This window comes from Temnothorax americanus, unplaced genomic scaffold, assembly GCF_048541705.1.
Source record: "Temnothorax americanus isolate GAGA-0224 unplaced genomic scaffold, ASM4854170v1 Scaffold170, whole genome shotgun sequence".
Classification (NCBI taxonomy): Eukaryota; Metazoa; Arthropoda; class Insecta; order Hymenoptera; family Formicidae; genus Temnothorax; species Temnothorax americanus.
This window is the reverse complement of record NW_027509308.1, coordinates 32,554-99,190: the sequence shown is the minus strand read 5'-3', so window position 1 is coordinate 99,190 and position 66,637 is coordinate 32,554. Positions and strand designations below refer to the sequence as shown.

Here is a 66,637-nt window from a genome sequence, read left to right as displayed (position 1 = left end):
TGAAGTTTGATTTAATTTCAAAACTGTATAAATTTGCATAGCGGACAAACACATACATTCATTTATATAGAGATAGAGATAAAAATATGATTTTATTACACTTAAATGTATTTCTTGTGCTAATAATATAATAATTTTTAACAAGTATAATCGCTTATCCATTCTTATTAGTAAGCTCAATTTTTTTTAAATGTCTGGATGCAAATTTAGTAGCTTCGGTCACTGCTTTTTCTATATACGTCCCAAAATCTTGTGACGCATGTGTAGATTTCATACTGGCAATTAACATGAATTTGAATCCTTTAATAGGTCCTTGATTTGCATTAAATTGTAGAACGACATCCATCCAAATTTGTACATTGAATGCATTATAAACCATCTCCTATATAGTTCCTAATAATTTTTTTCGTTTTTTTTTGTTGCTTGCCTATTTATTTTCATACAAATAAAATGAATTATGTTTTACATCATTCATTTATATTACAAGAAAAAAAATTATTAGAAGTGCAAGAAATGCGCAGTAACTCTTTACATACATTATAATTAGTTATGCAGGAAATGAATGAAAACATAGATGAATTTTGTGTTTTGCTAATATATTTAGAAAATCCACAATAAACTTGAATGATTTATTATCAAAATGATTTTATATACCATTTTATATACAAGTATACATACAGTCGAAGTATAATTATAAATTTTCAACACCAAACTCTTTGGCATTATTATCAATGGTAAGATTAAAGTAAATAATGCTATAAATATATCTGTCATATTCTCTGTGATTAAAATATGATGTAACTTGAAAATAATATCTATTTTATATATTATAGGTAAATGAGTTATAAATAAAAAATCCCAAACTACAAAATTTAATAATAGAAAAACAGTAAACATCAATAAGATATTAAATAGTACCAATGAAGTCGGTATTATATTGGATAAGACTGTGTGCTCTATGCATTAGAAGGTGGCCAGAGAGGTGCAGTATCTCAACATACATGCAAGACATAAATGAAAACCTAGATGAATTTTGTGTTTTGCTGATGTATTTAGAAAATCCACAATAAACTAGAATGATTTATCAAAATGATTTTATATCAGCGGTGCACATGTACTTTTGTTGTTAAAATTTTGCAGCAAATATTGAGAGCCTGATGTATTTAAAAATTAGATGGATAATAAATGTTGATTAAACACTCCGTTTTTTGTTCATTTTTTTAACGTTATAAAACTTTATTTTAACATTATACGAAATTATTTCACAATAAGTCTTATTTCTGTAATATTATATGTAAGTTAATATCACATATATGTCATAATATATATATATATATATATATATATATATATATATATAATATATATACATACTTATATATATATATATATATTGCAAAGTGTTCTCGTAATAATATGTTTAATTCTCATTTATTTAACATTTCTGATATTGTCGTATTTGAGAAAGTGACTATAGAAACTAGCAAGTAAAAAAGTCGTTATTTTATTTTTCTTCTAATTTTTTTCAATACAGAACTGCTTAATTGCGTAGTTTTGTAATAAAATTATTTTAAAAATTATAACAAAAAATTGTCACATTACTAGCATGATTGCATCTGTTCCTGCAATCTATAACGAAATCAAGTTCTTTCTTATGCTTCTCTAATTTATTTTTTTATGACTCAATGTAATTTTCATTGAAATAAGTATGTAGTTTAAAATTTTGATCTTATACATTGGGTTGGCGTTCAGCCGATACTCCGCTAGCCTAGCAATCGTGAGCAGTCGCTCGTTTTCGCTCGTTTCCTCTCCTTTGACCCAATGGATTAAAAGGAGAGGAAACGAGCGACTGTTCACGATTGCTAGGCTAGCGGAGTATCGGTTGAACGCACCCATTGTCTAATATAGATTAGAGAAGCATAAGAAAGGACTTAATTTCATAAGGACATTGCAGGAACAGATTCAATCATGCAAGTATTTGCGACAATTTTTCGTCAAATAATTTTTAAAATAATTTTATTACAAAACTACGCAATTTTAGGCAGATCCAGATCTGTATTGGAAAAAATTAGAAGAAAAATAAAATAACGATTTTTTTACTTGCTATAAAGTTTCTATAGTCATTCTCTAAAATACGACAATATCAGAAATGTTAAATAAATGAGAATTATAAACATATTATTATGAGAACACTTTGCAATAAGTATGTATGTATATATATATATATATATATATATATATATAATTATGACATATGTGATATATATTATAACTTACATATAATATTACAGAAATAAGACTTATTGTGAAATAATTTCGTATAATGTTAAAATAAAGTTTTATAACATTAAAAAAAACGGAGTGTTTATCAACATTATTATCCATCTAATTTTTTAATACATCAGAATCTCAATATTTGCTGCAAAATTTTAACAACAAAAGTACGTGTGCCCCGCTGATATAAAATTATTTTGATAAATCATTCTAGTTTATTGTAAATTTTCTTAATACATCAGCAAAACAAAAAATTTATCTAAAGCGGGTGCTTGTTGGCCTTGGTACGATACTGTCTTCTGCTACGGACGGCCAGAAAGCATTTTTCACCCACAAGCTCCCAGCCAGCGACCTCTACAGTAATGAAACGATACATGAAAAAAATCTGCTTAATTTGCTCCTTCATAATATGCATGTTTCATAATTTGCTCCATTTTACTTTTTTTATAAATAAATGATAAAGTTAGTAACAATGTAAACGTTAATATAAGCGAAAATCATTAGAATTTGTAGATTCGCAAGGCACAAACAATTTGCTCCATTCTTGTTTCAATTTGCTCTACCTTTAAAAACTAATTATCTACAGTATTTATTAAGAAAAACGTAAATAATTGCTTTATGCAGTTTGGAGGTTATCAAGCAATTGTGCGCATGCGCAAAAGTATTTAGCGACTGCGCGACAGAAATCAAGAGCGCCATTTTTAAAATTGTCATTTTTCTTTAATTTGTTTTATGCATCTTGCGGGATATCAATCATTAGAATTTGTACATTCTCAGTGCACAGACAAATTGCTCCATTCTTGTTTCAATTTGCTCCACCTTTAAAAACTAATTATCTACAGTATTTATTAAGAAAAAAATAAAAATTATCGTTTTATGCATTTTGCGGGATATCAATCATTGGAATTTGTACATTCTCAAGGCACAGACAATTTGCTCCATTCTTGTTTCAATTTGCTCCACCTTTAAAAACTAATTATCTACAGTATTTATTAAGAAAAACGTAAATAATTGCTTTATGCAGTTTGGAGGTTATCAAGCAATTGTGCGCATGCGCAAAAGTATTTAACGACTGCGCGACAGAAATCGAGAGCGCCATTTTTTAAATTGTCATTTTTCTTTAATTTGCTTTATGCATTTTGCGGGATATCAATCATTGGAATTTGTACATTCTCAAGGCACAGACAATTTACTCCATTCTTGTTTCAATTTGCTCCACCTTTAAAAACTAATTATAAATAATAAATAAATAAATAATAAATAAATAATTTCTTTATGCAGTTTGGAGGTTATCAAGCAATTGTGCGCATGCGCAAAAGTATTTAGCGACTGCGCAACAGAAATCGAGAGCGCCATTTTTAAAATTGTCATTTTTCTTTAATTTGCTTTATGCATTTTGCGGGATATCAATCATTAGAATTTGTACATTTTCAGTGCACAGACGAATTGCTCTATTCTTGTTTCAATTTGCTCCACCTTTAAAAACTAATTATCTACAGTATTTATTTAAAAAAAATAAAAATTATCGTTTTATGCATTTTGCGGGATATCAATCATTGGAATTTGTACATTCTCAAGGCACAGACAATTTGCTCCATTCTTGTTTCAATTTGCTCCACCTTTAAAAACTAAATATCTACAGTATTTATTAAGAAAAAAATAAAAATTATTGTTTTATGCATTTTGCGGGATACCAATCATTAGAATTTGTACATTCTCAAGGCACAGACAAATTGCTCCGTTCTTGTTTCAATTTGCTCCACCTTTAAAAACTAATTATCTACAGTATTTATTAAGAAAAACGTAAATAATTGCTTTATGCAGTTTGGAGGTTATCGAGCAATTGTGCGCATGCGCAAAAGTATTTAGCGACTGCGCAACAAAAATCGAGAGCGCCATTTTTAAAATTGTCATTTTTCTTTAATTTGCTTTAAGCATTTTGCGGGATATTAATCATTAGAATTTGTACATTCTCAGTGCACAGACGAATTGCTCCATTTTTGTTTCAATTTGCTCCACCTTTAAAAACTAATTATCTACTAATTATCTTATTTATTAAGAAATAAATAAAAATTATTGCTTTATGTATTTTGCGGGATATCAAGAAATTGTGCCCATGCGCAAAAGTATTGGCTGCGTTCAGCAGAAGTCAGCGCTTTTAGTAAGCGCTTTGGGCTGATTGGATTAAATTTGTAGATCCAGATGAATAGTCCTATCTCAATTAGAGTCCCTTTATAAGAGTCTGGACAGACTTTGGGAGTGCAACAACATGGCGTGAATGTCACGTATATAGGGACTCTATTCTAGACGCCCTAGATATGGAAGAAAAACACTATGGCGTCGATGACTACACGTAATCGTTGTATTGTTGTGATATCGTGAGAGAATTCTACAGAGGCTGTGAGAAAGTGTGTTTGTCTATATTTTTATTTTGACTCGATAGAGATAAGATAACCAAAACTTTAAAATACCTGAAAAGAATATTTCAATAAAATAAATTATAATAGTATACAATTTATTGATAGAGAAAATTACGAGATGTATATATAGATAAATGTATGACATTGTCATTTTCATTTTTTATTAATTTTGTAATTCTTTATTTCAAATTCTAAGACACCTATTCTGTAAATGTTAACGACATCATTTCGTGCTTTGCGCAGGTATGTAACACTACAGTGCTACAGCAAAGCACGTAACAATATCGTTAATGTGTACTGGCACGTAATATGCACGTAACTTTGCGGAATGGATTCCTGTCGAAATTATACTGTTTTCCCTAAAAATACAATAGAAATGTAGGAAATAACAATTCCGATCGGAATCCATTTCAAAAAGTTCCATAATACGCACCTTGAGAAAGGCTCCTAAGGCTCGTTATTTTACCGCTCGTGATTGGTTCCGCCATAGTGTTGCACGTCCAATGAAAATAAGGACCAGTCTGTCCAGACTCTTATAAAGTGACTCTAATCTCAATTAAAATGTAAAGTCTAAAGGTGAGATTTCATGGGCAGTGAAATGCTGCAGCAGCGAGCCGCAGTTCTAAATTTCTTAGAAAATTCTTAGGAAATTACTATATTTCCCTAGAAATTTTTAAACTTCTCTAGAAATTACTTAGTAATTTTTAGGAAATTACTAAACTGCTGCTCGCTGCTGCAGCATTTCACTGCCCATGAAAACCCACCTAAGGGCCAAAGCATATATGACAGTCGTAGTCGTGGACGTAAGTAATGCTGTTGGTCGATTCATTTTGAGACGAGGTGAAAATTACAAAAGTGAAGAGATTTACTAGATTTCGACAAATGAAATTGTAGATTCTCTAGTGAATTTCCTCACTTTTGTAATTTTCACTTAGTCCCAAGATACAGAATCTACCCCCTGGGTCTACAATGCGAGTCGCAAAGTTGTGAGTCGCAAGAATTGACCAATCACAGTCCATTCGCCTAACGTGCACGGACCGGTTCGGACGTGTTTCGCGCGTAGTCACGGACGACGTTTTAACGTGTTCGGACGTGTTCCGCCCGAACGTAAAGATTTTTTTAAAGTATTGCGACTGATACTGTCTGCTTGCATTTGCCACTTAGACCTTGCTACTCAACAATTAGTAATCAACAAACAGTGGAAAATACTGGCCATATTGTCCTCGTGCTAGAGGCAAGAGCCATTAAACCCAAGAAGAAGAAGACCAATCACAGTCGAATTTGAGGAGAATAATCGACTGTGATTGGTCAATTCTTGCGACTCACGACTTTGCGACTCGCATTGTAGACCCAGCATTAAGGGTTGGCAGGAGTACATTTATTACTAGATCGTAAAATCCGTTTTACGGCCAAAATAATGAGAAAATCGCACTTTCATCATGATATTCGTAATCAGCAGCATCGCCTTCTAGCCGCTACAGAGCGATTTTTTGGACAAATAATCGAAATTTAAAATTTTGCGAGTTTTTGTATGGAATCTCAAAAATTTTATTTTGCATGAAAAGGCACCTTTACGGTTTAAAAAATGGTTCCTTTTCCGCGATGCCGATTGGTTCTCTCGCTGCGCTTACTTCGCGAAGATCGCGTATTTTGACAGCTATGTGTATCAAGGGGTTAGTAGTGTAATATTAATTACTTAATATAAATTTAATTTGTTTACTACGTTAGTTTTGTTCCTACGTTGATAAAAAATTCTCTTTTCCTCTTGGACGTCATCAAGATTATTGTTTCAGATAAGTTTTACAAAATGTTCTTATTATAACCTTTATTCTTCTTTATTCGTTATATTTTATTTTACAAACGATACTTTGTGTTATATTTTATTTTCAGTTGCGGTTTTCATGTTTTCTGTATATGGTTATATGTAATGCGAATCTTTAAATTGTGTTGGGAACATGCTCTTTTCGGAGATTATACATCTATTATGGATCTAACAATAAGATGTAACAAAATTAAGTCTGAGATGAAGAAATGGAGTTGATGGTTGAACTGAATTGAGTTACTTACGATGGTTTGTCATGTTTATTACTTCTATTCTATACGATATCTAAAATTGTTGTTATTTTATATCCTGATGCAAAAGAATGGAGCAATAATTGATTATTGTTGTTGAGTTGTATAGATAAGCCCATTAAAGTGAACTTCTTTCTGGATCAGAAAAAAGTTTTATTTTTGGTGGAAAAACCAGTGTAGAAATAAAGTGCGTTTGCATCATGCCAACGGATTACTTTCGCGTTGTGAATATGCAAGGAGTTGTATTTGATAGCACTTTTTGGAGGATTCCTGTGGATTGCGAAAGAGTAACTCGGTTTAAGATTATTGTTTCAGATAAGTTTTACAAAATGGTCTTATTATAATCTTTATTCTTTAGATCTTATTTTGCAAACAATACTTTGTGTTATATTTTATTTTCAGTTGCGGTTTTCATGTTTTTTGTACAAATGTTTTCTGTATATGGTTATATCTTATGCGAATCTTAAAATTGTGTTGGAAACATGCTCTTTTTGGAGATTATACATCTATTATGGATTTAAGATGTAACAAAATTTAAAGTTGTACAGTCTGAGATGAAGAAATGGAGCTAGTTTTTCTAAAAAAGAAGTTCAAACAATTAAAGTTCTCAATAAAACTGGAAGAAAGGAGTTAATGAATAAACATTTGGCTTGAGAACTAAAACTGAAGTGTGCTAAAAATGTAACGAAATCGACAAAAGTATGTAATTAACATTTTCATTCAACTTTAATATAGCATCCATTTCCTATTAAACTGATATTCATTAAAATATTCATTAAAATGTAATAACGTTGAAAGAACGATGTTTTTAGATTTTAAAGATCGACCTGTTTGGGAAAGATAAAAATCAAAACACAATTGATAGCTTGTTGATATGACTGATTAGTTATAATAATAATCCGTAAATAACAGTAGATTCCGTAAAAGTGGTGAATGTTACTTCCACAAAGGCGGTATTTAATTTGTCAGTAAATCTCTATAATTATCTCTTGCATGTTGACAAATTGATCACAGTCTGGGATACTTGATATTTTAAAAAACTAATTACTATAGTATCGCAAAGGCAAATTATACACACACATACATACACATTAATAACATTTATTGTGCTTCAGGGACAAGTATGGAAAGTATAAAATTTATAATTAATAATTAGTAAGATAATTAATATAATAAAATTCAATAAAATTCAATAAAATAAAATAACATTATTAATAAAAAATATATTTATAGCTTATTATGTAATAATAAATGTTATACTATAATATTATGAATAATATAAATATTTTTTTGTAATTCTCGTGAATTTTAATATTTTATGTATAGAATTAAGCTAATTTTTATATCTGGACACTTTTTATTGTATTTTTTTACCTTGGATTGAAGATTATTTCTTTTTTCCCACTCATTGTTTAGACGTCGACTATAAGCAACATAATGTCCAATTCCACCAATATCTAATGGTGGTATAAATTCCACAGTTCCGCACAATAAAAAATTCTGCTCTTTAATACACAGTTTGGTCGGTATGTCTCTTAAGTTAGTTTTAAAATTTTGAATATTATTCTCTTGAGCATAATTCGACTTTGCATATACATCATCTGTATCAATACACAAATACTGTCCTATTTTAAATTCCCTATTTGCTGTATTTTGATGGCATTCAGAACAATATACAACTTTATTGCTTATGTATTTAATTATTTCATTTTCCAGGTTTTTATAACCATTTTCCCAAATGAAATTCAGTGATGGCACAGGTATTACTGGTTTTTTAATCACCTTCTTGTCTGCACATTGACTGCAAGTAATAACTTCAGATGGACTTGGATAATGTTTCATTAAAGTAATAAATAATGTATTTACATTAGAGTTACAGTTAATAGTTGGTTGCGTGTGATCAAAAAGTCTATGTAGGATATACGCACGCCGTTTGTAGAATTTATCTTGCAATCCAGTATTAGCATAATCTACAACGATTTTTGCATAATTAAAATCAGTTGTTTCAAAATCATTCAAGAAATTTCCTGTAGATTCTTTTGAACAACTATTTAAAAAGTCTTTAAATTCTTGACTTATACCATAACCAGCTCTTAATAATTCTGTACAGCTATCAATTGCACAAGTATTGAGGAATTTAAATTTTCTTTTAAATACGATTCTTGGCCTTAATTTGTTTCCATTTTGTATGACTGTTTTATATGCTTGACCCGTTGGTTTTTGAAGCTGTAATTCAAATTCTGGATCTGCTGAGACAAATTTTCCTCGTTTATTTGTTTCTGCATTATCAACAATTTCTTGCACACTATCAATATTCCTTTTAAAATCATCAAAATCAACATTTTTGTTAGTTACTTTTGTTGAGTGCAATGGTATATTTTTAACAAAGGAAGAATAGTTCACTACATTACTTTCATTAATTTCTTTAAAGTTGCAGTTCTTGATAACTGAGTTACTATCTTCGGCATGGTTAATGTTTTCGTCGGAAATTTTGTTGGTGTAGTTGTGATCATGATTAATAGAAACATTAATTAAACTTTCAGAATCTCGTTTATTTAAAGGTGTATGTAGAATGTTTTCCTGAAGCTCCTCTTTTTTTAATAGATTTTTATATCCTTCTTTTTTGCTTTCCAAGTTATCTGTAAAAGTATCTGTTTTATCACATTTGATATAAACGTCATTGATTTTTCCGTCTTTAACAATTTTTTGTGTACCATTATCACATTCCAATTTAGTGTTATTATCTAAATTATTATTGTCTGAAAAATCATGTAAATTAATAACTGAAGCCGAGTGTGTGAAATTTTGAGGTAAATAATTATTATTTTTGTTTATACTTATATCATTAGAGTCTTTTTCTAGAGAAAAATGTACAGAAGTATCATTAAAATTTTCTGGAAAATTTATTTTAACGATGTCAGCCTTTCCTCTCCAGTTGTCTGTTGCCTCAATGTGTTCATTATTGTCTTTTCGTTTTAAGATTTTAGTTGAAGGAATTTTCCCAGAATCTTTTAATCGATGATAAGCTGCTATACCTAGTTTTATATCTGTGTCGATTTGTCTACAATGTTTAATTAATATTTTATCAACTCTTTGACGTCTTCTTTCTTCTAACAGTGAGCCTTTGACATCGGAAAAGTAAGCTTCTGACCTAGCTGATGTAGCTACATCATGAGGACTTTTAAAATGATCCTGCATCACGTTTGTCCATGCCGGGAATTCCATGCAAAGCCTAGACAAAGGATCTATAAAAGCTGGCAAGTAATAATCATTATTCTTTAAATCAAAGTCAGAATTATTAAACTGAGAAAAATCTAATAATGGTGTACATTTTAAATTTTCAATATAACAAAAAATGGGTCTTCTTTTAGCGTCATTATTCATATCTTCATTATCTTGTAAGAAATCCTTATTTGCTCTTTTTTTATTCAAATCACCTTTTTTTTCTGTTTCCTCTTTCCGACAATTATCTTCAAATTTGTAAGTTTTAATTTTTTGAATTAGATTCTTCTTCGCCTTTTGACACTCTTCAGTATCGATTTTATTACCGGCCACCATGAAAACTTCTTTTAATGTTATAGTGAATGCAGTCATAGTTTTTACATTACTTAAAAGCCCTACACATCTTCTGAAAAATTCCTTGACTCGAAAGTCACATCGTGTAAAGCAATCCCATTTTCTCACTGCATTAGTTAAATGAGCTATGTCAGTTCTTAATCAACATTTTAAGTTTTTTATTTCTTCAGTATCTTTTTGTAAAATCATAAAACAGTTGTCAATATAATCTTTAAATGTACTAATGTTAAATGCTAAACAAATTGCATTTTGTAAAGCTTTACTCATATCCGTTATTACTTCTTTTGGTGTGAGAGCCCCAGATTTTTTCCAATCATTCAGCCACCATGTAAGAAAATTGCTATCATTTTTTTCAGTCATTGTTTGAGTCACTGGTATAATAAGATGGTCAATATGTGTTACAAGTTCATGAAGAAATATTTCACTGCTTTCTCCATTGGGACGACTAATTGATGTAACCATGCTACCAGTTGAATCAATAGAAACTGGTGTTCCAAGGTATTTTTGGATGTCATTATATAAATTAGTTTGTTCTGGTGACCAGTACGTTATGTGAAACTTATCATACCCTATGTCTTTTATAAATTTATTAAACTCAACATTTTCTTTTATTAGCGACAAAGAATCCCATACTGAAATACCAGTTACGATTCCTAATTTTTTATCTTTGGCTTTTTGCCGAGCCTTAGACAGAGCAGATAATGTGTACACATGTGCAGGTTCTGGACAACCATGAACCATTTCTTTGGCTGCTATGTCACGTCTCACTTTTTTTGGTTTTTTTGTTTCCAAATCCTTCATAAATTTTTCCAATTCAATGCCAGCTAATCTTCTTTTTTTCGTGTGTGGGATTCCGTGAGAGTTTTTCGTTTTAACTTCAAAACGCACTTTTGTGTCACTAGGACCATTTTCAGATTCAGCTATTAATACAGCGCCGCACTCATTGCAGTATCCATTTATTGTTATCAATGGAAGACTATCTTTTCTAACAATCGCATGCTTGAAATTAAAACAACAAGGCAACTTCTGATACTTCCAAATAATTTTGCTTATAATGTATGTCCATCCAGGTTGAAGAACATAATTACCTTTTTGATGTTCTATGGGTTTAATGGAATCCCACTCCTCACCTTCTATCTCTATATCAAAAATTAATTGCTTTGATTTTTTGATATTTTTCTTTTCTGGAGATTTATCTATGCTTTCATCTTTTTCGAAAGTATTTGAGTGCACAGTCTGTATTTTTTGGATGTTATCTACCGCTAAACCATTGTTTTTCTGTACTTTAAGTAAACATCATGCCGATTTTGAAATATATAAAAGTATAAAGTCACTGGTTTCATGCGATTATCTAGGGCTTCAGATATTTTTTCCCAAATTTTGTCTTTCTTCCTTTTAATTTTGTCATTATTATCTAGAATATTAAAATCATTTTCAAGCAAAATTATTAAAATGTCCTCTAGTGACACTGCATATTTTCTGCCTCGTTTTGCCATAATCGAAACAATTTTTTTTATTGTCTTCCTATACAAATATACTTTAATATTCTATCTTTATCTTCTTTATTCTATCTTCTATCTTCCATCTTCCATCTTCTATCTTCTATCTTCTATCTTCCATCTTCTATCTTCCATCTTCTATCTTCTATCTTCTATCTTCCATATTTTATCTTCTATCTTCTATATATCTTCTATCTTCTATCATCTATCTTTTATCTTCTATCTTCTATCTTCTATATCTTCTATATCTTCTTTATAATTTAATATATATTAATTCGCTTTAATTATATCTTTATTTAATGTTTGATATTATCTAGACCGATGATTTTATACTTTATAAATAATATAAAACAATAATGATAGTAAACAATGCTATACTGCCATCTCGTGGTATAAATAGAAAGCAAAGGTATGTTTACAGGAGTATGGCCGATATTCACATCTGAATTCAACACAGGTTAAAGGGATTAGGTCCAATCCACAAGTCAATTATTAGATTGTGATTGGTCAATTCCCTGGCTACGGCTTGCGACACCTATTGTGGATTGGACCTAGTCGCTCAAACCACAGATTAATAGACAGATAGCCAAAGGCCACCTGGAAATAAGTTGGCGCTGGAAGTTCATATTTTTTAATGAACCATAGCTCAAACAATTGCTCCTTGATTGCTCCCTCAGAATCAACAATTGCTCCCCTTTTAAAATGATTATTTTTTAAGATATTAAAAAAAAAAACGAAAATTTTCTAATTTTCACTCAAAAACATATTTTTAATAACTCTATGCAATTAAAACCGGTATAGAACGATTGCTCCTTAATTGCTTCTTATTGCTTCATCATTATTTCAATGATTTATTGCATTTTTCATTGAAAAATTATCAAATTGATCATTTTACAAGTAACGCCACCGCCACTTATCGGCCGCCTATTGTAACTATGGCTCGGCAGCCATTGGCGGAAATATTCAAACGTAATATAACAGCTCTATTGTTTATAACTATATCTCAAAGAGTTTAGTCAATATTTCCTATTGATTTTTGCTAGAATAACTGATTCTCGCTTGCTCTATTGGGATATTCAATTGCTCCATTCGTATAATTAATTTTTAATGATATTTTAGCAAAAAACCACTTATTTCTTTGGAATAACATATTTCCTATAGTTCTCTGCAAGTATATCCAACATAAAACGATTGCTCTTTAATTGCTCCATCATTACTTTAATGATTTATTGCATTTTTATTAAAAACATAACAAACTGAATGCTGAAGCACAGACTTTTGCATAACGCATATAGGTATCAACCAATCATAATTCTATATTTTTATTCTGTTGTTAAGGCTATTGCACGTAACAAAGTTTTAGTCATAATCGTAAGGCTGCAAGCAAATAGACCAATCACAGTCGATTATTCTTCGAGCTGGAGGACACAAGGCGTTAGGGTGTCTCCCCATGCAGGACGGAATCTCGGAATCATTCTGATTGGTTAGTCTCATGAGGCTAACCAATCTGAATGATTCCGAGATTCCGTTTTCCGAAATTTCGTCCTGCATGGGGAGGCACCCTAAGGCCGGTCATTTATAGTCGGTTCTTATATTTAAGACCGTCTTAAGTACAATCTTAAGATGTCATTAACCAATCACAAAGCCGTATTAGCATCTTAAGACATTACTTAAGACGGTCTTAAAATAAGAACCGACTATGAATACCGGCCTAAAAGCCATTGCACGTAACAAAGTTTTAGTCATAATCGTAAGGTTATAAGAAAATAGACCAATCACAGTTGTTTATTCTCCTTGAGCTCGAAGAATAATCGAGTGTGATTGATCTATTTTCTTACGGCTTTACGATTATGACTAAAACTTTGTTACGTGCAATGGCTCTAAGTCCGTATCTACAATGGGTACAATGGGTGTAGTAAAACAAGGAGCACACACTTCTGCACAACGCATAATGCGTAAGCATAAGAAAATTGATTGGTTCATACAAATGTGTATAAGGAAATAGACCAATCAATTTTCTCATGCTTACGTATTATGCGTTATGCAAAAGTCTGTGTTCCCCGCTTAAGCCTCAAGCCGTAAGCAATTGACCAATTACAGGCGAATGTGAGAAGAATAATCGACTGTGATTGGTCAATTTCTTACATCTTGAGGCTTACTACAGCTATTAGTAGATACGGACTGTGGGTTTTCAGTAGTTTAGTAATTTCCTAAAAATTACTAAGTAATCTCTAGAAAAGTTTAATAATTTCTAGGGAAGTTTAGTAATTTCCTAGGAATTTTCTAAGAAATTACTAAACTGCTGCTCGCTGCTGCAGCATTTCACTGCCTATGAAATTTCACCTTTAGACTTTAGGTTTGTTCGCGTGGCATACTCCAATATACACCAGAGAGCACTTGGATCACGAGTAAAGGTTGCGATTGGAGCAGATGAGTTTTTGGAGTGCGTTGGAGTGAGTAGGAGCATGGTGGGGCATGCGACGCGAACAAACCTTTTTACATTTTAATTGAGATAAGACTATTCTTCTGGATCTACAAATTTAATCCAATCAGCCCAAAGCGCTTACTAAGCGCTGACTTCTGCTGAACGCAACCAATACCTTTGCGCATGCGCACAATTTCTTAATATCCCGCAATATGCATAATGGAATTATTTATGTTTTCCTTAATAAATACTGTAGATAATTAGTTTTTAAAGGTGGAGCAGATTGAAACAAGAATGGAGCAAATTGTTTGTGCCTTGAGAATGTACAAATTCCAATGAATGATATACCGCAAAATGCATAAAACGATAATTTATATTTTTTTCTTAATAAATACTGTAGATAATTAGTTTTTAAAGGTGGAGCATATTGAAACAAGAATGGAGCAATTTGTCTGTGCACTGAGAATGTACAAATTCTAATGATTGATATCCCGCAAAATGTATAAGACAAATTAAAGAAAAATGACAATTTTAAAAATGGCGCTTTCGATTTCTGTTGCGCAGTCGCTAAATACTTTTGCGCATGCGCACAATTGCTCAATAACCTCCAAACTGCATAAAGCAATTATTTACGTTTTTCTTAATAAATACTGTAGATAATTAGTTTTTAAAGGTGGAGCAAATTGAAACAAGAATGGAGCAAATTATCTGTGCCTTGAGAATGTACAAATTCCAATGATTGATACCCCGCAAAATGCATAAAACAATAATTTTTATTTTTTTCTTAATAAATACTGTAGATAATTAGTTTTTAAAGGTGGAGCAAATTGAAACAAGAATGGAGCAAATTGTCTGTGCCTTGAGAATGTACAAATTCCAATGATTGATATCCCGCAAAATGCATAAAACGATAATTTTTTTTTTTTTTTAATAAATACTGTAGATAATTAGTTTTTAAAGGTGGAGCAAATTGAAACAAGAATGGAGCAATTTATCTGTGCACTGAGAATGTACAAATTCTAATGATTGATATCCCGCAAAATGCATAAAACAAATTAAAGAAAAATGACAATTTAAAAAATGGCGCTCTCGATTTCTGTCGCGCAGTCGTTAAATACTTTTGCGCATGCGCACAATTGCTTGATAACCTCCAAACTGCATAAAGCAATTATTTACGTTTTTCTTAATAAATACTGTAGATAATTAGTTTTTAAAGGTGGAGCAAATTGAAACAAGAATGGAGCAAATTGTCTGTGCCTTGAGAATGTACAAATTCCAATGATTGATATCCCGCAAAATGCATAAAACGATAATTTTTATTTTTTTCTTAATAAATACTGTAGATAATTAGTTTTTAAAGGTGGAGCAAATTGAAACAAGAATGGAGCAATTTATCTGTGCACTGAGAATGTACAAATTCTAATGATTGATATCCCGCAAAATGCATAAAACAAATTAAAGAAAAATGACAATTTTAAAAATGGCGCTCTTGATTTCTGTCGCGCAGTCGCTAAATACTTTTGCGCATGCGCACAATTGCTTGATAACCTCCAAACTGCATAAAGCAATTATTTACGTTTTTCTTAATAAATACTGTAGATAATTAGTTTTTAAAGGTGGAGCAAATTGAAACAAGAATGGAGCAAATTGTTTGTGCCTTGAGAATGTACAAATTCTAATGATTGATATCCCGCAAAATGCATAAAACGATAATTTTTATTTTTTTCTTAATAAATACTGTAGATAATTAGTTTTTAAAGGTGGAGCAAATTGAAACAAGAATGGAGCAAATTGTCTGTGCCTTGAGAATGTACAAATTCCAATGATTGATACCCCGCAAAATGCATAAAACGATAATTTTTATTTTTTTCTTAATAAATACTGTAGATAATTAGTTTTTAAAGGTGGAGCAAATTGAAACAAGAATGGAGCAATTTGTCTGTGCCTTAAGAATGTACAAATTCTAATGATTGATATCTCGCAAACTGTATAAAAAGCAAATTAAAGAAAAATAAATAATTTAAAAAATGGCGCGCTCGATTTCTGTTGCGCAGGCGCTAAGTACTGCGCATGCGCACAATTTCTTGATAACCTCCGAACTGCATAAAGCAATTATTTACGTTTTTCTTAATAAATACTGTAGATAATTAGTTTGTAAAGGTGGAGCAAATTCAAACGAAAAGGGAGCAATTTTTCTGTACCTTGCGAATCTACAAATTCTAATGATTTTCGCTTATATTAACGTTTACATTGTTACTAACTTTATCATTTATTTATAAAAAAAGTAAAATGGAGCAAATTATGAAACATGCATATTATGAAGGAGCAAATTAAGCAGATTTTTTTCATGTATCGTAAGTTTCATTACTGTAGAGGTCGCTGGCTGGGAACTTGTGGGTATTTTTCAGGCCGTATTGCTAAAGCGGGGAGCACGCGGCAACGCCGCACAGACGCGGCAACGCCGCAGTCTTAGCATATGTCTTTCTACCGTGCGTCCGCGTGAGCAGTTCAATGGTGTGTGTGCGTAATTGCGTATTCACACATAAAACCAGAAGTTAGTTTCTCGACGTTGGCGACACTGAAACGAAGTTTCGTATTGTCACCGCGCGAGGTCTCCAACATCAATTCGGAGTTCGGCCGTGACTCCTGTCGACCCTTAAGGTTGATTTATAATAGCCGTAACCGTTGATTTAAGCTGTAATCTTTAAAAAATTGACTAATCACAGTCGAATGTGAGAAGAATAATCGACTGTGATTGGTCAATTTCTTAAAGATTACGGCTTAAATGAACGGTTACGGCTATTATAAACCAACCCTTAAAGCCATCGCACACAAATATAGCTTACTACTAGCATAAAGCGGGGAGTACACACTTCTGCATAACGCATAATGCGTAAGCATAAGAAATTTTTAATTGGTCTATTTTCTTATGCACATGTGTATGGACCAATCAATTTTTTTATGCTTACGCATTATGCGTTATGCAGAAGTGTGTGCTCCCCGTTTAAGCTAGCATAAGCATAAAGGTGCCATTACATGAAGCGCGGAAACGCGGAAACGCGGAAGCGCGGAACAGAATAGTAACTAGATTCCGCGTTTCCGCGAGTTGAGTCCCGCACGTTTGAACGGAAAAGCGGAATCCGCTATTATCGTGTATGTATGTATGTATGTACCCTGGCTTGCATAAGATACTTCATAATAACCATCAACATGTTTGGATCTATAATATTATACTGCCACTTTTATAAAATAATAAAGTAATCGAATTATGTAAAAGCTTTCTTTTTCAATGTGATTAGACAGCTCCGAAATTTGATGGAGTATACTGTATCCGCGTTGACAACGGATTTTGACGCGTTCGTTCCGCGAGTTTGTTTTTCTTTATATTACATGGAGCACAATTTGCGCGAAAAAACGGAACAGTATAGTGATAAATAGACATTTGTATTTATTTCTTAAAATTGTGTTCACTTAATTCATTGCAATTTTTATTAATATGCTTATCTTTTCAGCTTATCTATTAAATACAAGCATTTTAATCAATAAATATCGTTAAAAATTAATATTTTATAATTCTCCGTTCCGCTTTTCCACTCAAAATATGCTCCATGTAATATAAGGCATTCAAAACAGACGGAACGGATCGACGGAAATCTAGTAAATTTTGTCTTCCGCGCTTCCGCGCTCCATGTAGAGTGCGTTCCGTTTGGGCGCTCACGCGCTGTAAGCATCATTCTATCTTCGTTGCACATCGAATATCAAACGAAGATAGAGCGATGCTTACAGCGCGTGAGCGCCCAAACGGAACGCACTCGTAATGGCACCCTAATAGCTTAGCATAAGCATATAACATAAAATCGCTAACGACTAAACCAATGAGCATCCAGCATAAAATCGCCATATTGATTTACATAAGATGTTCATTGGTCCAGCGGTCTTAGGGCTATCACACACAAAATTGCATAGGCTGCATAAGAATAGCAAAAGATCGCTGGACCAATGAACTATGTAAATCGATATGGCGATTTTATGCTGGATGCTCATTGGTTTAGCGGTCTTATGCTACGCTTATGTAAAAGCTATGCATTTTAAGCTATATCCACACAAACTTGCATAAGCCCATAAACATAAAGCATAAGAGAATTGATTGGTCCATATGCATGTGCATAAAGAAATACACCAATCCATTTCTTTATGCATATGGTTATGCACCTATGCAAGTTTGTCTGGATAGACCTTTATGCTAGGGGTACAATGGGAGTCGCAAAGTCGTGAGTCGCAAGAATTGACCAATCACAGTCGATTATTCTCCTCAAATTTGATTGTGATTGGTCAATTCTTGCGACTCACGACTTTACAACTCGCATTGTAGACCTAGCATTAGAGTTTTCAAAGCCTGTTGCAGCCATAGATCGCATTCCAAGCGAAGTCCAAACCGTCGAATTTATTTACGTAAGCAATTTCTCGCTCTCGCTGTGAAAATACGAATATTCAAGATGAACCGTTTTATGAAAGTCCTCAAGAGCAAAGAAACTCGTGACTATTTTATGAGGCAAGTGATGATTATATAGTTTTCTACTAAACTATTACTACTTATGAAGGTCGTGTATATCTGATGCGTATGTACATACATGCATGATCATCAGATATTATATATACGAACGAGAATGTTTTTTTTTTCAGCACACACTTTTGGGGCCCTGTTGCTAATTGGGCGATACCGATAGCTGCCATCTCTGACATCCAAAGGGATCCCAAGTACATTAGTGGTAAAATGACCTTTGGTTAGTTCGATTATACACATCTTTATTATATACATTGCATTTTGTCTTGTCCACGAGTGTTTACGATTAGGTTGAATAATTCGGTTTACATCCTTCTTGTATTTATCTAATTTCTGCTAATGATTTTTGTTTGTTTTTGTACCTTTTGACCTAGCAAACATATGCTATTAAGTTGTTTTTTGTGTTGCATATAAAATTTACATTTTCTGCTAGTTTGCAACATTCATGATATCTATTTTGTATGTATGCTAGCTATAAGATTTAATCACGTGAAAACGCTTGGCAGTTGGTATTCTTATTATGTAATATTGTACGTTTTGTTTTTTATTTATGTTTGGAATAGATAATAAGGACTCACTGTGGATCTTGTTCCACAGTATTATTATTTATAAGAGTTGATGAGACTAGCTCTTGGAAATTCAGTAACTGTGTCTCATTTATTTGGTGTCCATTTTCAAGACTAATCTTTTTCAGCTTTATGCTTATATTCAGCAATGTTCATGAGATTTGCAATCAAAGTGCAGCCACGCAACATGCTTCTATTTGCCTGCCACTTTGTCAATGAAGGTGCACAAGTTACACAAGGTTGTAGATTTATTAAGCATCATTATCTTAGTAAGAAGGAACAGTAAGTCGAAAAATATATGTGATATTTACTTTGCCAAAGCTATAGGGTTTTATATTAATGTATATAAAGATCATGTAAAAATTATGTAAAGTTTATGCAAAATCAATATTTGTAAAATGTAAGTATATAAACAAGAATTATTCTTTGGTGAATAGTAAATGTGTTATCAACTTTTCTCTCCGTCAATTTTTAAATTTAAAAATAACGAGAAAAATTGCTTATTAATTCTCTTATCAAATTTTCTATGGTTGTTATTTTTAGAAAAAAAATTAAATATTTTAGAAATTACATTATAAGTTAAAGACTTATTAAAATAAATTATAGTTTAATGAAATCACATGATAGCATCGGTACGTATATTTACATAAAACATCTGCATTTCCAGCATTTCATATCTGTATTTCAAAAGACACTAAATATGTTAGATACAAAAAGCTATAACTATATTATCGAGTTTCGATATCGAGATTATTGATATTAAAAATAATCAGGCTCCTAGATGGTCACCGCGGCCATATTGGATTCTTAGTATCGAAGCAAGGAAAACACCCAACTTTGTTGTGCATGCCAGTTTCAAATAAAAAGACATTTCAATAAAACATCACTATAGATCGTTTCAGAACACTTCCGAAATTGACCGAAAACTACCCTTTTCCCTCGACAATAAACAAACAGCCATAAAACGAAGCCTAAACATACGGGAAAAATAGCCGTTTAACGACTATCGAAAGGAGGTGAAAACGTTTCTTCCGCATGCAAATCTTACTTTTCGGTCAATTTTACGACTTTCACGAATACGTTAGAGCACGTTAGAATACGTTAAACGTTAGAGCACAAGCACAGAGCAAATAATAAAGAAATAGCACGCACAACAAAATAGGTTGTCAACATGTCACAAAGGACAGAATTCTCCATTGGAGAGAGTTCTGGTTCTGATTTCTGCCGCGACGGTACGTCTCCACCGTCAACGCAGAGTTCTCGGCTGACCATCCAGGGCTGCGTTCCAAAATTCACTCCAGTTAACTAAAATGCTACAGTGTACGTGACGTAAACTATAGATTTTAGTTACCCAGAGTGAATTTTGGAACGCAACCCAGGAAAGGGGATCCTAAAGCCGTCTGTAATACCGGCTTTTTTTCTTAGCACTAATCTTTTAATTGGCTTTATAGAAATGCAAAATTCTTGTCTAGAATTAAAGTACGCATCAAAATTTAGGTCATGGTGGTCGAATTTATATCGAAAACGAGAAAAAATTAATATTTTTGTTAATTTTTGGTATACGTGACGACAATATTTGCTTTGTACAAAAATTCCACAATAAATATCCACAAAATTAGATCGGCATGACCTAGAGACAACATTTAAGAACAATATCGTGCAATTAGATCTAAGATTGAAAGCCTAAAAAAAAAGATTAGTTTAAATAAACTTTTATATGTGCAAAAGCACATTCAGGTTGACATTGCGTGTAGCGAGAGATGGCGCAACAATTGAAACAAGGACAGATGCCTCTCGTTAGACAAGGACAGATATAGATATGACATAGAAAAAACAGGATTAGAAATGTTGACATTACCGACGTCGAGGAAGTTCAGCCTTCACTTTAGGATCCCCTTAAGATATAATTCGCAAATATATTTTATAATTATATTGTATATATATATATATATATATATATATATATACACATAATATCTGTAATAAATACATTGTAAATAGTCTCGACTAAAAATATGGTATTCCATCTATTTCCAAGATTATATTTGTAAATAATCTAAAATACAGAAAGCACTAAAATGTATAAGTGGCTAACATTATATTGTGGTAGAATTTTAAAAATTATGTATAATTATAAAGGAAAAAAGGCCGGTAATCGAGCAGTTATTAGGTGTTAAATCATGTAATTAATTAATGTATACAAAAGGCGGCCGATTGTATATATTGTATATGCGGGTGTCGTACCGCACGGTATACCTGTTCCAGGTTCAAACCCTGGCTGGAGTAATATTTTTTCGCAATAAAAAAAAATTTAACCTATTGAATTTAGAAATTACATCAACTGACCAAAACCTATGGTCGAAATTAATAATGTCTCGATGATGATCTGAAAATGTGCTGTGTGAATCCGACAAACCAAGTTGGCTCACAGTTTTTCAATGTTTATATCGGTAAAGACGTTATATATTGCCAGTTACGGTCAATTTAAATTACTTTAATTGTTATTCTATTCACTGGCAAAATAAATTTATCATTCTGTTTATTTTTATATTTAGACGAGCGTGATTATTAATTTTAATTATGTATAATTACATTAAAACAATAAAAATATTTATTAGCAAAATCTTATGGACAATATTTTGTCTATAAATATTGTCTTTGGAATATATCTAATATAAAAATCGATGTTTGTATATATCTTTTTCATAATTATGTATATGTACATAAAAAAAGTATTAATCTATTCTTATGTAAGGTAAACAAAATATTAATAATATTAGTTTGCACAATGGTTAAAACTATCAGTTTGCTAACAGATCCTATCAGAATATTGCAGCAGATTAGTATCAGCTGAGTTTGCATTAAAGTTGTTTTACTAGTAAAGCCTACCAATATAATCTGACAACAGATTGCAGCCTGCTATCATATTCTATTAATAGATTTTATATTTTTGCTGGTATTCTGCTGACAAAATTGATAGCAAACATTTTGCGCTGTTTTTTATAAAGGCTATTTGGATTTCCATATTTTTGTTAAGCTATTTTATAATAAAAATATAAGCTTCTATAAAAGTTTCTTTTTTTTCAGATATTAATAGATATATATAATAAACATTTTATATTACAGGATATATATCTTGTAATTGTTACATAAATTGTTAAAGTGTTGACAATTGACAAATGATTATTACAAGGTTTCGGACGGCTTGCAATTCAGTTATAACTATCAGATCTCTAATGTCATTAAGGCTCCTGTTCACTCACTGTAGCCATCTTGGATTGATGACGTCAGAAGCGAGAAAATATATCATGAAAATTCTTGCAATTTACACTAAAATAAAAATGCTTTTTAACAAAATACCATCTGTAAACGATAAATAGATTTGTAAAACACACCGAAAATTCCCCTTTTATATGAGTAATCCACATTTGTCAAAGTGAATATTGTCTAATCAAGAACAAAAACAAGCCGTTTGACAGCTGTCGAATTGAAATAAGTATACACATATTAAATCACAATGAAGTGGATATCTTCGGTATATTTCAACACTATCACAATAATTCTGAATGTAAAAACACTGCACTAAAATGAAGAATAACGCTCTAAATCGCAAGGAAAACAAGCCAGAAAACAAGCCGTTTGACGACTATTGAAAGGAGTGGAAAATGTTCCTCCACATATGTATTCCTTGCAAATCTTACTTCTCGATCAATTTTACGAGTTTCACGAATACGTTAAACGTTATAGCATAAGTACAGAGCAAATAATAAAAAAAGAAATTAAACGCAACACAAAATAGGTTGTCAACATGTCACAAAAAACAGAATTCTCCATTGGAGAGTTCTTATTTCGTCGCCACCGTCAATGCAGAATTCTCGGCTCAGGGACCAGGAGCCTTAACATCACTAATTACAACTATGATTGGATGGACAAAAAAGTATGTTATTCTCATTTTCAACATTGCATGTTATTTAAAATTCAAACATTTTTACGCAAATACATTAAAATTTTTTGAGGCTTGAAAAATATACTATAGATCTAAAAGTATAACAAATTATTGTTTTACATTTGCGCATTGTTGCGCACTCATCATTATAAAAATCTTATTTAATAATTTGTTTCGTAATTCATTTGTATATGTATCTTTAGTAATACTAACTTAACTTACATTTATAATATGGACGGCTTGAAAAAGGTAGTTGCTGATATAGAAATTACAGTAAGTAAATATTTTGTCTTACAAAATACTAACAAGGAAACCAACCCACGGAAGTGTCCTTCTCCGATTTTGATGAGCTTTTAGGGCCGGTCTACAATGGGTGTTGTAAGTCGTAAATCGTAAGAATTGGCCAATCACAGTTCATTATTCTTCGACCGCAAGGAGAATAATAGACGGTGATTGGTCAATTCTTACGACTTACGACTTACAACACCCATTGTAGACCGGCCCTTAGACCTTTTAGTATGTGTTGTTCTCTAGATGAAAGAGACACGTATTTTTTTTATACGTGCCCATACGCATGTTTAGGGGGTAAAACACCTCTTTGAAAAAAATGGTTTTTTTTTCAGGCCAAATATCTCCAAAACTATAAAAATTGGAAAAACCTTTTTTAAACAAAAGCTAAATGGTTTGAAGAGCACTTTAGAATAATAACAAAATAAAAATTTCATTTTAATTTTTTAATTTTTTAAAGGGCTTGGCCAGTTTTTCTATGGCGGGATGCCCCCAGTGATATCGGGCTGATTTTCACATATAAAGTATGTACCTCATGACCCAACACTAAATTACCGTTCATACCAGCTTCTAGAACGTGGTTCACAGCATGTTTAAAAAAATATCGTTTTGAAAATTAAAATATTTTTTTTTGACACCCTATAGATGTCGGATTAAACCATACTTGTTTGAACCCTCCTAAGGTATCCTTCTATCCATATTTTTTTTCAAGATCCTAGCTTTTCTCGTTCCGGAGAAAAAAACTTATTGATTTTTTAATTTGACGTTATAACTCCGGAACCACGTTGTTCTAGAAGCTGGTACAAACAGTGTCGGGTCATGAGGTACTTTGTGTGAAAATCAGCCCGATATCGCTAGGAACATCCCGCCATAAGAAAACCGGCTAGGTCCTTTTTATTAATAAAAATTTTAATATTTTTTGTCATTGTTTTAAAGTACTCTTCAAATCATTCAACTTTTGTTTAAAAAAATTGATAGTTTTGGATATTCGGCGCGAAAAAAAAGCCGATTTTTTCAAAGGTATCACTCTTTAATCACGTGAATGAACATATAGACACGTATAAAAAAATACATGTCCCTTATTTTTATGTAGAGAATAACATACTAAAACTCATCAAAATCGAAGGGAGACACTCCCGTGGATTTCCTTGTGAGAATATTTTATATTCATCTTCTTTGCACTGGAAAGATTATCATCAGGACTGATAACAGTAGTACCCAACTGACTTGAATCGATGAAGCACCAGCCAATCGACATTTGAACATATCGTATCTAAAATAATAACATTTATAAATCATCAATATAAAAATAATAATAATATTGATAAAATTTATAAATTATAATGTTAGCAATTTTTAGTTGTTAATTTTAAGATAATTTTAATATAAAACAATTTTTGAACAATTACAAAGAAGAGAAGTATAAAAAATGAATACCTTGTTTCTTTGTCATTAACAACATTATTAAATTCAGCTTCCACTAATTGTCCGTCATAATATGTAATTAAATCCTCAAATGGATATTCAAAGCCTTGCTTGCATTCACATTTGTATCCACCTGTCTCAAATCCTCTTCCAAGAATAGGTACGCACTGTAGAAATTAAATATTAAAAATTTGTCATTAGTAAAACTATTAATACAAGTAAAATTAGACTAATTTAAAGAAAGTGTTTTAAAATTACAAAATATGAAAATAATCTTGCAATATTTAGAGTTTACATAAATAGATATTTCCGACATTATTATTCAATGCAATGGAATAATGCCGACTTACATATGATGTCTTTCTGTCACACTTGTGCGTATCCTTGAATGCGTTTGGTTGATAAAATTTATCATCGCATTGGTTTATATCTAGCTGAAGCATATCCATGGTAACAGCTACAACACCCCTGTAAGTGTCTTACTCTTAAATATGATCTTCCTTTTTATTATAAAACTGGTTTTGTGTCTCTACAGTGTTTCTCATATCAAATTTCTGACATGCGCGAACACAGGCGTACACATACACATATGTATATACACATACATATGCTGTACGCCCGCACGCACAGTATAACCAGTATGTTCACTCAACCCCTTTTTGTGGTTTGCGCCGATCCGTCTGTGCATCGCCATTATTTTAGGCGCAACCAATCAGAGGATTTTTATATGTGTGGTAGTGCAAAGTCGGTGTAACGTCACAAACGCTAAAGCTGAATGCACAATGACTACGTTTAAGCGGGGAGCACACACTTTTGCATAACGCATAATGCGTAAGCATAAGAAAATTGATTGGTCTATTTTCTTATGCACATGTGTATAGACCAATCAATTTTCGTATGCTTACGCATTATGCGTTATGCAGAAGTGTGTGCTCCCCGCTTTACACGGCCCGATTTACGCCAAAAGTTATAACATCGATGTTATAACTACTGACTTTGTAACGATGCACCCCCGAACATGCATCGTTCCGGCGCAAACACCTCGTCGAAGCCACCCCGCCGACCACCCGCGGGGTGAAGACCGGGCACGGTGTGCCCATATTTTTAATCGTTTTAACATAAAATGTTAGGAAGTCCGCGAACGGACTTAACGCGGCAACCGCCTCACCGCGCCGAGCGGTGCCGAAGGCGGCCGAACACCGCCGAACACCTATTAGAAGTTAGCCCCTCACTTTTAGAATTAACATATTTTCACGGTTGTGCTGAATTGTGCTAGGTTTGTGCTATATTGTGCTCGAATATTATAACCAAAAAAATAATAACAAAAAAAGTTATGATAAAAAAATTATATCCAAAAATGATTTTTTTATCGCAACTTTTTTTATTTTTTTTAAATAATATTTTAGCACAATGTTAGCACAACTTAGCACAACTCAGCACAATCAAAAAAATTGAAAAAAACAAAAAATAGGGGGCTAACTTAAAAACAATTTTTAAGTTAACCCCCCACTTTTTGTTTTTTTAAAAACAATTTTTAAGTTAACCTTCACTTTTCGTTTTTTTTTTTCAATTTTTTCGATTGTGCTGAGTTGTGCTAAGTTGTGCTAACATTGTGCTAAAATATTATTTTAAAAAAATAAAAAAAGACGATAAAAAAATCATTTTTGGATATAATTTATTTTTTTATCATAACTTTTTCTGTTATTTTTTTTAAATAATATTTTAGCACAATGTGTTAGCACAACTTAGCACAACTCAGCACAATCAAAAAAATTGAAAAAAACGAAAAATGGGGGGCTGACCTAAAAATTCGCTTTTTAAAATTTTCTTTCGCATTTTTCATATTATGGTTATAATATTCGAGCACAATATAGCACAAACCTAGCACAATTCAGCACAACCGTGAAAATATGTTAATTCTAAAAGTGGGGGGCTAACTTCTAATAGGTGCCGAACGCGATCGCAGCGTCGGGACGCCGTAACCACCGATCGTTCCGCCGCACCGTCTCGGCGCTTGCGATCGCCGTCGCTACCCCCACCACGCCGCGACGCCGCTGCGACACCGCCGCGACCACGGTCTTACATACAGGTCTGGAAACTCCACTGGAGGGGGTAGGTCGCTTATTGAAGCAACTTGTAATTCGCTTTGCCGCCACGAGGCACTGCGGGAAGGTAATGCCACTTAGTGTGAGACACTACCGTGTCTCTTGACTACTCATTAATATTGCATTTTTATAATACAAACTTCCAATTTAGAAAATGTAAAATGTAAAATAATTTATGTATTAATAATCTATAATGTTATAATATATTAATATATTAATAATTTATAATACTAGACATCACAAACGCGCGCTTCGCGCGCGCTATTTAGCTTTAATATTACACACAACTATCAAAATATGCTATAACAGCCGCTCACGAAGTTAGCGCAGCAACAGAATCAATCAGCATCGCGGAAAAGAGCCAACAAAGCAATTCGAGACTTTCGAGAAGACTTCGAGAGATGCGAGTATCGATTTAACATGCCTTTTTTTAGAAAGGATAATGATATATTAATGTATTTTAAATGTAAAATATGACTTTTGCAAAATGATAGTCTTGTTTGCAAGTGAGGGTAAGTAACGGCAATTGATTCTTTAATAAAATTGATTTCCTGTTTTTCAAATACTGTGGAAACTGCATAAAAGAAAATATACTTATTTTATTATTTTAAGGCAGTAAAAAAGTACTTTTATATAAAAGATGCTTTATTGGTTTGTCAATTTCAGTGTGCGGATCTGACGTTGGAGTCTTCATTATTGTATCAGCTTCTTCCATTGCTGTAAGCGGTTGTCCATCTTCCGAAATAAGCAATTGAATGCATGAGACATCTGTATACAAAAACGAAATATAAACTATATAATTAAATGACTATATATACTCATTAATTTGCTTTAGCCATGTAACACATACCTTGTACGTGAGGGGTGTCTATAATAGATATGCTCGAGATGTTGACTTGCCTTGGAGTATTCAGACTTTTACTTGATACATCAGCTGAATCCTTTTCTGTATGATGGTTACTGACTTCTATCGAAACGGGAGACTTAACAGGCGTAGCCCCATCACAATGTATGTACAGAGTTGATAACAGAGCTCACTAAATGTGAAGACGATTCGGCCAACGGGTCAACGGCTTCATTGTTTGTGGCATCGTGTAACAATTTTGTTGGTACAGCAAACTTACTAAGCTGCGGATACTTATATGGGGCCTGTAATATGAAAGAAAATGTGATATTATTTGCGCTTCACATATTAGTCATTGTTTCCAAATTTATGTTTACTCAGTAACTTTACAATTGAGCTGAACGTACGACTAGCATCGGAGCGCTCCGTTGTCAGACTGACTGTTACGCACGAGATCGATAGCTTTTCGGAGCATTGGGAATTTAGCAACCAATCGGTTCGCGAACAGTATTCCGCAGTATTTACGACGAATAAGCCGGGTCTAAGAATGTCACAGAGCGCTGCCAGAATATTAGGATCACGTGTACATTACCTCTCAGCTCACGTGTACTAATGTCGAATGTTTGTGTGAGAAATTCATAAGCGCATTCCGTAACAGTCATAAAATTTATATCATTAACAAACCTGTGCAATGACGCGACCGCTCCCATCTCGTTTGATCCATTCACGAATAATATGCTGGTCTTCGAAATGCTTGTCACATATAACGTGCGTTGGCTTCAGTTTGACGATCCCGGGAATAGCTGCTACCCATTGTCTTAATCGCTCGACATCTTTTGGCACGCGAAACACAGATCGATTAGATTTGTCGCCTCTATTGCCCGTTTTGCATGTCGGCACAGCACACGGCTTTGTCATCGCCAAATAATTGATCGGTCTCCTCCGCAAAGCTATAGTAAATCTCGCCGTTTCTGCCGAGATCGGCGTCCTCAGCGATTACTCTGAGTATGCTGCGATGCAAAGGCGTATCCTCTGTCACGGTGGTCTCGTACTCGATCGGATAGAACAGCGGATTGAGATCGTTCGTGTCGAGAATCGTCATCACCACCGCGGCGTCCGCCTCAAGCGCAATCACTCTGTTTCTACCGTTGCGTTTGCTCGAGGTGGCACGCACTTCGAGCACATATCGGTCTTTGCGTTCGCGATTTAGCACGTCGACGTTGCTGGTTCGAATCCGAATCAGGAGGAAGCAAAAATTACCGACCGTGAGCTCCTCCGCTTTAAAGAACTTTTTGCGATCGCCGCTTACTATGCAAAACTTTACGTCAACATCACTGTCTGGCGGACGCGAGCTTTATGCCGTTCCTCGGGCACAACGTACGTCTTGCCGATGGAATTCTCGGGAATGGAGACAATGCACTTTACGTAGCTACGACAATCACTACAGTCTGACTGTGACTGTGATAATCATAAAGCTTGATTTGTTGGTTATGTTTGTCGGCATTACTCATTCGTAACAACCCTCGTGGCGGTAAAACGAATTAAAAGTTGCCTCAATAAGCGACCTACCCCCACCACTGAAAATTGAACGAGTTTCCAAACCTGTATGTAAGACCGTGGCCGCGACGCGTATATAAGCCCGGCGTCGCTGGCACAGAGCGCGATTCCCGATCACCCGTCTTTCCGACAACACCGATCCTGAATTCCTGCACTAAGCCAGTCCGAACGTAAGGTAGAGCGCCTCCAGCATTCTCTATCTTCGCCGAGTGTGTCTCGGCTAACGACCAGCTTTTCGCAGTTATCCGAATCACCCGAAGCCGTCCAAATAAAAAGGTAGAGCGCCTCCGGCATGCTCTGTCTTCGCCGAGTGTGTCTTGGCAAAGGACCAGCTTCTCTCTATTATCCAAATCATCCGAAACCTGTCCAGACAAGAAGGTAAAGCGCCTCCGTCATTCTTTGTCTTCGCCGAGTGTGTCTCGGCCGACGACCCGCTTCAGCCGCGTTACCCACGCTTTGTGATCCATATCGCCGCCGCGCTTTGCGCCATTTTTCCGCGCTCCGGGCTACGCCGACCGGAAAACCGGCGCCGCCCGGACCGATACCTACCACCACGCGATCCGGTCCACGAGGCTAACGAAAAGCGCCGGCTCCGCCCCGCACATACCGCAAGTTGCCCCGCGCCACCCGCGGCCAAATCAACGACGCCTCACACGCACGCCCAACCGTCGGAAACCGCGCGGGCACACGCGAGCGAATCCAGCCAAAGCGGTACACGCGTATTGACCCATTGTAAATGTCGCGAGTGTATATTGTTAGAGAATAAACGTTACTATTTTCTGTTAACCGAGACACGCCTTCATTTCGCTAACCTCGCCACCCGTCTGCTTCTCCGCACCTCCTTCGAACCCAGGCCCGCCGCGAGCTAGATCCGCGCTTCGAAGCCAGGTTGTTTTAACTTAAATGCCGTGTAAACGCTTTTTTACTACGAAGTTACCACATTTATGTAATAATTTCGTCGTAAATCGAGCCGTGTAAACGTAGTCAATAAAAAACACAGGCAACAGGAACAGGCAATATTATAGGAACAGAATTTCCGACGCATTGGATTTCTATTCTCTGTTGTCTGTATCTGACCAATCACAGTGATTTGATTTTAGCTGTGATTGGTTAGGTAAAGGCAATAGAGAATAGAAATGGGTGCATCCCGATATAGAAGAAAATAGCGGAACGGAACAGTAACGGAAAAGAGATATGGTGGGGGGTTAACCAATCAGAGTAGTTTCGTTTCAATTCCGTTCCGTGTTATTAGTGAGTGGGTTCCCCATGGCACGGAGCTGTTAGGCCCGGTCTACAATGGATGTCGTAAGTCGGAGTCGTAAGAAATTGACCAATCACAATCTATTATTCTCCTTGCGGTCGAAGAATAATGAACTGTGATTGGTCAATTTCTTACGACTCCGACTTCCGACATTCATTGTAGACTGGGCCTTACGGAACGGAAAAGAAACGGAAAAATTTGTAACCTATCCTGTCGAAAGTTGGCGAATAAGTGCTTGGCAGTGGATCAATCGCTTTGCAACATATTTTTTGCAAATAAAGAGCAATATGTCGTCATTGATCGGTATTATATGTGAAAATAAAATATATATGTTAAAATGCTAATTATAACACGTATGTGATATATTTTATTAATTACCGGAAATTCAAATGTGGATATTGTGGCTGGATTGTTTGGTTCAATAAAAACGGACAAATTTCACAATTTTTGCTTAGCAAATTATACAGAATTAATAATGGATAAAGATAGAAATCGCTTTATAAATGGTGTATGTATATTTGTGTACAAAAAAAAAGACACACACACACACACACACAGGCAATATATAATATATTAAATATATTTAATAAACTATTATTTTTTTAATAAAATTGTCATTCAATTTAATTAAAATATTCTAACCATTGTACACAAATATACATACCATTTATAAAGAGATTTCGATCTTTATCCATTATTAATTCTGTATGATTTGCTAAGCAAGGATGATGTGAAGAAATTTGTCTGTTTTTATCGAACCAAACAATCCAATCACAATATCCACATTTGAATTTCTGGTAATTAATAAAATATATCACATACATGTTAATTATATAGCATTAACATATTAACATAGCATTTTAACATATATATTTTATTTTCACATATAATACCTACCAATGACGACATATGGCTGCGTTCCCACTATACGCGTCGCGTCGTTTGTCGTTAACCAATCTAAACATCCCGTCACAAGTAATGTAATAAAATGGGATGTTTTGCCATATTGCCATATTGCTCTTTATTTGCAAAAATATAAAGCAATCGATCCACTACCAAGAACTTATTCGCGAACTTTCGACAGGATAGGTTACAAATTTTTTCGTTTCTTTTCCGTTCCGTAACAGCTCCGTGCCATGGGGAACCCACTCACTATAACACGGAACGGAATTGAAACGGAACTACTCTGATTGGTTAACTCCCCACCATATCTCTTTTCCGTTATGCTAGGTCTACAATGCGAATCGTAAAGTCGCATTGTAGACCTAGCATTACTGTTCCGTTCTGCTATTTCTTCTCCACCCTAAGGGCTGGTCTACAATAGGTGTTGTAAATCGTGAGTCGTAAGAATTGACCAATCACAGTTTATTATTCTTCTTGCGGTCGAAGAATAATTAACTGTGATTGGCCAATTCTTACGACTTACGACCTACAACATCCATTGTAGACCAGGCATAACGCGTTGGAAATTCTGTTTCTGTTGCTTGTGTTTTTCATTATGTATCCAGCTTAAAGCCCCTTGCACAATGCTAAGCAATAGGCAATAGGAATAGGGAATAGAAATCAGAAATCATGTATAAATGCAGAACAAACAGTGACATAGGCAATAGACACAGAGTTTCCGTCATGTTGGAAATTCTGTGCCTATTGCCTGTTGCCAATCAATCATAGTATTCGAATTTTTTGGGTTGTAATTAACGATTTTTTGGTTACTTCCTATTCCTATTGTCTGTTGCCTAGAATTGTGCAAAGGGCTTTAGGCTGATATTTCATTTGTCATACGACAAACTTTGTCGGACATACCGATTAGCTATAGATGATAGAAGATAAAGGATTTCTAGAAACTCGAGTACTTCTCTGTCCTGCAGCCAATTAACATGGTTAAAAAATTTGTGGTACAATAGGGAGCAAAAATGAGTGGCGAGAAGGTAGAAATAATGCGCTCATCTACACCAAAAAAGGAACTCATTTCTGGGGGTCGATTCTGTATCTTGGGACTAAGGGCCGATATCACAGTCTCCGATTAACGTAATCCTCCGATTAAACTCACTCTTCGTCTCTTTTTAGGGGGACAGTTAGAAAGAGATGCAGAGTGAGTTTAATCGGAGGATCACGTTAATCGGAGATTGTGATATCGGCCCTAGGTAAAAATTACAAAAGTGAGAAAATTCACTGGAGAATCTACAGTTTCATTTGTCAAAATCTAGTAAATGTGTTCACTTTTGTAATTTTCACCTCGTTTCAAAATACGGTGACCGTCAATTTGGTCTCCGGAAAAAATTTCCCCGGAAATGAGCTCCCGGAAAAAATTTCCCCGTCCAAAGATTTTTCTGACAAAAATTTCCCCGGGAAAATCCCCCCAACCCCGAAAAAAACCGCCCCAATCAAAAATTTACACAAATGAATTGGGTTAAGTTAGTTTTTTTTGGAAGTGAAGCCCCCAGGGGGCGGAACCTATTGTCTCCACGCATACATTGTCCACGCAAAACGAGGTGCCACATGGGTTCACAACTTTCCAAGTGGATTTGCAATAAACGCCTTATGTTCAGCTATATTCTTGATATTTGTGAAATTATCTGTCGGCGAGATATTTAGTCGCGAGATACTTGTCGGTGAGATATTTTGACCAAGATATTTTGTCGAAGATATTTAGTCGGAGATTAATTGTTACGCAGCCGACATCACCGGACAAGATATCCTGGTTGGTTAATTGTTGGTTAAATATTTGGATGAGATATTTTCCGAGGGAGTTTTTCCGGGAAGATTTTTGGATGGGGAGATTTTTTCCGGGGGACGTTTTTCCCGGGGGATTCCTTCCTAGAGCCCAAAATACAGAATCGACCTACTCCCCATTGTACGACACATGAAATATCAGCATAAGGGCCGGTCTACAATGGGTGTTGTAAGTCGTATGTCGAGAAAATTGGCCAATCACAGTTCATTATTCTTCGACCGCAAGGAGAATAATGGACTGTGATTGGTCAATTCTTACGACTCACGACTTACAACACCCATTGTAGACCGGCCCTAAATAATTTTTGTATGTTTGAGGTGAAATATTGGAAAATCAGTATGACGCGCAGAGACGCTTGTATATTGGAGACAATTTTGGATAATTTTGATAAAATTATAACCCTGAAAATGGAGACTGTTTTAACCGTTGATACGCCGATGGTCCGCCCAAAATAATGACGGAAAATCGGAAACCAATAGATCAATGGTTCCGACAGAGAGTGAACATACTGGTTATACTGTGCTCGTACGTCCATACACATATGTACATACACATACATAGATACATACATATAAGCGCGCGCGCGCGCATGCACACACGCACGCGCGCACGTAAGCACACACAAACAAGGTGTTCTAAAATGGTACGGCCAAAAATTTAGAGAGATATTCCTCACACCAAAAGGATGAAAAAATGTTATATGAACACGGATGCAGAAACGCTTTTTTCACGAATTACGTTGAAAATACTGTTGACTGAATTACTTATTATAAGAAACGATTTAGGATTAATCATTGTGGACGACAATATATATATATATATATATATATATATATATATATATATATACAAGTTTCAACTTTTCAAACAGATGAATACTTTTAATTACTTATTATTTGGTTATATATATATACATATATATATATATATATGTAGGTCCAGAGGTATGTTCCGGAACTGTTTACGTTTTTTGAAATGTACAGTCCTGGAATATAACGCATATATATGTAATCAGATTCAAAAAACTGTCCCGAAAAATGCCGTAGGACATCAATTTTTTCCAGGACAGTCCTGGAAACTGCCAAATGTCCCGGAATATACCGATATCAAAAATAAAAGTCCCGGAACATACTTCCGGACCTACATATATATACATATATATATATATAACCAAATAATAAGTAATTAAAAGTATTCATCTGTTTAAAAAGTTGAAACTTGTTGGTCGGAATAGTTCCTACATTATCGGTAATGTGTCTTAAATACATCATTTGATTAATATCGTTGAAATAGTAATCTTTTTTATATTGAATAAAAATATACTCCAGATAATTGACAAAAAAAATTCAATGCAATCGTTTTTTTGTAGCATTACACAGAGAAAACTTTTAAATCGCTTATACAGATATAATTGGACCTTGATTTGCATTGATGTGTTCACCGAATAGGAAAATTTATTAAGATAATAAATTGATGTAAATCAGAGTCTAATTTATACAGCAAAAATTAAATGGAAAAACGCGAATTCTAAGACTTCTTTCTTCGAGAGGCACCCTTTCCCGTGACTTGACAGCCTTAGGGTTGGACAGATTTTATTTTTTCATCAATTACTACCATTTTAGGGGGCGGCAACAAAATCTATTTTTTACGACCATCCTAATGTGTGTGTGTGTGTGTGTGTGTGTGTGTGTGTGTGTGTGTGTGTATGCACGTACAGAGACGCGTTCCTTTTTCCTATCGCTTGTGATCGCACTCTGATGAGAACACTCACTTGAATTCCAGTTTCTCCTTTAAGCTGTCCCATCCGAAAAACGGGGATGCATAGGTAATTACCCACTTCTTCACCTTGCCGTTACAATCGAAGTACGGAGTTGTCCAGTGTCCATGGTCCAGATTTGCTGCCCTACACAGACGGCCCATTCGCCGTGTTCCCATACATTAGAATAAATCGTACTTTAGATATCGGATTCTTCCTCAAGCTTTCGGGAACGTAATCTTTTTATACTTTAATGCTTCACCGTACTTTATCATCGCTTCGGAGCATATCGATAAAATAGAATCATCATGCGAGTTTTGCACTAACAAATATATAACGCAATACGCGCATTCTTCCTTACCTGTAATAGTTTGGGTAATGCTCGAACTTCTTTAGGTGCTCTCCAGTTTCATTGAATCGAATCTTTATTTTCATATAATACTTCTCCAGTTGATCAAAATTCGTTGCCCAACGTTGCTTTAATACTTGGAAGTAACTCTTCTTTGTATATACTTCATCTGTAATTATAAATTGTATTAGAGCGAACTGGCAAACGCAATAAAAAATCTAAATTAATGTTTAAAAATTTGTACGATTATGAATGACTTACTAATAGAATATATCTAGATCTATTAAAAGAAGTTGTGAGTGAAAATATACATTTCAATTCCAAGTTATATTTCCGCTTGTTACATAACTAATTTACCTGTGCCATTGAGTCTAGCTAAATCTTCAAGTTTAAAGTTGCGTGTATTTAACTGCGTCTTGTAAGCATAAGGGGCAAAGAATGTTCTGTTGGTAAATTTATTACGATCCCAAAAAGTGCCAGCTGACCATATCTTTGTATCGCCGAGCACCAAAGCCAGGGTCTCCCCCATCATTTGATCTTCCGTGAGCGGTCTGTCGGCTACTCTCTTGCCCGAGTAAACTTCCAAGGGATCTGATACTTGTAGGAACGCACTGATGAAGTTTGCCAGTCTAGTCGCCATTTTCGCTTCGTTCTCGAAAAACTCTTCCGCACCGAAGCTAATGTCTCCGCGTAACATTAAGTCTTGTGGCGCATAACTGATAATACAATTTGGAAATTGCTTAAATTCGAATATATCAATAACAGGAAGTGTACAATTGTAATAGAACGTACTTCTTGCAAGTTTCCGAATTCATACCAAGAATGAATTTGAGAGCTTGGTCAATGTTCAGCTTTGTATCGTGAAGTGCAGTTGAACCGGTTGAATAATTTCTATAATGATGGAACTGCTCGAGATACTTTTCTCTGAGATATGAGTTTGCTTTTTTCCATTGCACTGGCATTTTATGAACCCCTGCAGAATCAAATCTTTGTTAAAGAGGCTCTGCGCTAGGCGATACCGCAATCAAGAAAAAAAAATACATACAGCCGATCCGCAAGCAATCGAAACCATTATAGTATTGTTCTTGCGTGGCTCTCTCCACTATTTCACCAAGATAAGGTCGTCGTACGACGGTCGGTAATCTGAAACCTGGTCTACATCTACATTGATATCCACCTCTTCTGAAACCCCAACCATGTATCGGTTCGCACTGTAGATCAGACACGTGCGCGTATATTAGTTAATTATCAGTTAATAAACGTAACTTGATAGAATTTTAAACATATACATATACCTCTGTAGTATCAGTCTTGCATCTTGCAGTATTAGCGAATCTATTAGGACCAAGGTTCCCTTTACCTTTGGGACATTGATTTATATCTATTCTTTCAAAGTCCATTTCCATTACCGAAACGGCAGTATATGTTGGATATTCGATATGCCTGAAGCCAGTGTGTCGTGGATAGATATCTGCTATAGGTGATACCGCAGCTACGAGCCATCGATTTGATCGGCCACAATCGAAATATGGTCTAGTCCATTGCACAGGTCCAGGATACTCATCGGCACCTGCGTGATAAAATCGTGATAAAAAATAAATACAAGCACATTTTAGGATAGTTTTTATAGTTTCTATAGCTTTCACAGTTCATTACCACGTGGACCATGAAAGGTAAATGTTTCATTTGTATTGTTGGCATAGCGAATTTCAACTTGATATGTCGTTTTAGTGTCGTGTCTTTCCTTTACGATATCTGGTAACCATTTTTTGTACCTGTAAGTAAATAAATTCATAGAATAAATAAAAATGTATGATTTTGTGTCAATCAATCGACAAAATTTATTTCAGATATAAAAATTTGTAAAACGTTATACATGAAATTTATTTTGTTAGATGCCATAGTTTTCATCAATCGTTAATTATAGTTTTCCCATACCATTCATTTATACGATAAAAGTCAGTAGTATAATCGTCGCTGAGCCTGTTACTGGGAAACGCCCCTAAATCCTGCACAGTAAATGTGTTTCTGGTAGATATTCTCTCTAGGTGTATAGGATCATTGAAATCATCTGCCCTGAAGGTCCGTGGCGCAAATCTGGGAAAGGTCTTATTGAAGAACCCCCTGTAGGATGGCGAGTAAGACATATTGGGCGCGAAATAGATGGCCGAGGCATTAATATATGGGTTGGAGGAAACGTCTGCCACTGTGGACAAGAAGTAATACATCATGCCTGGATCATAGGTATCATTGATTGCTGGTCGGATGAAGCGCGACTGCAGAATGTAACTCCAGAAGAAGCTCCTACTGAGCGCCATGTTATGAAGATGCAGCAAAGCTGTACGATTCGGGAACACTGGATTGATATTGATATCTTTTATGTCAGGCAAATGCGACACTGCGTCTTCTGGCAGGTACAGGTCGCCGAGGTGCTGTATCAGGCAGTTGTCATCGTTTACCTTGTCCATCCGCATGCGGATCTCGTCAAAGGAGTCGCGGGTCTGCCACTCATACTGACCGACAACGCCCAACAGACAGTAGAACCAGCAGGCAATAACGATCGGCGTCATCGCTTGGCAAGTGGTAGGCATCTCCAACAAATACGAATTTTCTTTTTTTCTTGCTTAAACCAATTCGCGTTACGATATCGCCGTTAAAGGCACATTTTGAACACTTTAATGTGCGCCATGTATTCTTGCCTTCCTTCTCTCACCGTGTTTCTTCCGGGTACTCGTCCGTGTAAAAAAAATCTGCGTTACAATATTTCTTTTTACAGATTAGAAAAGTTGCTTACTATATACACGCGAAGTTTAATATATTGATTTGTTGGTAGAATTGATTTTCGAATCTTCTTACCTCGTGCGGATCCTTCAATCGCATCGAACGAACTTTCGAAGTAAAGAGTAAACACGCCCAGTCGAGCGGGTGTGCCGGGTGCGCGTCTCAAGCTGATATTTCATGTATGTATATCTTATGAGAAATTTTAAGCATATTAATTGGCTGCAGGATAGAGAGTTCTCGTGTTTCTAGAAATCCTCTATCTTATAGCCAATCGGTACGCCTGACAGAGCTCGTCGTACGACCAAGGCTTCAGTCACAATGAGAAAAATAAGGAATAAAAGGGCCGGTATCACAGTCTCCGATTAACGTGATTCTCCCTAGATTCTCCGATTAAACTCACTTTTTGTCTCTTTCTAGGGGGATAGTTAGAAAGAGATGCAGAGTGAGTTTAATCGGAGAATCACGTTAATCGGAGACTGTGATACCGGCCCTAAGATAAAGGAATAAGGAATAAAGGAATGTCGCATCTCACTTCAGTACACGTACATTAAAGTAAGATACAACATGCCTTATTCCTTATTCCTTTATCTTATTCTATATTTTTCTCATTGTGACTGAGCCCTTATAGAGGATTCACATTGCGTCCGATCACGTCCGATGTTCGACGTACGACGATCCGACATCCAATAACAGAATTTATTATTATGGAGGATTCACACTGCGTCCGATGTTCGACGTACGACGATCCAACATCCAATAGGAAATTTTTGTCTCTAATAATAAATTCTGTTATTGGTTGTCGGATCGTCGTACGTCGAACATCGGACGCAGTGTGAATCCTCCATTTGAGTCAGAGTCAGCTCGATCGGTGCGATTTTTCAAGGGCCGAGCTCCCCATGGAACGACTTTTACGGAAAACTGAATAGCATTCTAACCTTAACATATTTTTAAATTAAAGAAATTTCTATATAATTTTAGAGTATAATAAAAAATACGTCAAAGCTTTATTTTTTAATAGACTCTACTACTACGGTAAGTATTTTTTTCTTTTAAAACAATAAAATTTTTTTTCAATTTTTACTTATTCCGGAAATATCAGTCCATGGGGAGCCCAGTCACAAAAATCGTTACTTTTCCGAGATTCCGTTTTCCGAATTTCTGACTGCCATCCCTGGTAACCATATCCGATAGAAAACGATTAAAAACGGCTATATCTGTATCGTTTTTAATCGTATCTTATCGGTTCTATCGTTGCATATTTAGAAGACAGATAAAACATTAATCGAATCGAATCGGTTTCTATCGTTTTAGGTCCGAATAAGAAAATAACTATACAAATTTTATAGTTATGAATCGTTTTCTATATGTACAATTATTGCCCATCTGAATCAATCGTATATACACGATATAATATGTATCGTTATTTATGGTAATAATTTTACCGTATGCATTAATACGGATATATAAGAATAAAATGATAGACATCTTATCGATATTTATATGACTTAACCGAACCGGTACATCTATCGTTTCTTATCAGAATTTTCTGACATACAACTTATCATCTTCTTTATGGCAGCAAATCGGTTCGTTTTCTATCGTATATTAATGATATAAATTGAATCATTTGAAAACCTTCTACTTTGTATTTGTTTGTATAAAGTTAAAACGATAGACATCTCGTCGATATTTATACGATTTAACCGAACCGATACATCTATCGTTTCTTATCAGGATTTTCCGACATACAACTTATAACTTTCTGTACGGCAGCAAATCGGTTCGTTTTCTATCGTATATTAATGATATAAATTGAATTGTTTGAAAACCTTCTACTTTGCATATGTTTTTATAAGGTTAAAACGATAGACATCTCGTCGATATTTATACGACTTAACCGAACCGACACATCTATCGTTTCTTATCAGGATTTTCCGACATACAACTTATCATTTTCGAAAACAAAGTTCGTCGAAGTATTTTTATGTGTGTGTGTGTGTGTGATTTGTTATTAAGATTAAAATAATAAAATATTTTATTTGTATTTTAGTGCAATTTTAAATAAGACGTTTCTAATGTAAATGTTGTTTTTATTTCTCTAATAACCGTGAAAATTGTGGCCCTTGGCTTCCTGGTGCTGTTGTCGCAAAAGTAGAAGCTTAATTATTTAAAAAAAAAATGCAGTTCTTTTTTTATCATAGAAAGATCTCTGATACGGTTTATTTTTCTTTTACACGGTTATAATCCGGTGGCATGCAGAGTAGCAAACATCTAAAGATGTTCTGACTGATATATAGCTGAGAACGTTCAAATTTTTCCAATTTTTTTCTGACAGGGCATCGTAAATAAACGGTTCACTATTAACCATATTAAAAAGACAATTATAGCTACTTTAATACCATTAAAAATTATAGAAACCAATGCATCACTAATAAGAAATTTAGGATGCAAGCCCATGTGTATTGTATCGAGAATTTCTTATAGAGTATCGTGAATAAACGAAACTTCAATTATGTTAAAAACTGATTGAGACCGATATAAAGGTAATAAGAAATTTCCGATAGAATCCCAAGTATTTTGCAACGTGAGTTTCTGATAAAATATACCGTAAATAAATGATTCACTAATTATATTAAAAACGATAGAAACTGATATATAGCTGATAAGATATTTACAATAGGATTCCAAGTATTTTGTAACGTGAGTTTCTGATAGAGTACCGTAAATAAACGATTCACTAACCATATTAAAAACGATAGAAACTGATGTGCAGCTGAGAAGACATTTACGATAAGATTCCAAGTATTTTGTAACGTGAGTTTCTGATAGAATACCGTAAATAAACGATTCACTAACCATATTAAAAACGATAAAAACTGATGTATAGCTGATAAGACATTTACGATAGGATCCCAAGTATTTTGTAACGTGAGTTTCTGATAGAGTACCGTAAATAAACGATTCACTAACCGTATTAAAAACGATAAGAAACTTTTTTATCGTTTTCTATCGGAGATGGTTACCAGGGATGTGACGGCACCCTAATGGCACCCTGAGTCCACGATTCTAGGGCCCGTATACATAGTCAAGGTCTCTCTGGTCAAAGCAATTCGTATGTATTTGACCGGAAATGAATGTCCGGGAAAGAATCTACCATATGAAATCGTTTGTATTTCGTATGAAGACTTTTGAAGTGCAATTGAAAAGGTTTGTGAGTCATTTGTTTAATTGTAATTAATTAATTATTTTTACACCATGCATTTAGCCGAAATAGATAAATTAATAAAAGTTTTTATACGGAATCGTTTGTATTTTGTATGAAGAGTTATGAAGTGTGATTAAAAAGGTTTGTGAGTCACTCAGATAATTTTGATTAAATATTTATAAACTCGGTAATTAGCAGAAATATAGATTTTTAGTTATTCATGTTAAAAGAAGAAGGCGCGAGTGTTCCCGAAGGTCTGTCTGCAATCAGAATTAATATGAACGTTTTAAAAATTATTTTATACTGAAATAAATAAATATACAGGCTAATAAGTCTGTAGCTATAAGCGATAGTTGCTAATTAAGTTTGTAAAGATGTACCAGCTGTGCAGGGTGAAGAGCAGGTTATCTCAAACGCCCTGCCACAACCCAATTAAAAGAGACTTAAATGTCATTACCGCTGAGAAGTACTTCTTGCCATTTAATTAAGTTAGCATATCAGAGCAACCGAATTGTTCATTGCGTTCCACCTTGAATTTTTTTTACAGTCGTTTATTAGGATTGCCCTACTTTTAAATTGAGCGCTTTTTAATGTATTATTATTATTAAACTACCGATATTGATATATTATTAGTAATTTAATATTAAAATTTGACAGAGTGACGTAAACTAATTCGCTCATAGTATTATAACAAAGTATTATGCGTTCAAATTCTCGAAAGCTAACTTCTTTACTATGCTCTCTCTTTATGTCGATCGATTCAGATAAAAATCTCCGAAGTCTTTCTTTCTCTCGCGATATTCCTAAAGTAAAACTGTACAAAAACTCTACGAAAGTGGCGATATTTTTCACGGATCTGGTTTGAGTCTTGGCTCTTGGGGAAGGACGCATGTAGAAAGAGTACGCCAACACAGTTTATCCTGCTAAAATGGTTTTTAATCTCTATAAGTTCTTTATTGTTTACACATAAATTATAGAATATCTAAACGTTTCTTTTTTTTCGATGTCCTGTGAAATTGTACAATAGAGTTACAAATAAAGATAAAGCTACACTTTACGTATAATCTGATTCAGTCTTTGCTAATGTTACATAATAACGTGCGAAAGAACTAACAGTTAGACTATTTAAGAGGCTATTGTTACGTCCAGACAATCGTTCGGACGTCGGGGTGGGTTACTCAGTGAGAAAAGTGAATTGAACTTTCGCGATATTGTGTTAGTGCCTCACATAAACAAGGAGAGACGGTAAGTATACTATACATAAAAATTTCTTCTTTAATTTTTGACTGGGTTGGCACTGACTTCTCTAAGTATCAGGCGGATTCTTTGCGTTAACGTTTCGATTTTCGTTATTTTAGGTAACTGTGCCTCTTGGACCATGCCACTCGATTGATCCCGATTTGCAACGACCGGTGATTCTACGCAAGGGTCAGTTTTGACTGCCGGTGGCGGAACGGTGTTTAGCACGCGCGGATCAAAATCGCCACCGGAATAATAGGCTCGCTGTAGCCTTTTCAACTGATGAGCGCGTCCTGATCGTCTGGATCGCACCATTGATGGATAAATGTACTTACCTTGTGGTAACTTGCTGAACTCCGGATTTGTTATATATGTATATAGTGACTGGTTCTACTTACTTCCTCAATGAGGCGCATGCAAGCGTGTGTGTGTGCGAGTGTTCTTGCGAGGACGCGTGTGTGTAAGCACCCTTACGGTAACGTGCAGGCAGTCGTAAAATACATATATATATTCGCTGATTTAGATTAATGTATGTTTTTAGGAACGAGAAAGGAACAGATAAATTTAGAGAACGCCCTGACAGAGGCGCGCATCTATTTAAGGAGCTGTCACAAACGCCCTGAGAGAGGCGCGCATTGACGGAAGGATCGGTTGAGAACGCCCTGAGGGAGGCGCGCATCAACGGGTATCCGGTAGAAATCAGTGTAAGGTAAAAGAAGGATAAATCTTAATGATCTGGTAGAATGAGTATTTATTAATAAAGCTGATAGCGTTTCGTTTATTACGGATCTGTACACCCTCGCGGCTAAGTTTTTCAGAAGTGCAACGTTCTCGCGGCTAAGTCCTTTCGGACGACAACGCTCTCGTGACTAAGTCCTTTCGGACGACAACGCTCTCGCAACTAAGTCCTTTCGGACGACAACGCTCTCGCGACTAAGTCCTTCTCAACTCGCGGTGCTTTCGAAATCGAAGCTAAATAAGAACTGAGAGAATCTGCTTGGCCCGTCTCGCAGGGCCCGTATTTATACTACCCGGTCGGTGGCGTCCGGGGTAAAGGGAATATTGTAATCACGCGAGTACGTGAATTTATCACGTGAAACTCTCCGTACACCGTGTTATTGATCGAGAGCGTCGCGCGTCGGTCCAGACTACGAATCGATTGATCGATGTCGAATTTATCTAATTATGCGAGTGTTATATCCACGTTCCTTTATATTGTTGCGGTTATATTTTACACTATTGCTTTATATAATCTGTAATAAACTTTAAGAACAATACTGATATTACCTACATTAATATTAACATGCGTTTTACTTAAACCTACGAGTTTATAATAATATCAATACTGTCGTGAGACATATATATATATGCGTTTCTACTTGAACAGTGACAATATTCATATTATTATTCGTGCATCTACTACTAACTGTACAATGACACAAAAGAAAATTCGTATTTCTACGCAAAATACATTATCTACATGTGCAATCTACTCTAATCGTAATTTTACAGCCGTATCAGTGTTGCAAGCAATATGTATGTCGTGTCGTTTACATGCGGTTTTGAGATTTTTTTCGCGGTTCGTTACACTATTTAAGAATTTTAATTAAGATACTGAAAGCATAAAACTATTCAGCTAGCTTTACACAAAGATATTGGTCTTCTTCTTTATGAAATCGTTATAGATTTATTTAATTTCAGCTACAAAAAGCCAAGAAATGGACTTGGTTTAAAATATACCTTATACACACTCATACCAACTTTTTTAACTTAACGCGTGCAACTATTAATTCATTATTCCGTACTTTCTTAAATTTCTTTTAGAAAAACTATTCCTTAAGCCCTAAACGACTTAATCCATTATTTGCACGTTAAACTTCACAACCTACCCTAATGAAAATTCTCTTATGAGAACTCATACGATCTCTCTTACGAGATCTTAAATGAAAACGCATATGAGATATCCAACCAAAACATCATATGACAGCGCATACGAGATCTCAATCAATATTGCATATGAGATATCATATAGTATCACATATGAGATATCATTTAATATTATTAAAAAATTTTTATATGACATCGCATACAATAGGGCTCTGCGTTCGGAAACGTCACCCGGGTACACACGGGTATGTATACTCACTCGCTGAGATAGAAAGAGAAGGAAGTATACTCGTACGCTCTCGGGTGACGTTCTGAACGCAGCCTATCACATGCGATGCCATGTAAAATTGCATGTAACATCTATTTCTTATATAAAGTGTAACATAAATCTAATGAAAATACATTTAGCTGTAATATTTTTTTAACATAAATGTTTTTGCAGTTTTAAACATAAATTATTAATATATAAAAAAAGAATTATAGAGAATATATAGAGAAAGAGCCGGGATTTAGTTGCACATTTCGGGCCGATTCCCGAGGCGACGCCGACGCTTTTTGTACCCCCATTACTTACCGCTCGAGGCTCAGCGGCCGAGCCGCCGATCGCTCACGTGACGCGTAATCTCAGGCGAAGTATTCTCGCTATTTGTAGAATAAATTTCAATCTACTGGTGTTTTATATGATTCACGCTTGTTGAAGTATAAAAAATTGAAATTTATACATGTAATATGTGTATATAATGTATGTGATGTACAAGAGGGTGGCAGTGTGGTCTTGTGGTAAAGCGCCAGACTCGTAATCCCGAGGACCCGGGTTCGAGTCCACCTGATCACAGGAATTTTTATATTCCAAACTGCCACCCCCCGCACGAGTGGGGCTCGTGCGGCGAAACTGGGCTATCTTTCGGAGGAGACATGGAGAAATTAAATGTACTTCTTTGTATTTAAAAGAAGAAAAAACTTCATGTAAAGCTCTTTCTCCATAGTTGTCTTTGTATCTGATCTTGTTCAGATATTAAATTAAATTAAATTAAATTTGAAATTAGTCGTCAAGCTAGGGGAGCTTGGGAGTTTTTTTTTTATAATTTAGTAATTTAATAAAAACGCCGCTTGTTAAAATATGAAAAAAATAAAAAATAAAAAAACTCCCAAGCTCCCCTAGCTTGACGACCAATTTCAAATTTAATTTAATTTAATTTAATTTCTGAACAAGACCAGATACAAAGACAACTGTATCAGAATTGCCAAGAGCGAGCAGTGGCACTGGAGAAAGAGCTTTATATGAAGTTTTTTATACTTCTAAATACAAAGAAGTACATTTAATTTCTCCATGTCTCCTCCGAAAGATAGCCCAGTTTCTCCGCACGAGCCCCACTCGTGCGGGGGGTGGCAGTTTGGAATATAAAAATTCCTGTGGTCAGGTGGACTCGAACCCGGGTCCTCGGGATTACGAGTCTGGCGCTTTACCACAAGACCACACTGCCACCCTCTTGTACCTCATATACATTATATACATATTACATATTACATGTATAAATTTCAATTTTTTACACTTTAACAAGCGTGAATCATATAACACAAAAGTATATTGAAATTTATTCTACAAATAGCGAGAATACTTCGCCTGAGATTACGCGTCACGTGAGCGATCGGCGGCTCGGCCGCTGAGCCTCGAGCGGTAATGGGGGTGTAGGCGTCGGCGTCGCCTCGAGAATCGGCCCGAAATGTGCAATTAAATCCCGGCTGTTGCCAAAGTTGAAATTTTTTTATTCTGAAAACTATAAGTCTAAATTAATAAACAATAATTTTATTTTAATTTATTTGAAAGTATATTTAAAAAATACATTTTTGTATTTACAAAGATTAATATTTACATGTTATTACGCAATTGATTAAAAAGTGCAGTTTAATAGGGTATTAATAATGATACAAATTTGGCAATGTACAAATATAATAATTCATATTTACTTTTATAAATACGCAAACTTGAACAATTTTACTGGTTTCTATTCCTATAATTTCATTGCCAATATTACGTACGGAATTTATAAATTTACATAAAGGAGCTGATGTGTTGACAATATTACAAAGAGTAATTTCTTTATTAGTTGTATTGTCAACTAAGAAAGTATTTATCCGGATAAACGTATTATCTGACAACAATGCGAAACTATTGTCAGAACGTTTATTGTTCTTTTCTGATGATGAATAAAGGCAACCGTCTTTTATAGCTCTGCAATATGTTACAGTAAACACTGACATTCCAAAACGTTGTGCAATATCTTTATCAGTAATTGTTCCATTTCCTAAATAAGTTATCGATGATAATTTACAGCTGTTTTTAATATTTCTCGTAGTAATCTCTTTACAATAAGCTATTACCAATGGTGAAGCGTTAGTATATATGTGATTACGTAAAATGTGTACACTTTCCTGCATGTTTATGTAACGAACAATCTGCAAGTTAACACCTTTAGCACAATGAATGGCTTGAAGACTATCGTGATTTGCTGACTCAAAAGGGAAAGTAGAGTGACACCATAGTGGTCCCCAATTCATAACACTTTCAGTGATGTGAAGCAGCTGGTGGATATTGTATGTCATTGACTTCTTTGAAAATAGCTTCTCTGTTAAATACACAAATTTGTGTAAATCTTCATCAACTTTGTTTAATTCTTCAAATTTAATCTCACATTTTAGTAATGAGTGTAAGCTATCTACAATTAAAATCCAATATTTTACCAGTCGTTCTTCCAAAGCAAATTTAAACAACGGCAAGCTGTAATATAAAATGAAGTTTTCCCATTCTTTTGCCTTCCATTGATTTATATCCTCAAAAGATCTCGTTGACCGTCCTAATTGATGGGGAACTTTTATATCTAGAAGCATTGTGTTAAGTAATTGTACTGTGGACTTTGGTATAATATTCAGAAACTGTTTAGTTATTTGCTTCCCAACACCTGCCAGATAGCAGTGCATGAAATCAGGGACAAAGCCTTTTACTATATCAAAATTTGATAGATTTATAAGGGGTGAAACATCTATCACTCCGTTTACGTCATCAATGAACTCTTCGTTTGTAATCTTTTCCATAGACTCAATCATGTTTTCCACAGTTCTTTGGATTGGACGTGATTGGAGAATATGATATCTTGTAGAACCTTCATACCATTCTCCTTTGTGTAGACACCAGTTGCATCCATATCTACCGTTAAATAATTTAATTCCTTGCATAGGAGCCCTTGCAACTGAGTCGACACAGCAGATTAACGCATACACTTTGATTAAGCGTACTTCATTATTAATATTGCATTGAACGCCTGTTGTATACAGTTGCTCCATAACTTGAGTAAAAGGCTGTAGAAAAGCTGCCATATTCGGTTTATTTTTACCAAACCAGATTTCACAAGTGATAATTGACTTTAATCTAATTTCGACTGGAAGCTCATTAACTTGTAAATACATTGGCCATATAGAATATTGCGAGCATTCGAATCGAGGTGCCCCATCTGTATTGAAGATTGTGGTTGCGTAACTGTGTCTCTCATTAGTAGGTAATTTTTTCACAAATGATCTGTAACATTTTCCATCGAAAATATCTGTAATTTTTCCACTATACTTTCTTTCTTTTACAACGTAATTGTAATATGATTGATTTTCTTCTATAAGAAGTTTAATTTTTTCTGACGGATCGATTATAAGAAAAATATTAGAAGATGATGGACCGTTGAAGTCGATAACTTCGGAACACCCATTGCAAGTCACAAAACATTTACAATTATCTATACTGCCCATATATGCACAACAATTGGGACAAATTCCATGATATTTTAATGTACGTTTTGGGTTTAAAATCCTGTCTAATATCGACCATGCATAAGGGAGTATTAACCGTGAGAAAATTATATTAATAAGTTGCAAAATACTTAATATTTCTGTTAATGATGCTTTATATTTCAAAACATGTTCCAGAACCATTAAAAGTACTTCAGCTGGTGATTTATTCACAGGTATTTGAATGCAACTGAAAAATTCTGGATTCGACATAAGATCTTGTAAACAGTGTGATTGAAGAATATCTTTGTCTTCCTCACTGCCATCGTTTCTCAAATCGTGTAATAAATCTAAATCACACTCCATCATTTCATTTCTTGAGCAATTAATCTGAAAAAAAATGTTATAGAAGTGTAATACATTTTAAATACTTTAAACTTTAAATGTTTAATTTCAATTATAAATGAAACATTTATCCAAATTCCAAAAGTATACTAGGTATTTAACGACATATGTGTATATATACTCGTGCACGTGTATGGGAACGTATCAATGTGCATGCTTTTATGTGCGTGTGCGTGTGTGTATGTGTGTGTGTGTGTGTTCAGAGGTTTTCATTATTATAGAGGTTTTCGAAAACAATTACAATAGCTTGAATATACCTCTTTCTTCCTAAGAATATGCTTTATCCTTTGTTATTTCATTACTTTCGAACTTTTAAGAAATTATGAAATTAAAATAATGAAAAAAATTGTGAAAAGATCCTGAAATTTGTTATCTTTTAATTAAAAACAAAAATAAATGAGGCAACAAAAACATGTAGACAGAAAAACAAGTTTTAGAAACTTTACAATGAATTATTTTCAAGAAAATGTGCAATCCAAAAGTCAATTTATAGATTGTAAGATTTTCAATAATTTTAAAATATAATAATTAATAAAATTTGTTTATATCAACTAATAATTTTATTATTACTAAATAGTAGGTACATACATTTTTTTAAGATAAAACTTTTTTTTAGTAAAATATGTGCAAATTTAAAAATACTTTTGTTTTTTGAAAACTTTTTTAGATAAAGTTTCATCGTTAAAAACAAATTGTCAGCTTTTCATAAATCATGTATGTAGAACAGCAGATAATTGACATATAATATTGACTTTACGTTAACTTATTTAGTTATTTTATATATAAAATTTTCTTGACATAATGTATAATATATTATATTATACATATAATATATTATACGTTATCTCTCTAGATATTGATATATATATATTGATATATATATTAATAGGAGAATATACTAAAAAGAATAATACAAACCTCAGATATTTCTGTGTTGATGTTTGCATCACTGCCATTGAATTTTTGTAGGTCAGTATTGACTTCATTTACAACAGAAGATTCACTGTTTACGTTACTTGGTGTTTCTGTATCCATATTTTGGGGAACATCTTTACAACTGACACTCTGAATAAGTAAGACATTATTAAGTGTAATTAAATTATTGTGTATATACAATATTAATATTTAAACATTAATAATACTGTACATTTTGGAGATTACGAATGAATAACATGTTACACAATTGTAATATATATGGAGCAATTATATTACATATGTAAATGGCATTTTATTAAATACAGAAATCTGTAATAAATTTATAAGAAACTGAAGTAATTACAAATCTCAGTAATTATTTAGCATCTTTATACAAGTACTACTTTACATTACACAGCCACTTAATTATGAGCGATTGTAATAACTAGCACATGTATAAATTGATATAAGTGATGAATATGTTCAGTAACTGCTAAGAAATAATTTGTATTAAATGAACTTCTATATTAAATTTCTATATTAAATTAACTAATAAAAATCTACAAATAGACACACACAGAACAACTTACACGTTTAACAACTCTTCTTTTTACGCTTGTAATTTTGCCTTCTTAAAATCCTTGGACTAATGTCTTGAATACGGCAAAAGCGCAAATAATGTTTATAGCCCAATCGAAGTTTCTGTTCCATATTTTATGAAAGGGTAAATTTTTGTACAATAATGGAAGGAGAAACAAATGCTTCCAAGCATTTGTAGCGTCCAGTTGATCGCAGGCTTGTTCTGCCATCTGCAGATCGTTCGGTTATGTTGTTTTTATACCCGGTTTCCGAAAATACACATAAAAATACTTACGCGATTACAGAGAAACCTTGAAGAAATTTCTTGGAAAACAAGTTTCTTTTCTTAATATTCGTATGTCTTAATATTCGCTGTGTCGCGCGAATTAAGAACCGCTGCGTGCGAGTGAGTCGGGTGTGGTCGGGTGCTCGTCGCTGTGAGGTTAAGGTTACAGAGCACTGTCCCTCCGTCTGTTCTTTTTCGAAGAACTTCCTGAACTAGTGCAATATATTATTGCACTAGTGTGCACCAGTTCAGAAAGTTCTTCGAAAAAGAACAAACGAACTGACTCAGTCGTCGTCTGCGCACGACACGAGATCGTGGCATCGTGCACGAACGTCCGGACCAAAAGCCACCCGATGAATGCGCGAAGTTATACGTGTGTTTGTAACGATTGTTTTATGGAAATTTTGATTAAGCATTTTCATTAAAGTAATCCGTAAGTATAACATTTTATTAATATTGCAGTCATAATATATAGAAACTTGTACGAAATCATATGTAACTCATATGTAAACTAAGATTTTTTATTCATAGGTTATGGCTGACGAAAGTAATACAATGCACGTGGCCATCAGATTTTTTGGTGATGAATCAAAGAAAATTTTATGTGTGCCAATAACAGACGTTTCAAACTTAGATATAGAAAAAGACTATATTAATGAACCTTTTTATATAAAAAAATATGAAGGCAGTACAGATAAATTTCATTTTTCACCGGGTCAAGTTTTATCGTCTGTTGGTGAGTGTTGGATTTATTTCTAATTTGTATTGAAAAAATAATAAGTATTAATTGTACAATTAATTTGACATGTTTCTGCATTTGGGGTCCGCATCAAATATTAAAGCATAATGTACGCTAAAGTTAAAAGAAATAAGTAATAAGCCGATCAAAATGACCCACGTTGCGAAAGCAGCCAAGAAATGGTATTACTACTACATCTGCATGTACATTGTATACGTAACAAGCAACTATTTCTTATACCTATATATATATATATACCATAAACTGTGTTTATAAATTTTGTAACCAAACCGATCTTTCTTCATAAATAAATACCTAATACTGACTTGATAATAATTAACTAGAAGGTCATATATATATAGAAATAGATCTACCATATAATGAAATAAGTATTACATAATAGAGTTATTTATTTTTTCATTTGTCCTGCATTCCATGCAAATGAAGAAGGAAGACAGTTATATGAAATTGAAGGAGATGAGGTATCCCAGTTTTATATTAAGCAATTATTTATAAATATTTAATTGAAATATTTATGTTCACAATTGTTTATCTAGATTTACATTGGATGTGGCAAGATGATACAACTGGCATTCTGGGAGTACATTAAACACCGTAGCCACTGGGTGTTTTTACGAGAACTACTCGTAATATTTTTGGGCAAATATTATTTGGTAAACAGATGTTTTAAAAAATCAAAAGTAACAACTGAGCTGTACCAAAGATCCCCTCGAAAATGCTTTACGCCAAAAAAATATAAAAATTTGCGTCGTAAGTATTGATTTTCAGTTGCAAATCGAATAATGATACATTACACTTCAAATAATTCAATTTTATTTTAGAATTATTTAAAGATTACCTTGACGAAATATTTCATCATTCTACAAAGAAAAAAAGAATTCTTCGTTATATGAACAAACACATCGGATATAAAATTCGAGATATCCGAAAATTAGATTATGAAAAAGTTTTTATTTAAGTTCTTATATTTTGTTACCAAAGTTTTATATTGTATTATTTTATAGTGAGTATATAAAACACATCGTATGTCTTTTTTGTGTACATAGACATCGTCTTTAGTGAAAAAAACCCATTCGCTTGTTTTAGACCACACAGAGTCCTCGGGCCAGAGCGCGTGTATTATCATAATCAGTATGTAGTTATCTACCAAAGTCTGTTCGTACCAGATATACGTAAAAAAAGTACGACTGAAGAGGATACAAACTAAAGGCTGTTTTATGCTGAAGTAAACGTTGCGTGTGCAAAATGAAAGAGAAAACCATAACAATTTAATTTAATTTTATTTTTTTTTTAACTGCAGTTAAATGGAATTTTACGTTTAATAAATGCAACGGAAGGGACGCAGAGATAACTGTACTAGTCATTCTCATAATAATTGTACGTACATGATTTTAAAATGTGATGTTATACATCATAAGTATTAGTACCAATTAAAAACAATATGGTAGTGGGTTATATGTTAATGTTTTTAATCAATCTCATTTGCAATGTTTACAGATAATAGTAATTTGCTAAGAAAGATATACTTTATGTTAAATACTAATGAGAGATAATTTGTTTGTCTTGAAATTATGCATTTCTTGAAAATTAATAAATTTATACTTACATTATATTGGGTGTTTAATTTTTTTCTTTTTTCATAAATTCTTTCAATTATAAAAAATAATTAAATATAAATATATCCACAACAATATTTTTTTGAAACAAATTTGTTAATGAAACCGTCATAAATTGCATTATATTATACATTAGATCTTATTTTCCTATATCATATGAAATATATCTTTTATGATATAAAATGATAGTTAAAAAAATATTACAGCTAAATGTATTTTCATTAGATTTATGTTACACTTTATATAAGAAATAGATGTTACATGCAATTTTACATGGCATCGCATGTGATAGGCTGCGTTCAGAACGTCACCCGAGAGCGTACGAGTATACTTCCTTCTCTTTCTATCTCAGCGAGTGAGTATACATACCCGTGTGTACCCGGGTGACGTTTCTGAACGCAGAGCCCTATTGTATGCGATGTCATATAAAAATTTTTTAATAATATTAAATGATATCTCATATGTGATACTATATGATATCTCATATGCAATATTGATTGAGATCTCGTATGCGCTGTCATATGATGTTTTGGTTGGATATCTCATATGCGTTTTCATTTAAGATCTCGTAAGAGAGATCGTATGAGTTCTCATAAGAGAATTTTCATTAGGGTTTAGTTGTTTGATAGCTGTTCAATACCTGTTTGATAGCTGTTTCATAGCGGTTCAATACCTGTTTGATAGCTGTTTGATCGCGGTTCAATAGCAGTTTTACAGATCAAATCACCGAAAGTCAATGGCGCGATATCGTTTTCGAGAACATACGTGTCTCGCGGTGACATCATTGCACACGTGCAAAACTGCACATCGCAGATTTTTCGGAAGGCGCAATTGTATGGATGCTGAGATGAAATTAGATATGATATACAAACGATGTTACAATTGTGAGATGTAGAAGGATGAATTTGAAGGTACGCTTAGTAGTCGAGAACTGGAAGTAAGAGTCGGTTGGCATACTTGATAGTGTTCGGACGTGTTTGTCTTGTCGAAAAATTTCAAGTGTCGCGACTGTTTGTACTGTCTGCACTGTGTGATTTTAACAGTAGCATCGTGTATTGCGCCTTTTGAGGCATACAACGTTCTGTAAAAATGGATTTCGAAGAATTGCAGTTTGATGGACATGATATGGAAGTTGAAGCAAACGATGAAGAAATGGAAGTGCCTGAAGAAATGGACATTAAGATAAATGAACTGGAACATGAACATGAACAAGAAATTGTTGATGATGATGATGATGATGATACAATTTTGTCAAACGATTCGTGTTACGACAGTGAAAGGTTTGAGGATGTTTCGGAAGTAATTTTCCGAATATTAAACCAGGCTGAAGTGAATGCCTTAGATGAATTGAAAAAAATGTGTTGCACATACTTTTATTTTACTTCTGGTAATGTAAAATTTTGTGCACCGTGTACTGTGAGATTACGTGGATTATTCTCAATGTTGCACGCTGAGCGAAAACATGACACCCGCGCCTATATACTGATCGAGAGTTTATTCTGTGCGTCGTGTGGAGGCCCACTACATCAAATAATACCATGTATAATCTCTGTTCAGTTTGCACTGTTTGTGATTGATAGTGCTACGTGGCAAAGACATGGTGTCCGAAGGCTGTCTGTATTGCATATCAATAAAACTGCAGTTTATGCTTACAGCTTCTTTCATGTGTTGCTTCTTTCTAACTTATCTGTGTTCAAAACTTTATAAATATTTTGTATAAAATCATTGTTGTGTTGCAAATTGCCGAAGGTGTCTGACTCAAGAGCCAGGGGTTTCAGGTTGAAATCAAGCGATGGTAAGCAAATTTTCTATTTGTAGTTTTTGCATAATTTCTGAGCGAGAATGCGCGAACGGGGGAGAGAGACCGCGCGAACGAGAAGACGCGCGCGAACGGGGGCCGGAAGCGAGCGTGCGAGGGAGAGATAACGCGAGCGGGAGCGTGCCGTGTCACGCGGGCTCCGCGGCGCGGCGAAACGCGGACCCCCTCGCCCCGCTCCGCGGCGAAAACGCGGTCGCCCCGCGGCGCCGGAAAACGCGGACCCCTCGCCCCGCGGCGCCGGAAAACGCGGACCCCCTCGTCCCGCGGCGCCGGAAAACGCGGTCGCCCAAAAAACGCGGTTCCCCTCTCCCCCTCCCTCCCGCGGCGCACGAAAAACGTGGTCCCTCCCCGCCCGCGGCCCCCCCCTCACCCCCCTCAGATCCCCGGATCGGAACAAACGTAGCTTACCTACTCCGGTAGTCACAGTCGGAGCTGGTCTCCGGAGTACCGTATCCCTGGCGTAATTCCTCCACTCGTTCTAGGAACGCGAGTGGGTCCTTTCCGTCGAAGTGGCATCCGCACTTCCGGATTGATCCATGACTTTCACCGGGTCGGGCCGATCGTTCGTTTGGTCATCGGCCATTATGTCCTCCGGCTCGTCCTTCTTCAAGGAGTATTTGTACTCCGGGTTAGCGTCCACGAAATCTCGTAGTCTGTGTCGGAAAGTATCAATCGAGCCGCTGGGGTCGACCCCCAGCCTTTCTAATTCAGCCGCCAACTCGGCTTTCGATAATTGATAGATCCAGCTCTTCATGAGTTAGATGGGAGAACAAACCAGTGTCTCACGGATCAGGTCCCTGTTCGGGCGCCATGTAACGTTCGCGTTTTCTCGCTCGGAATTCGCTCGCCAGGCCAGGGTGAGGAAACGTGGAGACACTGGTTGGTTTTACACAAAGCTATTTATTCTCACTATTTACAATACAGTTTGATGAAGGGCGTGAGTGTCGATGCGTGTATGTGTGTGTGTGTGTTGCTCCGTTGAGCCGCAGTATACGTGTGCCGGGTTGAGACGCGGTCAGATGGAGACGGACTCGCGGACAGGCGCGGAGGCGCGGCTGCCTGATGGATTCGCGGGCAAGTACGGAGGCACGGTTCCCTTACGGATTCGCGTATCGGCGCGGAGGCACGGTTGCTTTGCGGATTCGCGGGCAGGTAGGTTGGTCAGGAGCTCAGTCGGGAGCACCCAACTGAGCGGCCCGTACACCAAGAGCGCCCGGCTTGAAGACGGGAGCGTCCGTCTTCCGTACGGCGGAAAGGGTCGGGAGCACCCGACCCAGAGGCAGGAAAGGGCAGGTAATACCAACCGGGAGCACCCAGCTGGGGAGGCCCGTACCCTGGGAGCGCCTAGGAGAGAACGGGAGCACCCGTTCTCTGTACGGAGGAAGTCGTTGGGAGCGCCCAACGTGGTGAAGCGGTCTCGGAGAGCGGTCGTGTCGGGAACAGGAGTCGGACAGGACTGGTGACCCGAGTCGGCTCGAGTCCCCTATTTATACCCCGAGCACTATATAGTAGCGCAACTCCTCTGATTTCGTGTTGGCCAAAACGGATTGCGCATGCGCGAAATAAAGCACTATTTCTGTCTCTTTTCTTCTTACTGTCTTTTCTTTTCTAACGGATTTAGAGGCACATTTAAATGCCTAAGGCGTTAAAATGCTATAGACAGCTATAGAGTGACTTGATAAAAGTCGGAAAAAATTGTGTAAATTGTGTGATTGTAAAGTGTGTGATTGTGAAGAGATTTGTGAAGTGATTGTGAAGTAATTTGTGTATTGGAAGTATAGAAAGGAAAGTTAACCTGTATAAATTTTATACAGGTTTCCTTTTTTTTTTAGAACACTTTGATCTTAGCTTTGTTTCAGATTTTTTGCTACGAGAAGGAATTAGAAAATGAAAAAAACTATTAAAGGCGTTAAAAAAAAAAGTCATTGGTGTGCAGTGACAGGATGTATGAGCACCATAAATGTGGAAAAACGACACTTCTTCCTTTTTTCAAAAGAACATGATAGGTACAATACTATTTTAATAATTGTTTACATCATTATTTCATTATTTGCGTAATTTAATTAATTATTCTGACATACACAGGTGGTTGGCATGGGTTCAAGCATGCAGAAAATTGGATTTAATACCAAAAGATTCCGAGTATGCTCACCGCAATTGTCGATTGTGCCATGATTTTGAAGAAAATCAGTATAAAATCGTCATAAGTCGAGCTCGCCTTCATCCAGATGCTGTACCAACAAGATGTTTGGAGTTTACCAATAATAAGTAAGTTTTCATTTATATTAGTTTTAATTACTTTTTATTTGGAAAAATCTAGTTTTGATATTTAAAAATATTTTTGATAGTAATATAAAATAATTAAAAATAAATTATTTTACAGCAGTACTACAGCTTCTACAGTATCAACAGATGTAGTATCAATGAAAAATGAAAACAATAATATGTAAGCTATTTTTGCATTTATTATAAAAATATTAGAAAAATTAAATTTAAATTAACACATAACTTAAGAAGCTGAAGAAGTTTATGTATTATTAGTATTACAATGCGCAAATTATACATATATTTAGTTTTTAATATTAATAAGTTTTTAATATTATTAATGCAATTTCTTTTGTGCAATAGCTTAGCATTATCAGTAAAGTTTTCAATAATATATATTCATTATTTGTAAAAATTTATCTACATATATGTTATAAAATAAAATGTAAAAATTTTATCAATATATATTGACCACATATTATTGTATCATTAAAAAATTGAGTTTATTACTACACACACACACACACACACACACACACACACACACACACACACACAAAATGTATAATATATTTAATAAATAATATATTGTAAAATGTGACATATTTTATAAAAATATATAAATGTATACATTTAATCTAAAAAGTGTTATATTAATTTAAAATGTTTACATAATTTCTTTGTGTGTATACCTTTATGCGAGAAAATTATTCTATATATTATATATGTTATATACTTATTTTTTACATTTATTCCTGACTTTTATAATATATATATATATATTTATTTATTTATTTATTTATTTATATAACATACTGTTATATTATTAGTATAATATTTCATATATTAGTATTTTATATATCATTATTTTGCATCATTAACGGATTCATATATTATATATGTAATATTTTTTAATATTTTTTAATTTCTTTCATTTTTTTTACGCGCGCATTGCATGACATTGTACATTGTTAACAATAATTCTGCATGATTTTTATTGAAACTAACAGACATGGTTGTATCTCGCGCCAACTGCGTTAAATTAACCTCAATATGGACTAAACGAGTAGGAAAGAGAGATGACGAAGAGAGAGAAGTGAGACCTTACTGCTTTATTTCGCGCATGCGCACTCCATTTTGGCCAACACTAACATCAAAGGTGCCGACAGAGAGTTGCGCTACTGTATATACTGTGCCCCGAGTGCGGGCGGTGGGGGCTGTCCCACCGCTGGGGCTGCCCCTGGCCGCAGGGGGAAGTGATCCGCGCAGTTCCTTGGGCCCAACGAACCTACGGCATCAACCCGAGTTCAAGACATCGCGGACATACACATACAATTACACATACGCACATACATATACACCTGGCCATATTGCCTTGAAACTAGAGGCAGGTGCCAGTATTAAGAAAGAAAGAAAGAAAGCTGGGGCTGCCCCACCGCTCGGCCGCCCTACCGCTCGGGCACAGGAGCGCACGCTGAACATGTGCTTGGTGGCCACCAGGGCCGTAGCGCTAGTGACGAATACACGTATTGTCACATCGTTCATTTCATCGACTACAATTGGCAAACAATCATCGTGACGATTCGACCATTGGTTTTGGTCCGATTAATCATCAAGATGTTAATAATCTTTGATATATATGGGGCATTCCACGCCAATTCGCAAGGGGTCAAACTTTGACCTTTTTATTTTTTATGGCTGCTCATTTTTTAACAGGTTTTTACGAGTACTATAACCTTGTAAGATCGTTTCTATAATAAATGTAGCGTTTCCGAAATAGAGCCTGCGCAAAATAAAGACTGCAAAATTTTTAATGAATTTTTTCGCCTATTAGACAACGTCTAAGAAAAAAATTCATTGAACATAAAATATGCTATTTAGATCATAGTTAAAAAAAAAATTGCTCCAAATTTTTATAATAATAATTTTAAACTAATAAAGTAAAAAAACAAAAATTTGAATATCTCCAAAATCCCATTTTCTATTTTTTTTAAATTTATAGGGAATATATTCTAGGGAGTATTAGAAAAATTTAGGACTGGTCCAAAGTTGCGCAAAATTTTTGGGAATTTTTTATAGATTTTTTGTGAGGCAGTAGTAATATTTGACTCACAAAAGTGTAGTTAAAAACACGTTTCAGACAATTTTGAATCGATTTAGATATACTTTTTTTTTAGTGATTGACGTTACTCATTGACAAATAAAATAAGTGAATTGTACCTTTTGTACACGCCAGTAAAATTTTTTTACTAAATCATGATGAAGATCTCGGCATAGCACACGACAATTGCGATGAATAATGTGGGAAAGGCGAAAAAATAGATTTATGAGGAAATTTAATTCAAAAAATATATTTATTTAAAAACATTATTTATTAATTTATTATTTTTTGTGCTCAGTATAATATTTCGAAATTGAGTAATTTTTAACAATTAATTTATCATTTTTACTTGGTATGACGCAGTGGACACGTCGAGTCTGAGGTATTCTTTTCGTTTGATCGTACCGACCTATCAAAAATTCGGCGGCTAAATAATATGTTCTTAAATAAATGTACTTATTGAATTAAATTTTTTCATAAATCTATTTTTTCGCCTTTCCCACACTATTCATCGCAATTATCGTGTGCTATGCCGAGATCTTCATCATAATTTAATAAAAAAATTTTAGCGGCGTGTGCAGAAGGTACAATTTACTCATTTTATTTGTCAATGATACTACGTTTACGCGAGCGTTACTTCTGTAGTAACTTACGATAATTCGTTCGCGTAAACGGGATTTTGTAGTAACTTACGATAATTTACTCCGCGTAAACGGGTAAATTATCGTAAGTTACTACAGAAGTAACGCTCGCGTAAACGTAGTATGAGTAACGTCAATTACTAAAAAAAAGTATATCTAAATCGATTCAGAATTGTCTGAAACGTGTTTTTAACTACACTTTTGTGAGTCAAACATTACTACTGCCTCACAAAAAAAACTATAAAAAATTCCCAAAAATTCTGCGCAACTTCGGACCAGTCTTAAAATTTTTCTAATACTCCCTAGAATATTCCCTATAAATTTCCAAAAAAATAGAAAATGGAGTTTTCGAGATATTTAAATTTTTGTGTTTTTTTACTTTATTAGTTTAAAATTATTATATTATAATATTAAATATTATATATATATATATATATATATATATATATATATAATTTGAAGATGTATTTTAATAAATAATAAATAATAGATAATATTATAGATGCAGATTAGCATATGGTCAAATATTTCAAAAATGTAATCCCCTAGATTGAATTAAGTCGTTAAATTTTATTTTTGCTCGCGCCTCGCTTCTTTTCACCCTTCGCTGACCCGCCATTATTGACTCTCTCTCATTTTATTTTCTTTCTGTTCCTTCTTTTTTCTATTTTGTTTAAAAATTCTACCGGGTTTAGTTTTACATTTGCTGCCTTTCTGATCTAATATCAATTTATTTATTCTTCATTAATACTTATTTCTCAAAAAAATTTGAAAAATTTTGAAACCGGTTTCCAAAAAATTGGCAACAAAAAATTATCCATAAAAAAAATTTAGCTTAATATCTCAAAATTTGCGGTACCAGTTTCATCAAAATCATCAACAAAAAATTAGAAAAAATTTGACACCAGTTTTAAGAAAATTGATCCATTAATAAAAAATTAAACTTATCCTCCAAAAATTAAAAAAATGGCACTGGTTTCAAGAAAATCGGTCCATTAATACTTATTATTTCTCGAAAAATTTGAAAAATTTTGAAACCGGTTTCCAAAAAATTGGTAACAAAAAATTCCATAAGAAAAAAATCAGCTTGATATCTCAAAATTTGCGAAAATTGGAGCAATTACGTATATTTTTTTTAAACAGAAATCGGAAACCCCTTTATTATTAGCCATTTTTCTAATTTTATTACATTCTTTAGTTCCTTCTACCCCTATTTCATATATAATTCTTTAAGATTCGGTCAATTATTTCCTAAAAATTGGAAAAATTTTGTAACCGGTTTCCAAAAAGATTAGTAACGAAAAATTATATACTTTATAGCAATCCCCGGAAAATTCTACCCCTACTTCATATACAATTCTTTAAGATTTGGTCAATTATTTCCGCGAAAAATTGGAAAAATTTCGGAACCGGTTTCCAAAAAGATCGGTAACGTAAAACTATAGCACTCCCCGCGGAAAATTCTATACCCCCGTTTCATATATAATTCTTTGAGATTCGGTCAATTAGTTCCCGAGAAATTAGAATTATAAAAACCGGTTTCCAGAAAATCGGTAACAAAAAACTGTACACATCATAGCACTCCCTGGGAAATTCTACCCCTATTTCATATACTTTTGGTAAAAATTCGGTTCATTAACGAATGAGTAGTTCGCGGACAGACGGACAGACAGACAAACAGTCGGGTTTTATTATAATAGTATGATGATATATATATATATATATATATATATATATATATATATATATAATGTCTAATTTACTTTCAAATTAAGAAAAAATTAGAAAATAGCAGTAAGGCATGAGGATTTTTAAGTATAATTTTATTAGAATATGTTTAAATTTTATATGTAGTATTGCGTATATGTAGGATATGATAACGGGATATTAACAAATATGATAAATATGCTAGAAACGGTGCATCTTATTTTTTTGCATTAATTTATTATAAAGCATTGCCAATAAATGTGCAACAATTATTAAAATTGATATATCTAATAATAATCTAAACTATAAAATTGTACGGTATGTTCGTTTCACTTAGTTTCCTTCGCTATTCATATATGCAGTTGCTTTCATTGCAGTAAATATGTTTGGGTACCTAGCATCTACGAATGTGTTATAAAACTGTACTCATATGTAATTGAGTATTTCATGAAAATTTGTAAGATGTAGATAGAGGTGAATGTAATGTAGAATTTATAATGATACCTTAGAATTTTAAGAGGATGTGACAGTATTATATAAGCAATATACAATACTGTTATTTTTGTAAATGTAATATGTTTTTTGCGCGTTTTCAATACGTTAATTATGTACATTATCAACATTAAAGTATTAAAGTATCTAAATTTTTAGTTCGTCTAAACCTATATTATTTCCTCAAGTCTTTTTGTTATGTTGTTGCTAACAAATAAAAACATTATATTCTTGTATTGCACAATCCGTGAACAAATAATAATATATGTAGCGGAAAAGATACTGATTATATAATAGAAACAGAAATATCGCACTGGCCGAAATATGCATGCACAGATGCCATTGGCTTTCAATACGAAAGATATATAAAGAAAGTACATAAGTATATGTCGTTTACGACGCAAAACAGTATTCCGGCAGTTGATTCTGTGTATAACACGATCATTATTGGCTAACATGATAAGATAATCTTATAAAGGAGTGTTAATGAGAATGTTTGCTGATAAAGGTATCTAAATGCATAACAAAAAATTACTAATGATATATTTACAATTATAATGTGTGTGTGTGTATATATATATATATATATATATATATATATATATATATATATATATATATACACAGGATGTCTGGTGATTACCGTGTCTTCTCTCGTACGTATAGGCAGAGCGAGTTGAACTGAATAGAAAAGTCCTTTATTGTTTTGCGAGTTTCTTAATAATTAATGAAGAATTAATTAATAAATATCTGCAAATCACTCGAATCAGTATCCCAGATAGTCAAACCTGTGCAGACAGATTCTGAGCATATCTTATAGTAAATTTTTGATGTCAGAAAGACAACAAATTTCACACAGAAGCTGCTGTATCAGATGATATTCACAAACTGTTGCCAGAAATGTGATAGAGAGCCTGCAAGCAGTGTGAGCAGATTGGTGCTAACTCTGCATGGTTTCTGCTGTCAATCTACTCACATTTTCAGTCAGTAGACTCTGTTGACATGCGGACACAGATGGCTGATTTTGGTGTGGGATCTGTTCAAATTTTTTACTCATCTGTGCGCATGCTGCTAACATTTTACTTACTAGAGCGCGTCCACGCGATTCGGCGAGAAGAGACCATTCGCCCAACGTACGCGGACTAGTTCGGACGTGTTTCGCGTGTAGACACGGACGACACGTTTTAACGTGTTCGGACGTGTTCCGCCCGAACGAAAAAATTTTTTAAAGTATTGCGACTGATACTGTCTGCTTGCAATTGCCTTTTAGACTTCACTACTCAACCGTATAGTAATCAAACAGTGAAAAACACTCAAACAGTGGCAAATGCTGGCCATATTGACCTCGTATTAGAGGCAGGAGCCAATACAAATATAAGAAGAAGAAGAAGGCGAGAAGAGACAATCCAGCATCACGCGACGATTGCGGTTGCTACACGTGCGAGGCATTGAGAGAAGCGTGCGTTTAGCAACAAATGATGCGTAACACTGGGCTGTCTCTTGTCGCTGAATACACACTTATTCATAAATCTTTATTAATTAATTTTTTATTAATTATCGAGAAACTCGCAAAACGGTAAAGGACTTTTCTATTCAGTTTAACTTTGTACTTATCCATGGCGAGTGTTACACCTATTGCCAAACATCCTGTATATATATATATATATATATATATATATATATATATATAATATTAATATTTACTCAAACTTCGTCCAATTATTTTGTGATTTAATGGCAGGTGTATTCAGCGTTAAACTGAATGTGTCCATCGTGTTATTAATACTGTTATCACTTCGATTACACGCGGCGGTATTCATTGCGGATGGATTATCACCATTGGATAAGCTAAATTTATTAAAGTCTATACCATACGCCTGTAATAAATCCATATCACCCACATTATCGGAGGTTTTCGCCTTCTCATTGTTTTTGTGCAACGGTTGTTGAAAATAAGGGTATAAGGGGTTACTGAGACCTTCACCCATTTCAGGTAAATGTAACGATTGGCTCATCTGTTTTGTGCTCGAAAATTCGGAAGATTTAGATAGAAGCGGATTGAAATCGTCGTTGCTATTTGTTGAATCTAGCCGTATCAAATCTGGGACATCGGGAGAATCCTGTAAGAAAAAAACACGTACCGATCCTTTAATTTTCATTAATGAATTCAAGCAGCATTTGATATGTGAGAGGATAACGCGAATTCAACTTGCAGTATCAAAATGTTATTTTTTAGTGGTAATGATTGAGTTAATGTGCATGATATATGTATGTAGCTTTTGTATACAAAATGAGCTATTCTACTGTATCATCATGAGTACATCAGTTGTTTTTCACTTCGGAAAAAATAAAATAAAAATTTCAATTTTAAGGGAAAACTATGATGATATATAACAAATTTTTTATAGCATGCATCTGTTATATAAAAGAAATACACAATTACAAATCACAAATTAATTTTTATATTTATATCAGTATGTTATTTATTATTCTGTGTATAAAAATATTAAAGTGAAATAATCGAAAAGCAATATTTGACGAAATTTTTATAAAGTGTGTTAACATAAAAAAATGTAATATTTCATAAAGTATTGATTTTTCTCGATGACTGTTACAGAGTGTAGAATAATTTAAAGAATAAAATTACTGAAAAATCATATAATTCCATAAAAAAAAAATAGACTAGTATCTCGTAAAAAAGTTCATATTATAAAACATGTGTACATGTTCTGCATACCCTTCTAAAACTTTTTATTTTCTTCCAAAACTTTTTTCTAAAATAAAAAATATAGTTGAAGTACGTATAAAGTGATACATGAAAATAGTTTATTTTGTATACGCATTTTTAAAATTATTGGACATTATTGTTTGACCAATTTTATACTGCGTTCGTACATGAATTACTACAAAATTTACCACAGCCAAAAGTTGAGGACGTGGACAAAAACACGACAGTGGAAATATTATAAAAAAGAAACTAAATTTTGGAAAGATAGATTTACCGAGTTTTAATTTTTTTAAGCCACTCTATAATTAAATTTTAAATCTCCTTGTTGAAGACTTTATTATCGAATCAGAGAGATTTGAAACTTAAATCCTTTGATTCGCGATAATAAGTGCTATCTTGATATTGAAAAATAGCAGTTAATTTTTTCAAGTTGGTTTTTGGCACTTGCAACTGAATGATAGCTCGGTAAATCTGAAATATCTCGAGTATTATATTTTCACATACTTTGCGGGCCCAACAATCACGAACCAAAATTGATCGGAATGTTTTATAGATATAAAAGATAGTGAACGATGATGTTTACCTTAGCCTGTGCAGAACAGGATGTAGTATCGAATGGATGTGATAATGGATGAAATTGAGCGGGCGTCGAGGAAATCGTGGATTTAAAAAGTGGCGCGGCTGATTGCAAATAAGTAGGCGTAAATACTCTACTCGTATCGAAAGGATCATCTTCGTTTACTTCGTGAAGAAAATTTGACGTTTTGAAAGGTCTATTGAAAGGTTCGTCATCCCATGTATTTGGAATTGGATCGGCACGTGTATAAATGTGACAATCTTTCGGATTGAATTTTCTATCGTTTGAAGAAAATCTCTCTTGAGATTTCGCATTCTCTTTTTCATGAATGCACGATGATAAGTTAACGACAGGTTTTACGAAATCATTATATACATGCAATTCACGTAAAAATTGATTTGGTTGAGCATTTTGATTGTGTAACACGGGCAATACAGGTGAAGGTGACGTTTCAATCTCCATGGTACTATTTGACTTTGTAGTCACTGAATTAGAAGTAAACGGTTTCGATTGATTACCCGAATTGTTTGAGGGAAGGGAATGAGAAGAGGAGGAAAATAAAATTTGCTTTGTCGAAGAAACTTTGCGTGGATTTGTAATGATAGTACTAGGTAGAGGGCCGTGCCGTAAGTGCCCACTCCATGCAGGTCTCAAGCTGTCTAAACTGCGTACTGGTTTCAACTGAAAGTGATGCATGACAAATCTTTACTTTTCCTCTTTATAAGAAATTAACTGATACAAGTTACAAAATGTCTAAATTTTATTGATTCTCAATATGTGACGCATGCACATAGTGACACACGAGTATGTTTACTTGGAATTATTATCAGTCAGAATTGTGTGCCATTACATTTAATAATACAAAGATAGTGCATAGCATAAAATGCATAAACATTTGATAAAACAATCAATATTTGTAAAAAGATATCTTTAACATGTTAACATGTATCGATCTAATTTATCCAAGTAACTGCTTTACCAAGTCAGGTAATATTTAAATGACTTATATTATAATAACTGAAGAATCGAGAATATAAAGTAATGCCGATGGAAAATTTAAGTGGACGAGGATGATTCAAGTACGAGCATGCAAAATATTTCCCTACGAATTGGACATATCTATGCATACATCTAATATTTCGTTGGACGTAATTTATGAGGACACATGCTGTATATAACTATTTTCTCTCATAATGTT

The 66,637-nt window shown here is 34.2% G+C and overlaps 3 protein-coding genes and 2 long non-coding RNA genes across 12 annotated transcripts in view; 2 read left to right on the top strand and 3 right to left on the bottom strand.

Moving 5' to 3' along the window:
- Nucleotides 1-18,652: 18,652 nt before the first annotated feature.
- Nucleotides 18,653-21,371, top strand: Mpc1 (mitochondrial pyruvate carrier). The gene is made up of 3 exons (XM_077403524.1): nt 18,653-18,819; nt 18,951-19,051; nt 19,526-21,371. Exons 1-3 carry the CDS (start codon nt 18,764-18,766, stop codon nt 19,681-19,683), a joined length of 315 nt encoding a protein of 104 aa, XP_077259650.1. The 5' UTR covers nt 18,653-18,763; the 3' UTR covers nt 19,684-21,371.
- On the bottom strand, nt 21,330-38,646 carry LOC143895980 (uncharacterized). 3 transcript variants are annotated; one of them, XM_077403519.1, is made up of 12 exons: nt 38,519-38,646; nt 37,601-38,412; nt 37,319-37,437; nt 36,958-37,232; nt 36,708-36,873; nt 36,455-36,635; nt 36,020-36,378; nt 35,675-35,831; nt 35,329-35,460; nt 25,407-25,524; nt 25,069-25,223; nt 21,330-24,904 (listed from the first exon to the last, which is right to left on the bottom strand). In XM_077403519.1, the coding sequence occupies exons 2-12, from the start codon at nt 38,251-38,253 to the stop codon at nt 24,799-24,801; spliced, it is 2,421 nt and encodes an 806-aa protein (XP_077259645.1). In that variant the 5' UTR covers nt 38,254-38,412; nt 38,519-38,646; the 3' UTR covers nt 21,330-24,798. The 3 variants fall into 3 exon arrangements, 2 of the variants coding, with proteins under 2 accessions (XP_077259645.1, XP_077259646.1); XR_013256515.1 differs by lacking the exons at nt 21,330-24,904; nt 25,069-25,223; nt 25,407-25,524 and adding exons at nt 27,741-27,929; nt 28,012-28,310; nt 28,690-29,924; XM_077403520.1 differs by lacking the exons at nt 21,330-24,904; nt 25,069-25,223; nt 25,407-25,524 and adding exons at nt 27,741-27,929; nt 28,012-28,032; nt 28,178-28,310.
- Nucleotides 38,647-46,715: 8,069 nt separating this feature from the next.
- LOC143895982 (uncharacterized) lies at nt 46,716-50,902 on the bottom strand. Of its 2 annotated transcripts, XR_013256517.1 has the most exons (5): nt 50,743-50,902; nt 50,459-50,677; nt 49,872-50,018; nt 47,517-48,938; nt 46,716-47,401 (listed from the first exon to the last, which is right to left on the bottom strand). It is a non-coding gene; the product is annotated as an uncharacterized LOC143895982 (long non-coding RNA). The 2 variants fall into 2 exon arrangements; XR_013256516.1 differs by having other exon boundaries at nt 46,716-48,938; nt 50,743-50,899.
- Nucleotides 50,903-51,009: 107 nt separating this feature from the next.
- On the top strand, nt 51,010-53,103 carry LOC143895983 (uncharacterized). 3 transcript variants are annotated; one of them, XR_013256520.1, is made up of 7 exons: nt 51,010-51,166; nt 51,265-51,469; nt 51,576-51,675; nt 51,920-51,954; nt 52,030-52,243; nt 52,315-52,496; nt 52,580-53,103. It is a non-coding gene; the product is annotated as an uncharacterized LOC143895983 (long non-coding RNA). The 3 variants fall into 3 exon arrangements; XR_013256519.1 differs by having other exon boundaries at nt 51,011-51,166; nt 51,576-51,654; XR_013256518.1 differs by having other exon boundaries at nt 51,576-51,954.
- An 8,736-nt stretch (nt 53,104-61,839) lies between these two features.
- LOC143895979 (DENN domain-containing protein 1A) overlaps nt 61,840-66,637 on the bottom strand; it is a 13,306-nt gene continuing 8,508 nt past the window's right edge. Inside the window, exons 14-15 of one of the 3 annotated variants that reach the window (XM_077403516.1) lie at nt 65,446-66,120; nt 61,840-64,254 (exon numbers count right to left, since the gene is read on the bottom strand). In XM_077403516.1, coding sequence (XP_077259642.1) covers nt 63,835-64,254; nt 65,446-66,120 — 1,095 coding nt within the window. In that variant the 3' untranslated portion in view covers nt 61,840-63,834. The remainder of the gene's footprint in view (nt 64,255-65,445; nt 66,121-66,637) is intronic. The other 2 variants (XM_077403517.1, XM_077403518.1) reach the window with 2 other exon arrangements.

Coding starts and splice junctions, on each gene's coding strand:
- Mpc1 (XM_077403524.1), top strand. CDS start 18,764: ATGAACCGTTTTATGAAAGTCCTCAAGAGCAAAGAAACTCGTGACTAT. Junction 18,820..18,950: donor ACTCGTGACTATTTTATGAG/GCAAGTGATGAT, acceptor TTTTTTTTTCAG/CACACACTTTTGGGGCCCTG. Junction 19,052..19,525: donor TAGTGGTAAAATGACCTTTG/GTTAGTTCGATT, acceptor AATCTTTTTCAG/CTTTATGCTTATATTCAGCA.
- LOC143895980 (XM_077403519.1), bottom strand. CDS start 38,253: ATGCCTACCACTTGCCAAGCGATGACGCCGATCGTTATTGCCTGCTGG. Junction 36,379..36,454: donor AATTCGGAAACTTGCAAGAA/GTACGTTCTATT, acceptor TTGTATTATCAG/TTATGCGCCACAAGACTTAA. Junction 25,525..35,328: donor AAGGAGAAACTGGAATTCAA/GTGAGTGTTCTC, acceptor AGACACTTACAG/GGGTGTTGTAGCTGTTACCA.